The sequence below is a fragment of the Coregonus lavaretus genome (assembly GCF_964263955.1).
Source record: "Coregonus lavaretus genome assembly, chromosome: 30".
Taxonomy (NCBI): domain Eukaryota; kingdom Metazoa; phylum Chordata; class Actinopteri; order Salmoniformes; family Salmonidae; genus Coregonus; species Coregonus lavaretus.
In genome coordinates, this window is record NC_140017.1 from 16,713,720 (window position 1) to 16,784,181 (window position 70,462).

General features: G+C 42.5%; 2 protein-coding genes across 2 annotated transcripts; both read left to right on the plus strand.

The window, feature by feature from the left end:
* Nucleotides 1-7,401: 7,401 nt before the first annotated feature.
* LOC311105551 (alpha-2-macroglobulin-like protein 1) lies at nt 7,402-9,154 on the plus strand. Its single transcript, XM_084147727.1, has 4 exons — nt 7,402-7,481; nt 7,893-8,055; nt 8,395-8,585; nt 8,870-9,154. Exons 1-4 carry the CDS (start codon nt 7,455-7,457, stop codon nt 9,137-9,139), a joined length of 651 nt encoding a protein of 216 aa, XP_084003853.1. The 5' UTR covers nt 7,402-7,454; the 3' UTR covers nt 9,140-9,154.
* Nucleotides 9,155-20,171: 11,017 nt separating this feature from the next.
* LOC311105470 (alpha-2-macroglobulin-like) lies at nt 20,172-52,626 on the plus strand. Its single transcript, XM_084147642.1, has 35 exons — nt 20,172-20,319; nt 20,544-20,724; nt 21,098-21,254; nt 21,673-21,725; nt 25,542-25,562; nt 26,222-26,387; nt 26,507-26,591; nt 28,498-28,648; nt 28,778-28,898; nt 29,246-29,355; nt 29,508-29,678; nt 31,542-31,775; nt 31,991-32,057; nt 32,141-32,286; nt 32,466-32,615; nt 39,386-39,538; nt 39,745-39,832; nt 39,973-40,156; nt 41,250-41,475; nt 41,626-41,752; nt 41,881-42,002; nt 43,336-43,387; nt 43,466-43,549; nt 45,014-45,190; nt 45,611-45,686; nt 45,874-46,030; nt 46,187-46,261; nt 46,674-46,836; nt 47,262-47,452; nt 47,732-47,947; nt 48,909-49,033; nt 51,153-51,243; nt 51,807-51,875; nt 52,039-52,147; nt 52,261-52,626. Exons 1-35 carry the CDS (start codon nt 20,234-20,236, stop codon nt 52,299-52,301), a joined length of 4,425 nt encoding a protein of 1,474 aa, XP_084003768.1. The 5' UTR covers nt 20,172-20,233; the 3' UTR covers nt 52,302-52,626.
* The last annotated feature ends 17,836 nt before the right edge of the window (nt 52,627-70,462 follow it).

Genomic DNA, 70,462 nt, shown 5'->3' on the forward strand with positions numbered 1-70,462 from the left:
TAATGGCCAAACAGTTCCATTTTTGTTTCATCAGACCAGAAGACATTTCTCCAAAAAGTACGATATTTGTCCCCATGTGAAGTTGCAAACCGTAGTCTGGCTTTTTTATGGTGGTTTTGGAGCAGTGGCTTCTTCCTTGCTGAGCGGCCTTTCAGGTTATGTCAATATAGGACTTGTTTTACTGTGGATATAGATACTTTTGTACCTGTTTCCTCCAGCATATTCACAAGGTCCTTTGCTGTTGTTCTGGGATTGATTTGCACTTTTCGCACGAAAATATGTTCATCTCTAGGAGACCGAACACATCTCTTTCCTGAGCGGTATGGTGGCTGCGTGGTCCAATGGTGTTTATACTTGCGTACATTTGTTTGTCCAGATTAATGTGGCACCTTCAGGCGTTTGGAAATTGCTCCCAAGGATGAACCAGACTTGGGAAGGTCTACAATGTTTTTTCTGAGGTCTTGTCTGATTTATTTTGATTTTCCCATGATGTCAAGCAAAGAGGCACTGAGTTTGAAGGTAGGCCTTGAAATACATCCACAGGTACACCTCCAATTGACTCAAATGATGTCAATTAGCCTATCAGAAGCTTCTAAAGCCATGACATCATTTTCTGGAATTTTCCAAGCTATTTAAAGGCACAGTCAACTTAGTGTATGTAAACTTCCGACCCACTGGAATTGTGATACAGTGAATTATAAGTTAATTGTGTCATGCACAAAGTAGATGTCCTAACCGACTTGCCAAAACTATAGTTTGTTAACAAGACATTTGTGGAGTGGTTGAAAAACAAGTTTTAATGACTCCAACCTAAGTGTATGTAAACGTCCGACTTCAACTGTATGTGGCAGTGGAGTAGGGGCCTGAGGGCACACAGTGCGTTGTGAAATCTGTTATGAATGTATTGTAATGTTTTTTAAATTGTATAACTGCCTTAATTTTGCCGGACCCAGGAAGAGTAGCTGATGCCTTGGCAGCAGCTAATGGGGATCCATAATAAATACAACTAAATACAAATACAGGAGCTCCCAGTACAGAATCTAAAGCCAGCGGTGGTCAAGGTCTACGACTATTAACATTCTAACATTCCCCAAAACATATTCTTCCCTCTTCTTTTTAGTAACATTTGGTTAACTTGTGTTCATTTACTGAGACTTACCTGTGTTATGGTTTCATTCAGGTGACCAGGCCGAGACAGAATATGTCTTCCCTTGCAAGTAGGGGTTAAAAGCTGGTGAACTATTTTAAATCTGGAATTATTGGTGATGTTGAATTATTGGTAATTTTATATAGCTGGCCTGACCCATATACTATATGTGATATACATTATTTAGTTAACTGGGTCAATATTATTTTATTCATTTTACCTAAATGCTGACCATTTGTTAAAGCATTCATTCTTTACATGGATCTATTAATTGTATTTCCTCCTCTGTAGATGTAAGAAGAAAATTACATTAACAGAGGTCACACATACAACCCATGGGACATCTTTCAAGCTCTGAAGTAAAGGATGTAACCATCTGGAATTAAAGTTTTTAATTTTCTTGAGCATTTTTTCCAGATTGTTTTGTGTGTAGGTTTTGACGTCACACTTTGGCAAGAAATGAGTTCCAAGGCTCAGGTGACAAAGGGCATTTTTAAAGGCTTTATGTAAGACAGTGGATCTTTTCTTGGGGAACTAGTACCCGTGGGTGTACCTGGCCTATCCAACAGGGGGTACTTGGGAAGACTCATGGGCAGAGCAATATGTGATTGGGTGTACAGTAAAAAAAAGAGAACCACTGATCTATAATATATCAAAGGGCTAACAACTATAGCCTACCTTCTGCAACAGATTATTGTATTTGTTAGGTTCCAGAGAGCTGCAATGTGCTGTTAATTGGTGTTGCCAACTGTACGAAGGTGTGTAAATGTTCTCAGTTTTGCTTAAAGCTTTTGGTTCTCAGCTTTTTTCTTCCTACATCTGTAATCATCATGGCCCCCTGTAGTAATAATCAAGGTGTGGTTCTCTTTTATTTCTCATCGGGGAATGGGATCCAGGAAATCCACTCATTCTAAATCCTATCAACAAAGATCTTACAAGGGGATGCGTCCTGTCCTGATCATACCCATAATGAGTCCTGGCTATAATCTCCACTATGAATATCTCCTAATAATTTATTGAGCTAATGGTGTGGACAAGGCATGGAAAGATGTAGTCAAAAACACCTCACAAATCCATTTAGAGAAAGAGTAACAGAACAATTGAGATGACACAAACAGATACTATAGAGCCCTGTTGTTGACAACACAGCTCACTAAATATATTAACAAATATATCTAAAAATTTACTGAGAATTATGAACATATGAGTATGCTGTAAAAAAAAAACACTACTTTTGAAGAGCAGCAAAACTCCTCATGACCTAACAATGTGAAAGAAAATACATAAGTGTTGCATTGCTGAAGCTAGAACCACGTGAATATCGAAGACAGCCCTGAAATTTCCCACATATTGCATGGAAATAAACCTGTTAAATGGAGGAACTATCTTGGAACAGCCTGGTCTCATAGACTAGACGTAACATAGTAAACTTAAATCTGGGACATGCCAAGGAGTATGATATGTTACGTTTGGTATGGTTACATAAGACATAAGGTTACTTAAAGCAAAAACTAAAAGAGAGTGGTTGGTCAGGGTGGATGGGTGGGCATATAACTTGAACGTCTAGCAACCTGAACGTTGCGTGTTTGAATCTCGTCACAGACAACTTTAGCATTTTAGCAACTTTGTAACCTCTTACTACTTTTTAGATACTTTGCAACTACTTACCATGTTAGCTAACCCTTCCCCTTTAATCTAAATGCTAACCTTAACCCTAACCTTAACCCCTAACCCTAACCCCTAGCCTAGATAACGTTAGCCACCTAGATAACATTAGTGTTAGCCACCTAGCTAATGATAGCCACAACAAATTGGAATTCGTAACATATCATACGTATTGCAATTTCGTAACATTGTACGAATTGCAATAAGTAACATATCATACAAATTGTAATTTGTAATATACTAAACGGATGATGGACATCCACAAATTAATACATACCATACGAAAAGTAACATATCATACTAAATGGAGGGAGACAGATTTATTTTACTATTTTATATCTACCCCTGAATCCAGGTTGCTTGGAAACCCTCCATCCAATGTCAAGACAATACAACATCTTCAAACTTTTGCATCATAATACTATGGAAAACATATTTTTCAGAGATGCTGTAGTATAAGTAATAAATGCAACTCATGGATATCTATATCTATTTCTATTTTAAATCCTCAAATGGGCAAAGACATGGAGATATTTATTGCTAACAAGCTTCCCAGCGCTGGTATTTTTTTAACAACATAATTTACAGTTTATAGTGCTTCATGTTACTTCCTTTCTATTCAATCTCAGTTAAATAAACAATGACAGGAATTCTTAGACTATTTGAATATCAGTGGATACAAATATCCAGTGTTGGGAATAACGTGTGACCGTGATAATTCTCTAAGTGTTAATACATTTGTGTTTACATCATTAAGCCTTTATGTATGTTTTAAGAATGACCAAAGGTGTCTGACTTTATAGTAAGTACAGCGTCATATGATACAAGGCATGTATGTATGTGTTATAAATGACCAAAGGTGTCTGACTTTAAAGTAAGTGCAGCGTCATGCGATATAGAGTCTTTATGTATGTGTTATGAATGACTGAAGGTGTCTCACTTCAAACTAAGTATTACAGGACACTACATAATAAATAGGTTATTCACATTCTGCTGATTTATGAAAGTTCTCTCTTGATCCACATGTTACTGTAGGGTGTGAGAGGTATTTAAATGGGTTGATGGACCTGCAAAGCTTGCGTTTGTGTGTATGTGTGTACGAGCCAAGATGATTTGGAGTAGTCCAACCTGAAACTACAGCACCAGGTATTCCCATTCTGTTCCCATGCTGGAGACCAGGGCTTTATTACTACCTGTTACAATGGTGCCAACATTTTGTGGGTGATCTTTCAGCGGAGGAGTGGGCGAATGTGTTAAAGTCCTGACTGGGCCCAGCACCACACGGTATGGCTCGTTATATTGTTATGTGTGTGTTTGTGTACTGAGGGACATGGAACTTTGTTCCAGAAGAAAGCTACTTTCAATTTCCTCATGTTGGGGGCTTTCATCAAGGTAAGTGTTTCTTGGTGTAACGTCGTCCCCAGGCTATTGTGCACACATAAGCCTGGGATATCAACCACTCAAAGTTGGCCTTAGTGGGAGTGACCATAGAATTCTATGGGAGTGACCTTACAGAGTAAGATATTTTGCTAGCAAAAACATTCCCCTTGGTCATCACTAGTTAACACAGCCACATAATAAAGTCATAATTATGGCTAAACCCTGCCAATTTCTGCAATTTCTCTTCTTAAAATTAGATTTTAAACCTAACCCTAACTAATGATGGCCAAGTTGCGTGTTCGAATCTCGTTACAGAAAACTTTAGCATTTTAGCTAATTAGCAACTTTTCAACCACTTACTACTTTTTAGCTACTTTGCAACTACTTAGCATGTTAGCTAACCCTTCCCTTAACCCTTTAACCTAAATCCTAACCATAAGCATAACCTTAACCCCTAACCCTAACCCCTAGCATAGCTAACGTTAGCCACCTAGATAACGTTAGTGTTAGCCACCTAGCTAACGATAGCCACAACAAATTGCAAATTCGTAACATATTGGGTCAATTGCATTTCGTAATATACTAAATGGAGCCTTTATAAGCTGAACGTCATTTAAAGCGGGACCCTTTTGGTCTGTAACAATGTAAAGTAACGAGTTACGTTTTCAAAATTGGGTTTATTACAGTTGCTTAGTAATGCGTGTGTTACCTTTACATTACTTTCAGAAAATATTGTTGTTTTCATGATCCAATCTCAACTTTTTTCCTCATTTAGTTCTCGAGAGAGTGGAAAAAGCTATTTGGAGAACAGTCATGACAGCTGTCCATAAAAATAGATAGAGGTCGCACCTCTGATCTTTGCTGTTGATCACTTCTAACCCTAACCCTTTTCCTAACCTTAACTTCATTCTCCTAATCTGACCTTTTCATTTGAGTCGAGATTCACAGAAATAATCTGGAACTGTTCGCTCCTGAATTTCACTCCTTTGAAAAGCATGCACTATAGACTACCCTTCTACGTTTTGATCAACGTTAACGTCTTATGGATCTGACAATTTTTTCCAATTTTTGCATAAAATGACATACCCAAATCTAACTGCCTGTAGCTCAGGACCTGAAGCAAGGATATGCATATTCTTGATACCATTTGAAAGGAAACACTTTGAAGTTTGTGGAAATGTGAAATTAATGTAGGAGAATATAACACATTAGATCTGGTAAAAGATAATACAAACAAAAAAACATGCGTTTTCTATTTATTTATTTTTTCATCATCTTTGAAATGCAAGAGAAAGGCCACAATATAATATTGCAGTTTAGGCGCAATTTAGATTTTGGCCACTAGATGGCAGCAGCAGTGTGTGCAAAGTTTCAGATTGATCCAGTGAAGCATTGCAGTACTGGACTATTTTGTATCAAGTCTGCCCAAATGTGCCGAATTGGTCAATTGATACATTTTCAAGTAAATAACTATAGAGAACATACAAAAATGATATGGTAACACAAAATGTAAGTTTACACACTGACTCCGGGAACAGCAAACTCGGGAGACCTAACTGAATGTAAGTACATTTTTTACCTTCAGAGGTGAATGTATCAAACCAGTTGCCAAGATACGTTTTTTGTTGTTGTGCACTCTCCTCAAACAATAGCATGGTATTTTTTCAATATAATAGCTACTGTAAATTGGACAGTGCAGTTAGATTAACAATAATTTAAGCTTTCTGCCAATATAAGACTGCATCGCAGTGCCTTAGACCACTGCGCCACTCGGGAGACCTAACTGAATGTAAATACATTTTTTACCTTCAGAGGTGAATGTATCAAACCAGTTGCCAAGATACGTTTTTTGTTGTTGTGCACTCTCCTCAAACAATAGCATGGTATTTTTTCAATATAATAGCTACTGTAAATTGGACAGTGCAGTTAGATTAACAATAATTTAAGCTTTCTGCCAATATAAGACAAGTCTATGTCCTGGAAAGTTTGCTGTTACTTACAACAGTCATGCTAATCACATTAGCGCACGTTAGCTCAACCCTCCTGTATATGGGACACCGATCCGTAAGAGGTTAATATTAGCTCATATTTCCACCGTTTGGTTATGAGCACCTCAAATTCTAGACCCGTTAAAGGGGCAATCTGCCGTTCAAACACTAACAAAGAGGTCAACCCGCAACTGGGAAGGGGCTGGAGAAATTTAACCACAATCAAATTAATTGACAGAGCTATGGATACAAGCACTGACCATCCATAATATAAACAAATTATAGTTTTAATGTATTGAGGCTATACAGTGTTTGTTTACAATTACATTGTTCACTAACAATGGAGTAAAACAAGCTTATATTTTGGTTTCTGATGAGGCATTTATAAATGATCTTCTTCAAGAATCAATGATATGCTATCATTAATTTAAAATTCCCAAAATAATTTAACCCTTCTCCTACAATTTCCGCGGCCCCAGGAAAATCGAATTAACATAATACAAAATCCACATAAAAATCTGTCTGTTTAAGCTAGAGATATGATTTTTTGCATGGGCTTCATCTCAATCCACCGCATCCGCCGATATCGCCCTTCCGCATCTGCAGTGAAAGGTGGCAGATCTAGAGCGGTGTTTGTCAGACCATCCGACATCCCGAAAATCGGTCTTCTCACAAAAACGTCTGTAGCGTCCGAACGGTTTGGCAGAAACTGCGTTGAAAATTCCACATAGAAATTGTACACATATTTTTCATCCTATATTCAATTGGGTTGATTGAAATTATGTGGAATTTGTTATTTTATTTGACTTATTTTATTTGGTATGTTGAAATAAAATGTGAAGCATCAGTCCTTTGATTTCTGCCTGAACAGTGACTCCTACTAACTCTATGTACCCTGCTTAGCTTCATAAACAAGCTGTGTTCATTTCAGCTGAGCTGTCATGTCAACATATCTAGACATTGATGAGCTTCTATACTCATTTGTGTAGACCTAAATAACATTGAATAGTTGAAACTAACTCCTAACTTTTCTTACACAAGCTGTATGTGAAGATCTTGGACCAGGAAAGGTATTTATATTGATAATAAACTGATAGAAGATGTAAGAAGATGTAGTTGTATGTCTCGTCAGACCAGCCATAAAATTGTGAATGATGATTTCAACAGAATTGTATCAGGCTAAATACAGTTTCTACACGTTTTAGTATTTTGACATTGTTTTGTAGGGTGGGGTGACAGATTAAGTCACACTGACGGCCTACATCACTGCTTCAATGCTGGAGCTCAACATGTCAGTGTCGGTAAGTAGCATCTCCACATAACCATTGTTTCTCACTACAACAATGTCCATTACAGGCAACTGAATTAGCCTCCTATATGAAGACTGTTGTGTACCTCTTACATCAACTGTCATCTAAATGTAATGAGTTGTGTATTGTGTATTTAAAATTCAAAGTTAAATAATGTTTTTCCCTCAAAGTAGCCTATGCAATAAGTATAAGAATATGTTACCATAAGCAGATCTAAATGGTATTGTGCTGTTAAAACTGAGTAGGCTTAGTTACTACTGTAAACTGAAAAACTAGAAGTGCTTCAGCATGAATATCTGTAGCCTAGTCCCAGATCTGTTTGTATTGTCATGCCAGTACAAACAGAGCTGGGACCAGGCTAACATGTCTCTTAACGTGTTGCTCTGTTAGTCTGTGCTCCAGGATCCTGTTGTGTATGGCAGCTTGTCTTGCCTGAGGAACTCCACCAGTGATTTGTCCAACACCTACACTACTGCTCTGCTGGCCTACACCTTTACCCTGGCAGGGGACATGGAGACCCGGGCCCAGCTTCTGCAGCACCTGGACACGATCGCATTACAAGAGGGTGAGACATATCCTGGTCCAAGATCTGTTTGTGCTATCTTGACTTAATAGAGTTAGTCAATGGAGTAATCCCAATAGTGCAAACCCTCCGCCCGTCTGGCTCTCCAAATAGGCCCAATCAAACACCCAAAGCATTTTATAGAACACTAATAAAATTTGAATTCAGTTTTTGTCCAAAAATTCATTGTGGGGGTCAGAGAAGAACTGTGTATCCTGTATAGTGATGAATAAGCTAGCCCCAATTTTCTCTCTCTGTGTGTTTGTGTGTGTTTGTTTGTGTGTGTGTTTGTGTGAGTTTGTGTGTGTGTGTGTGTGAGCGCGCGCACTCCTCGTCCCTCAGGGGGTCTCCTGCACTGGACTCAGACCTCCTCAGAGACCTCAGCCTCCCTGGCAGTGGAGATCAGCTCCTACGTTCTGCTGGCTTCCCTCAATGCCTCCCCTCTGTCTACCACTGACCTGGGCTACGCCTCCCGGATCGTCAGGTGGCTGGTGAGGCAGCAGAACGCCTACGGAGGCTTCTCCTCCACACAGGTATACTTCAAAACACCTCTGGTCCGAAATGGCACCCTGTGCTGTGCACTAGTAATGAGGCATTATTACCTTGACTTTTACCAGATCACAGGCATGTGTGTGCTTCTTGTCATGTCAAGCCTGATGAGTCTAACTTCCACTGAAATGGAGCCTAGAAATCATAATGGATGGAAATGGGAAATAGTCACTCTAGGAACTGACCAATGTCAAAATCTACCCTTTCTATAAAATGGGATAGCTTCATTCATTTTGAACAGATTTGTCTGTGTTCTATTGGTGTTTAGGACACAGTGGTGGCCCTCCAGGCCCTAGCTCTCTACTCCACCAGGGTGTTCAGTAGAGAGGGCACCAGCACAGTGACAGTACAGTCTCCCAGTGGGGGACAGCACCTTTTCGAAGTGAACCAAAACAACAAGCTTCTCTACCAGGAGAGGGCGATGCAGGACACAGAAGGGAAGTACAGTGTGGAAGTGAAGGGCAGTGCTTGTGCCTCAGTGCAGGTCAGTGAATACACATCTATCCTCCCAATCCTATGTTGCCAAAATACGGTTTAATCTATCACTAAAGCTACAGTCTGGGCATGTTTTTTCTGCAAAACAGCAGCCCTGTGCCACTTGATTTGGTATACAGCTGAGGCAGTGGAGGCTGCTGAGGGGAGGACGGCACATAATAATGGGTGGAACAGAGCAAATGGAATAGTATCAAACACATGGACACCAGTAAAGTAAATTCAGATTGAGGTTGGGTTTATGTAGGCTACATTGAAATCTGATTTGCCCAACAAAAGACACTATCATTTCAATGTGTAGCTAGATATACAGTAATATCATTCATCAATGGTTGAGTGGATCTTTGGAAGTTTAGAAGTAGTTGCCATTAGCCCTTTAAATAGGATGCCAAATTAATGATATTAATAATACACTTTGGATATTGTCTTATATATATATTATTCATAATATACAGAGGTAGTAATTTAATAGGATCTCTATGGCTACAGTATGATTTGTCAGACCAGGAGAAATCCCGAAAATTGGTCTTCTGAAAAAAACATCCAAATGGTTAGAAACTAATATGACCCCTCATATTGATGACACTCATGAACACTATGGTGTTCTCCATTTTGCTCTACGACCGCCACAAGTGTCATGGGACTTGTCTGAAGATAACCTGGTACCGGGCCAGAAAACTTGTGGAAATGAATAGGGCATTTCCATGTTAAAGGTATACGGGTAATCTCTCAGAAATCTGCGAATCTGTTTTTCTATGTATGAATCTGTTATTCAATGTTTCATCATATATTTTTTTGAAAGTATTTTTTCTTTATACCTACAAGGGTCCTAAAATTCCAAATCAAATAGCTAAATGATCCTTGGTATGACCATCTTAAAACAATTCCATATGTTAGCTTAGTAGAAATGCATCCCGGGCCCTTAGAATTTACTGGGTTAACACTGATTCCAGGTAGGCCTATCTGCAGCTCGATAAGGTCACACACACACTTACGTTACAGAACTGTCCTCATCACTTCTCATTGTCTCTTCAAAGAAGAGACCTGACGAGTAATCAATCTGACACTCGATCAGTCATATTTATCTGGGATTTCCCATAAGAGCGGAGTGGGATGCTCGTCAGTTTCCCGCAGTTCCATTGTGCTGCATAATGGTTTCTGGAGAACATGCATAAAGGGATCTGACAGGTGTGTGTGCCATGGTCACAGAAAAGTTCCAAAACCATTTGTTATTATTAGCACTGAATCAAACCATTATTGAAACCTACAACATTTTATTTCAATACCAAACAAGAGCTCTTATTCCCATAGGCCTTTTCTCTCCAAAGTAAACATGTTCCTGCCCCCTTGCAGCCTATAGGCTATATCCAAGTAATTTTTGCCTTATCAAATGAACCTTTATTCTCCTTGGTAAAAGTTTTGAAAAATACATTTAATCAAAATCAGTGTTTCTCTGAACATATTGTCTCTGGTGAGGCCAGGGAAAGGCATCGGGCATCACTCAGAAGCACTTGTGACGGACCACGTTGGACCCCATCTCTGGTTGCTCTGAGGCACTGACGCACATGTCTCCGAAGATAGAGAGAGAGGCCAAAAGGGAGCCCCCCAGCCAGGCAGTATCCACCACAGGGACTGGCCCCACGTGAGACCCTGGCGGGAGCCGAGGCCTCCTCCAGGACGGCGTTGTCCAGGAGCAGTGGTCGCAGGTCTGCAACACTCTCCAAAGCAGAGCTCACCAGGAGGCTGGGGATGCCTGGTGTCACCATGTTGATGGTCTGAGGAGAGAAGAGGATCTTGCTGCCGATCCTCAGCATCTGTCCACCTGGGAGCTTATAGTCCACCTCGACGCTGTCGATAATGGTTGCGGCTGTCTCTGAGGAGGGGTCAGTGGATACGTAACACATCTGCTACTTGATTTTGTTCATGGTGTCGTGTTCCTGTGTGGCGCTGGAGAACTGAGCTCCGGACTCCTTCAGCAGCAGAGCCAGGCGGGCTGTGACATCCTGCCTTCCCAGGCCCAGCTGACGCACAGCGTGGGGGAGGCAGTGGCCCTCAAACACTGGGACTGCGTGGGTGACGTCATAGCCACATGTAATGAACCTAGATCAATGGTTTCAATATCCAGCAGACAACGTATCACTTAAAAGTAGCTGGTTGCATCTGTTAAAAAACCAACCATATCAGAGTTTTAAAGAACACAATCTACTGTAGGTCTATAGCCACTTTAAAGCATTCCATTTCATAATTGCATGCCATAACTGCTCAACTGCACTACTTGAGTGTTTTAAGTACGGTGTATGGAAATAAAGTAATAATTTGTATATGGATATATTTACCAGCGCATAACCAAGTCAAATAGTATTCAGATTGTAGGCTAACACAAGGTTTCGATGGCACTTACAGTGGGGAAAAAAAGTATTTAGTCAGCCACCAATTGTGCAAGTTCTCCCACTTAAAAAGATGAGAGAGGCCTGTAATTTTCATCATAGGTACACGTCAACTATGACAGACAAATTGAGAAAAAAATTCCAGAAAATCACATTGTAGGATTTTTAATGAATTTATTTGCAAATTATGGTGGAAAATAAGTATTTGGTCACCTACAAACAAGCAAGATTTCTGGCTCTCACAGACCTGTAACTTCTTCTTTAAGAGGCTCCTCTGTCCTCCACTCGTTACCTGTATTAATGGCACCTGTTTGAACTTGTTATCAGTATAAAAGACACCTGTCCACAACCTCAAACAGTCACACTCCAAACTCCACTATGGCCAAGACCAAAGAGCTGTCAAAGGACAACAGAAACAAAATTGTAGACCTACACCAGGCTGGGAAGACTGAATCTGCAATAGGTAAGCAGCTTGGTTTGAAGAAATCAACTGTGGGAGCAATTATTAGGAAATGGAAGACATACAAGACCACTGATAATCTCCCTCGATCTGGGGCTCCACGCAAGATCTCACCACGTGGGGTCAAAATGATCACAAGAACGGTGAGCAAAAATCCCAGAACCACACGGGGGGACCTAGTGAATGACCTGCAGAGAGCTGGGACCAAAGTAACAAAGCCTACCATCAGTAACACACAAGCCGCCAGGGACTCAAATCTTGCAGTGCCAGACGTGTCCCCCTGCTTAAGCCAGTACATGTCCAGGCCCGTCTGAAGTTTGCTAGAGTGCATTTGGATGATCCAGAAGAGGATTGAGAGAATGTCATATGGTCAGATGAAACCAAAATAGAACTTTTTGGTAAAAACTCAACTCGTCGTGTTTGGAGGACAAAGAATGCTGAGTTGCATCCAAAGAACACCATACCTACTGTGAAGCATGGGGGTGGAAACATCATGCTTTGGGGCTGTTTTTCTGCAAAAGGACCAGGACGACTGATCCGTGTAAAGGAAAAAATGAATGGGGCCATGTATCGTGAGATTTTGAGTGAAAACCTCCTTCCATCAGCAAGGGCATTGAAGATGAAACGTGGCTGGGTCTTTCAGCATGACAATGATCCCAAACACACCGCCCGGGCAACGAAGGAGTGGCTTCGTAAGAAGCATTTCAAGGTCCTGGAGTGGCCTAGCCAGTCTCCAGATCTCAACCCCATAGAAAATCTTTGGAGGGAGTTGAAAGTCCGTGTTGCCCAGCGACAGCCCCAAAACATCACTGCTCTAGAGGAGATCTGCATGGAGGAATGGGCCAAAATACCAGCAACAGTGTGTGAAAACCTTGTGAAGACTTACAGAAAACGTTTGACCTGTGTCATTGCCAACAAAGGGTATATAACAAAGTATTGAGAAACTTTTGTTATTGACCAAATACTTATTTTCCACCATAATTTGCAAATAAATTCATTAAAAATCCTACAATGTGATTTTCTGGAGAAAAAAATTCTCATTTTGTCTGTCATAGTTGATGTGTACCTATGATGAAAATTACAGGCCTCTCTCATCTTTTTAAGTGGGAGAACTTGCACAATTGGTGGCTGACTAAATACTTTTTTCCCCCACTGTATCTACTACTCTCACAACAAACATTCAACCTATGATATTCAACATCGTGGAGAGTGCAGAGCGTGAAACAGCTGCTAGGCACAAGTAGAAATTGTTCACATTGTAGGCTATTTTAACAATTTATGTGCACAACATGGCATGAATTCGGAATAAATATAGCAATTTACATAGAGGTGGGGTGGATGGGGCCACTACGTTTTTCATGTTGCCTGAAGAAAATATGACAGAGAATTAACGAAAGTCATACTCTTCGCTGCTACGTTTTTCTGCGATACAACTTTTGATTAAGGTAGGGTGGGGGCAGGAGTCAGGCTATCTACTGCTACTAACCTTGAAATGCGATGCTTTCATAGTAGGAGTTATTGCATGGCCATAGATTTTTCAACTAACCTGGTTTTGGCAATACTTTCTTCGTTCTCAATGAATTTTCTCTGTTTTTTGTAGAACCACCTGCAACTGGACATTAACATGTATAAGATACACTTTTTCCAAATTAAGAACAAAGGAAGTATGGCCAAGACCAGGTTAGTTGAACAATATTTTACAAATGAAAAATCTATGGAGGCGTTTTCCATTAACCAAGCAGTAACTCCGACTATGGAAGCATCACATATTGGGGTTACTAGCAGTAACTAGAGTCAGGCGGAATCAGGTGCAAAATGATAGGACAGGTGAATAAAACTGGATCCAAAGTATGTAGCCTAGGAGCCTACAAGACGTTGACGAACACCGACATAATTAGACTATTTTGTAATAATATGCTAAACAGATCAACTAAACAGCCAATTCCCTATGTTTGTTTAAGTTGGCTAATGCTAGACGCATCCTCTTGTTGCTAAAATATTTCCTAACCTGGATTGCATTTGTTGTAGCCTATAAAAGACCACACCGAGTAGAAATGTCAGGCATAATATTGTTATGTTTGTTTCTTATAGTTTGTTTGTTTGTTACATTGTATCGTCAACCTGTGGCCTAGGCCTACTCACCACCGCAGATTGTTAGTGACTGATTTGGAGAATCATTCACCTCCCCACAGCAGGTGGGCACACTTAGTAAATCTGGAACTAAGCATGCCCACCTGCAGGATATTTATGGGGACGTGACCAACGCGCACACTTTCCAAATCAGTCCACAAACAATCTGCTGTGGTGGGTAGGCCTATTGATGTGGTAATTACAAGTTATTAAGTCGTAAATGCCAGTTGGATGCATTCACATGCTTTGAACTCGTTGACAAACACAGATTGGCTATTGGCCAACAAGCTGCTTCAACCATGAACTAAAAGTAGGCCTACAGCTATCATGCTTATAAACAAATTATGAGTGACGTGCAGTCAAGGTAGGCAGGGTAGGCAGTGTAGGCAGGGTAGGCAGGGTAGGCTGGGTAGGCTGGGTAGGCAGGGTAGGCAGGGTAGGCTGGGTAGGCAGGGTAGGCTGGGTAGGCAGGGTAGGCAGGGTAGGCAGGGTAGGCAGGGTAGACAGGGTAGGCAGGGTAGGCAGGGTAGGCTGGGTATGCAGGGTAGGCAGGGTAGGCAGGGTAGGCTGGGTAGGCTGGGTAGGCTGGGTATGCAGGGTAGGCAGGGTAGGCAGGGTAGGCTGGGTAGGCTGGGTAGGCTGGGTATGCAGGGTAGGCAGGGTAGGCAGGGTAGGCTGGGTAGGCTGGGTAGGCAGGGTAGGCTGGGTAGGCTGGGTAGGCTGGGTAGGCTGGGTATGCAGGGTAGGCAGGGTAGGCAGGGTAGGCAGGGTAGGCAGGGTAGGCAGGGTAGGCTGGGTAGGCAGGGTAGGCTGGGTAGGCTGGGTAGGCTGGGTAGACAGGGTAGGCAGGGTAGGCTGTGCTTACCCTATGATAATCTAATAAGAAAAGCTGTTATGAAAAGCATGCTAGCAGATACCATAGACTTCCAGTCATTATGTTAACGCTAGTTAGCAACTCCCTTCAAACTGCACTCAGAGACACTGCACTCAGAGACAAACAAATGCTATCCACGAGTTCATCTGACTCTGGGGAAGTAGATAAAGGGCCTCGATGTATTACTTTAATTATCTCTGGATCTGTCCATAGGCTACCTTAGGGAAACTTCACCCCGGAGGCTAGGTCCATTTGAATGAATTTTCATGTGTAGGTCAAATCGATGGAGAGTATTGGGACATGATGACAAAGGTGTAATGGACCTTTCTCATCATGCCCTGCTCATATTAATTCCCTTGTTGTCTTTCTGTCAATTATCAGAATGTGCATTGATTCAAGGCCACTTATAAAGTGGTACTAAACTATAAGAGACTATAAAATTGGGGTGTAGGCCTAAGATACAGACGTTACAGAAAATCGATTGAGATGTAATCAGGCTATAGTGCATGTCAATGTCATACACTGTACTGTATGGACATGTACATTTTTATTTTTTTAATTTTTTTTAATTTCACCTTTATTTAACCAGGTAAACCAGTTGAGAACAAGTTCTCATTTACAACTGCGACCTGGCCAAGATAAAGCAAAGCAGTGCGATAAAAACAACAACACAGTTACATATGGGGTAAAACAAAACAAAGTCAAAAATACAACAGAAATACAATTAATATACAGTGTGCAAATTTAGCAAGTTATGGAGGTAAGGCAATAAAATAGGCTATAGTGCAAAATAATTACAATTTAGTATTAACACTGGAATGATGTGCAAGAGATGATGTGCAAATAGAGATACTGGGTACAAATGAGCAAAATAAATAACAATATAGGGATGAGGTAGTTGGGCGGGCTAATTTCAGATGGGCTGCGTACAGGTGCAGTGATCGGTAAGGTGCTCTGACAACTGATGCTTAAAGTTAGTGAGGGAGATAAGTGTCTCCAGCTTCAGAGATTTTTGCAATTTGTTCCAGTCATTGGCAGCAGAGAACTGGAAGGAATTGCGGCCAAAGGAGGTGTTGGCTTTGGGGATGACCAGTGAGATATACCCGCTGGAGCGCAGACTACGGGTGGGTGTTGCTATGGTGACCAATGAGCTAAGATAAGGCGGGGATTTGCCTAGCAGTGATTTATAGATGGCCTGGAGCCAGTGGGTTTGGCGACGAATATGTAGTGAGGACCAGCCAACAAGAGCGTACAGGTCACAGTGGTGGGTATTATATGGGGCTTTGGAGACAAAACGGATGGCACTGTGATAGACAACATCCAATTTGCTGAGTAGAGTGTTGGAGGCTATTTTGTAAATGACATCGCCGAAGTCAAGGATCGGTAGGATAGTCAGTTTTACGAGGGCATGTTTGGCAGCATGAGTGAAGGAGGCTTTGTTGCGAAATAGGAAACCGATTCTAGATTTAACTTTGGATTGGAGATTCTTAATGTGAGTCTGGAAGGAGAGTTTACAGTCTAACCAGACACCTAGATATTTGTAGTTGTCCACATACTCTAGGTCAGACCCGTCTAGAGTAGTGATTCTAGTCGGGTGGGCGGGTGCAAGCAGCGTTCGGTTGAAGAGCATGCATTTAGTTTTACTAGTGTTTAGGAGCAGTTGGAGGCTACTGAAGGAGTGTTGTATGGAATTGAAGCTCGTTTGGAGGTTTGTTAACACAGTGTCCAATGAAGGGCCAGATGTATACAAAATGGTGTCGTCTGCGTAGAGGTGGATCTGAGAGTCACCAGCAGCAAGAGCGACGTCATTGATATACACAGAGAAAAGAGTTGGCCCAAGATTTGAACCCTGTGGCACCCCCATAGAGACTGCCATAGGTCCAGACAACAGGCCCTCCGATTTGACACATTGAACTCTATCTGAGAAGTAGTTGGTGAACCAGGCGAGGCAGTCATTTGAGAAACCAAGGCTATTTAGTCTGCCAATAAGAATGCGGTGGTTGACAGAGTCGAAAGCCTTGGCCAGGTCAATGAAAACGGCTGCACAGTACTGTCTATTATCGATCGCGGTTATAATATCATTTAGGACCTTGAGCGTGGCTGAAGTGCACCCATGACCAGCTCGGAAACCGGATTGCATAGCGGAGAAGGTACGGTGGGATTCGAAATGGTCGGTGATCTGTTTGTTGACTTGGCTTTCAAAAACTTTTGAAAGGCAGGGCAGGATGGATATGGGTCTGTAACAGTTTGGATCTAGAGTGTCACCCCCTTTGAAGAGGGGGATGACCGCGGCAGCTTTCCAATCTCTGGGGATCTCAGACGTTACGAAAGAGAGGTTGAACAGGCTAGTAATAGGGGTTGCGACAATTTCGGCGGCTAGTTTTAGAAAGAAAGGGTCCAGATTGTCTAGCCCAGATGATTTGTAGGGGTCCAGATTTTGCAGCTCTTTTAGAACATCAGCTGTCTGGATTTGTGTGAAGGAGAAGCGGGGGGGGCATGGGCAAGTTGCAGCGGAGGGTGCAGAGCTGGTGGCCGGGGTAGTGGTAGCCAGGTGGAAAGCATGGCCAGCCGTAGCAAAATGCTTGTTGAAATTCTCGATTATTGTAGATTTATCGGTGGTGATAGTGTTTCCTAGCCTCAGTGCAGTGGGCAGCTGGGAGGAAGTGCTCTTATTTTCCATGGACTTTACAGTGTCCCAAAACTTTTTGGAGTTAGTGCTACAGGATGCAAATTTCTGTTTGAAAAAGTTAGCCTTTGCTTTCCTAACTGCTTGTGTATATTGGTTCCTAACTTCCCTGAAAAGTTGCATATCACGGGGGCTATTTGATGCTAATGCAGTACGCCACAGGATGTTTTTGTGCTGGTCAAGGGCAGTCAAGTCTGAGGAGAACCAGGGGCTATATCTGTTCTTAGTTCTGTATTTTTTGAATGGGGCATGTTTATTTAAGATTGAGAGGAAATTACTTTTAAAGAACAACCAGGCATCCTCTACTGACGGAATGAGATCTATATCCATCCAGGATACCTGGGCCAGGTCAATTAGGAAGGCCTGCTCGCTGAAGTGTTTTTGGGAGCGTTTGACAGTGATGAGGGGTGGTCGTTTGACCGCGGACCCGTTACGGACGCAGGCAATAAGGCAGTGATCGCTGAGATCCTGGTTGAAGACAGCGGAGGTGTATTTAGAGGGTAAGTTAGTCAGGATGATATCTATGAGGGTACCCATGTTTACGGATTTAGGGTTGTACCTGGTAGGTTCGTTGATAATTTGTGTGAGATTGAGGGCATCTAGTTTAGATTGTAGGATGGCCGGGGTGTTAAGCATATCCCAATTTAGGTCACCAAGCAGTACGAACTCTGAGGATAGATGGGGGGCAATCAATTCACATATGGTGTACAGGGCACAGCTGGGGGCTGAGGGGGGTCTGTAGCAAGCGGCAACAGTGAGAGATTTATTTCTGGAAAGGTGGATTTTTAGAAGTAGAAGCTCAAACTGTTTGGGCACAGACCTGGATAGTATGATGGAGCTCTGCAGGCTATCTCTACAGTAGATTGCAACTCCACCCCCTTTGGCAGTTCTATCTAGATGGAAAATGTTATAGTTGGGGATGGAAATTTCAGAATTTTTGGTGGCCTTCCTAAGCCAGGATTCAGACACTGCTAGAACATCAGGGTTGGCGGAGTGTGCTAACGCAGTGAATAACTCAAACTTAGGAAGGAGGCTTCTGATATTTATGTGCAGAAAACCAAGACTTTTACGGTTACAGAAGTCAACAAATGATAGCTCCTGGGGAGTAGGAGTGATACTGGGGGCTGCAGGGCCTGGGTTAGCCTCTACATCACCAGAGGAACAGAGGAGGACTAGAATAAGGATACGACTAAAGGCTTTAAGAACTGGTCTTCTAGTGCGTTGGGTACATAGAATAAAGGGGGCAGTTCTCCGGGCGTTGTAGAAAAGATTCAGGGCATTATGTACAGAAAAGGATATGGAGGGATATGAGTACAGTTCAGGTAACCCTAAGCGTTGGGTAACAATGAAAGAGATAGCGTCATTGGAGGCATCGATTGAGCCGGTCTCGGCGTGTATGGGGGGAGGAACAAAGGAACTATATGAGGCAGTTTGAGAGGGACTAGGGGTTCTACATTGAAATTGTATAATAAGAACTAACCCAAACAGCAATAGGCAAGGCATAATTGACATGGGAGAGAGGCATAAAGCAGTCACATGTGTTATTAGAGAGAGCTAAGACACAACTGGAAATAGCGATAACGTTTGGGCTAAGACTAAACAGAATAAACAGGACAGAGTACCGTGTAAAGGAACAGTCCAGCAGGCATCAGCTGTGCAGCTGAGTGATCATAAGGTCCAGTGAACAGCAATATGTGAGTCCGAGAGCAGTTCAAATATAGCTAGCAGGGAGCACAGTTGTGGTTTGCGTGTGCTAGCGGGCCGGGGGTGGCAGATGGATCTTCGTGGTCGTCGCAACGGGAAGCCTGTTGAAACCACATCAGACTATTTCGTCGGCAAACCAGTCGTGTTGGATCGGCGGGGCTCAGTGTCAACACTAGGAGGTCCCGTCCGGTTGACAGAGAGGTAGATAGCCGGGAGATGGGCCTGAGGCTAGCTCAAGGCTAACTGGTGCTTGCTATAGGGCAATGGTAATGGTAATCAGCCAACAACAGGTAGCAGCTAGCTAGCTGGTTGTGATGATCCGGCGCTAGGGTCCAGTGATTCCGGCAGAAAGTCCAATAAGCTCTGGGTCGATAGCACGCTGGGTCGATAGCACGCTGTGCAGACTGGCCGACGAATTGTCCAGGCTAGCTAGAGCTGGCTGGTGGATAGTGTAGGCCACGGACAATGGTGAAGACGCTAACGGTGACTAATAACAGGTAGCCACTATTTTCAGCTTACGGTTCTTGATGAAAGTTATAAAGAAATAATAGAATCCTTTCCACGTTGGGTGAGGCGGGTTGCAGGAAAGTATATTTAGTTAAAGAATGAAAGTAAAAAAATTAGAAATATAGACAAAAAAACAAGAAACGGGATATTTACACAGGACGAAAAATAAAAGCGACCGCACTGCTACGCCATCTTGGAACAATGGTGCATGTGTAGTCCCGAAGTCAGAGAATCTGCCAATCACAACACTGCAAAGCACTGCTATTGACACAAATTGGTCAATCATTCACAAGGCTTTTACCTCAATCATTTAACCTGGCTACAGCAGTTCCTCTGCACATGGCAGTAGGGAGGTCTTGCCAGTAGGAATACTCATTATTTTCTCCTTAATCATGGTTTCTCCTGGGCTTCAGGTTTGGAGATGGATAATATTTGCCTGCTTTCAGTGGCTTTGTATCTGTCAAGAAACTCCCAGACCGTAAGTAAATCTGCACAGTCATCAGAGTTAAAATTGAATAATCAGACGTGGCATCTCCTTCTGGTATAACATTCTCGCTCTCAGAGAGCAGATTAAGAGCTGTTTTTAATTTACCCTTTCTGCAGATATAATTTTTTGTGGACTTCACCTATGTACCCTCTCATTTTGTAATGATATTCCTGTGTGTTTGTTTGTGTGTGCATGCGTGTGTATGTTCTCTGTAGGGTTTACATGGTAGCCATTCCTGCAGTGATCCAGGCAGGCTCAGAGGCCAAGCTTTGTGCCAGCCTTCTGCAGCCCAACGAGACCCTGGTCATGACCATATCTCTGATTGCCGATGAGCAGAGCAAAATTCTTCTCCAAGAGAGTTCTGACCAAGAGTTTCACCACTGCTTCCAGTTTCAGGTCAGCCCAGCACTGGGCGACATCCAGAACCATTCCAATAAGAGTGTACTATACTTCTTAGCTTTGTGATGTATCTCTTAATTTTAGTGCAATGACATAATATTTAATTAGAAATATCAAGGAGTTGGCCTTGACATTTTTACCTGGTTTTGGTCAGATGCAAGCATGTTTTTATATACTGTACAAAATATATGCCACTTAGCAGACACTTTTATCAAAAGGAACTCACAACAGCCTATGTGATCCCTGCAGGAATTGAACCCCCAATCTTGATGTTGCTAGCAGCACGCTCTTACCAACTGAGCCACACAGTAGTATTATATGTTATTGGTACATTAGTTAATCAGTGTGTTGCCCTCTGTATCCCTGACAGGCCCCTCATGTGAAGAGTGACGAAGTGCAAAGATTTAAGGTGGAGATTCGAGGTGAAACTTTTCTATCGACAGAGGAGAGAAAGGTCATGATCAAACCGTACAGCCCGATGACATTCGTCCAAACGGATAAACCAATCTACAACCCGGGACAAACAGGTAATTTTACACAGAGCCAGTACACAATTAGTCTGCTTGCTAAGAAACAGGACAATTAGGTGGTAGTATGTGTCTATGATGGTTTGCTCTGTCATCCCAGAGACACTTGAAAGAGGACCATCAGGTGCAGATAAATAAAAAATCTGCTGTGGGTTCACTCAGAATACGTACGCTGGAACGAAGTTTGAACTGTCATACCATATGTTATAAGATGTTCCTCTCCTGGACATTATCACTGGATATTGATTTTGTAAATATTTTCAGCGAACTCGCAGTGCAGTTTTCCTTTATCTGCAATTGATTTAATTGGGGCCTTAGTACCAACGGTTGAACATGTTATCCAGAGTACCTATAAATAGTTTGTTTTCTGAAATCCTCATTGAGTGTTTGTCTTTGTCTTGTCATTGTCTCCTTACAGTGAATTTTAGGGTCATCACCTTGGATACCAGTTTTAGCCCTGTCAATCAGCTGGTGAGTGTTGAAAATGTGAAACATTGAATGTTGAAAACAATTACCTATTTGGTTTTCCTTTACATCAGTATCTCCACTGTAAAAAAAAAAAAACACAAATACAAAAGAATCAGAAGTATCCCAACATCACAGTACTGTGATAGACATAGCAATCAGGTGTGTACAGCATCATCCAACCAACCCAGTTGCCTTGTGGTTAGAGTGTCTGCCGTGAGATTGGAAGGTAGGGTGTTCGAGTCATACCAAAAACTCATGAAATAAGACCCGATGCCCCACTGCTTAGCACTCACCATTAAGGACATGGAATGAGGGTTAAACCCAATGATTACACCAGGGAGGCCAGAAAATATTTGTTGTATTTCAGATTGTCCTGGCAATTCTAACCCTTGTCACATATAAACTTAATTGGAAGAAAGGATGTTTGATATACATTTGTATCACAAACCCCTTTTTTAAAATCATGATCAAAGGGGCCATTTCAGGCCCTATTTAGACATATTAATGCCTCCTGTAAGACTTTATGATAAGGTGTAGATAGTAAGTATAGGCTGGAAATAGAGGCCTGGGCATTGTTGTTCACTAATTTACTCCAAGTAGGGAAAGGATGGCGGGGTTGAAAAGTAATAAAGGGGAGTATATATTAAAAGAAACATGGGGGATTGGAAGTGATGCAGACAATTACATTGATAGAAGTTACAATCTATCTGCAATATTAAGCTGATCTACCCCCCAAAAAAATATAAAATAAACATTTGAAGAAAAATAAATAAAATAAGAAAATGAAAAAAGACAAAAAAGACTTTATGATCCATGAACCGTACGTGATACAGACCACATATTGGTGTCATTATACTCCTTATAGTGTGCTCTGAATTATGGAGTATGTCTAGATTCTGAAATACAAATTCTCACATTAATTTATTCAACATTAAAAATATTAATCTCAAAAGTACACTTTTTTATGTTATTAATTGTTTTTTTACAGACAACATACTTAGAAGAGATCCACATGCGGTACACAAATCCACATGTGGTATGTACACTATGTACACCGTAAGCTAAGAACTACAAGCTTCACTATAAAAACTGACCAACATTATAAATTATGTGTGTAGAGATGTACAAATAAAAAACTGTTTTACAGGATGATCTGAGGTGGGGAAAATATGTACATTGGGGCCCGAAATTAATTACACCCTTGATAAAGATGAGCAAAAATGACTGTATGATATAAATCATTCAAATACTATATTGTATTTATAATATACTGACATGAAAATAGAGCTCTTTGGCCATGCACACCAGTGGTGGGTTTGGCGTCAAAATAAGGATGCATAAGCAGAAAATAACCCCATACCTACTGTAAAATATGCTGGTGGATCTTTGATGTTATGGGGCTATTTTTCTTCCACTGATCCTGGGGCCCTTGTTAAGGTCAACGGCATAATGAACTTTACCCAGTACCAGGACATTTTAGCCAAAACAACTGGTTGCTTCTGCCAAGAGGCTGAAATGTAGCCACAAATGGATCTCCCAACAAGCCAATAACCCCAGGCACACATCAAAATCCACAAAGAAATTGTTAATTTACCACAAAATCAACATTTTGCATGGCCATCTTAGTCTCCGGACTTGAAACCCATTGAAAACATGTGGTTTAAATTGTAGAGGGCAGTCCATATGCGCAGACGAAGGATATCAAGGATCTGGAAGGAGTTTGTATGGAGGTATGGTCTAAGATTCCTCCCAATAAGTTCTCCTACTCATAAATTATTTTAGAAAAAGGTTCAGTGCCATTATCCTCACAAGGTATGGTAATGATTTCAGATCTCACTGCATATGAAAAGAGTACATATGAGGTTGTGCAGTAAGTGCAAAGAGAAGTGTGCAGTTCTAGGATGATAGTGCAGGGTGTATAGTCTGTGGATGGGCAGTGCAGAGTTTATAGTCCATGAATGAGAAGATCATTGTGGACCAGGTGGCCGGTTGGTGAGGGCCATGGCCCGGGGGAAGAAGCTGTACAGGTGGCGGGAGGTCATGATTGACCTGAACCGTTTGCCACAGGGGAGTCTTTGAAGGGAAGGGTGGAAGGGGTCGGCCATGATCTTACCTGCATGTGTCCTTGCCCTGGAGACGTGCAGGACCTTGATGGAGGGCAGGTGGCAGCTGATGACCCTCTCAGCAGACCGGACAATCTGTTGCAATTTGCCCTTGGACCGGGCAGACGCATTCCCAAACCAGACAGTGATCAAGGAGGTTGAGTATGGACTTTATGATCGTTGTGTAGAACCGAATCAATATTGTCCATGAGAGATTGAATTTCTTCAGCTGACTTAAGAATTGCATCCGCTGGTGTGCCTTATTGGTGATCGCTGTGTTGTCCTCCTACTTGAGGTTGTGGGAGATGATGGTCCCCAAAAATTTGAATGTCTCAGCCGTGCTTACAGCTGAGCCATTGATTTCAAGGGGGAGAGATGGTGAGGGACGCTTCCTGAAGTCAATCCCCATCTCCATGATGGTTTTACTTTTTTTTTTTTACGATATACTCTACAAGTACTGTACATCAAATTTCCAGAGTGGGTGCTCTGCTACTTTTGAAGCTATGATACATTTGATGAGCAACACCAACACAGTGAATAGGAAAATGGATTCAAAGGGTACTCCCTCTGCTGGTGATTTGCTGAATGTGATTAGTTAATGACCTATAATGTCAATTTCTATGTATAAAATGGGTCATATCTTCAAAGTAGCAGAGCACCCACTGTAATTTTGACGTGTTTGAAGAGTATATTGTTCCAAACAATATGTCTAAAAATAAGCTAAATTTATATGTGATATTCATATAAATATTTTTAACGAAGATTACATTAACATGAAAAGTTGTATTTCAGAATCTAGGCATGCTCCATATTTTAAAGCACACTATAAGGAGTATAATGATACCAAGATGATGTCTTTATCATGTGTGGTTCACGGATCACAGTCGTACAAGAAGCATGTATAGGTCTAAAAAAGGCCTAAAATGGCCACTTTCAACATGATTTTGTTTAAAAATGGTTTGCGATACAAATGTAAAAAGCATATTAAACATTCTTCCTCCCAATTAAGTTTCTATGTGAGGATGGCCAGAACAATCTGAGATACCAAAAACATTTTCAGGTGAGAAATCGCCCCCGTGATAGACTAGCGTTCTGTCCAGGCTGCCTCACGCTACAGAAACAGGAGATAGGCTCCTGCCCTATTGGCCATCCTGGTTCGGACAAGGATTATTATGTACAGTATACTGTAAATGCCTATTTAAATTCAGCACTCAACTAGCCACCACATGTCATACATGTCTCGTCAGTACTCCCTGAACAATAAGACTTGGGAATGGGAAACTATTGGGCAAAATCAAAATCTCTGAAGGTTTGATTTTTAGCCTGTGTTGTCTGTTTGATCAGACTACACAAACAGTTGAGACACATAGCACTTAGGGCAAAAGTACATGTCTGCAGAGTTTTTCTAAACAAACCTGCGTGGGCTGATTTGAAGGTCCTCAAGCATTTACCACAGGACATGGGGTTTTCAATTTCATATAGGTCAGATTGGAATGTATGGGATTTTCATTCCTGAGATTGAGTTGATCTACTAAATTGATGTTAGAGTCCCAGTCAGATGCAAATGCTACATGTGATGTCTACTTGAAGAGACAAAGCCAATTGCCTGCCTACTTCCTACACTTGTATACATCTGCTATGCTCCTCTGTAGATTTTTTGGGGAAATTAGAGTTATTCATAAAACATTAACCAATATCTTGTCTTTGCTCTTCGCAGTACAATGTTGTGGAACTTGAGGTAAGACCCTTATTAGTCTGTTACTTTATGATGACTATCACTAAATACTACATGATAAGACGATGACTCCACCAGCTAGGTAGGTCATCATTAATTTCCACATAGAAGTTAGCTAAATATTTCCTATCAGCTTTATGTGATCACATCTGGGCCACCTTCATTAAGCAAACTTCGGAACGTTGCAGATAGAAATATCATGAATAGAACTGACGAGACTCTTTATTCTACACGTCAGACAGGGATGTTTGGCCTACATAACCTACATCTACAAAGGTGCAAAAAAAAATAAAAAAAAATAAAAAATAAGAAGTGCTATCTGGAACCTAAAATGGTTATTCGGCTGTCTTCATAGGAGAACCTTTTGAATAACCCTTTTTGGTTCCAGGTAGAACCATTTTGGTTCCAGATAGAACACTTCTGGGTTCCACGTAGGACCCTTTCCACAGAGCATTCTAAATGAAACCCAAAAGGGTTCTATGTGGAACTCAAAAGGGTTCTATCTGGAACCAAAATGGTTCTACCTTGAACCAAAAAGGGTTCTCTTATGGGGAGAGCCGAATAACCCCTTTGGAACCCTCTTTTCTAAGAGTGTACTTCTATCTGAACATTCCACAATGTTGTGCCCTGCTCAACGTGCCTCTTGTTCTATGAACCCACAGGATGTTCATCACAACAGGATTGGACAGTGGGTCAATACTACGTCTAGTGGCAACATTCTGCAGCTTTCTCACCCCCTCAACTCTGAAGCACGCGTAGGATCTTATACCATTGTAGTGTGGATTGGTGAAAACAAAATATCCCATCACTTCAAGGTAGAAAAGTATGGTAGGTTGTGCTTTGTTCTTTTACTTTTCATGCTAGGTAATGTTATGGCTCTGGCAGTTGAATCAATGCATCACAATCCTGGAACCTTAATGAGTTGAATTCTGTTCGTTTATTTCTAGTTTTACCGAAGTTTGAGATCAAAATTAACCTCACCGATGAGATCAGCATTGTCCAAGAGGAGTATAAAGTGAAAGTGTGTGCAACGTGAGTCGACACTATCGCCGTTTTGCAATGCACTGTAGTTACAAAATACTCAAATACACAGACAAGTGTTTTTCAAATACTAATATTTAAATACCCCATGCATTTGAACCCAGGTCTGCTTGGTCCTAGAGGTATTTAAAATAAGGTATTTGGAAACAAGGAAATTATATGAAAATACTTTCAAATACTTCAAATAGAAGTAGTTGATTTGGCCACAATATTTGAAAATACTCATGCACAGAAAATAAGTATTTGAACCCAGGTCTAGGTAATGACAGCTAATGACTAATTAGTGTGTTTACTCAAAGCTCAAAGCTTGCACAGAGCTCCATAGACTAGAATAGTACATTTTGGATTTCAGATTTATATTGCTTCAATACAGCTTAATTCTACCATTTACCAGTCACTACTAATACCATTAATACTGCTGTCACTTCTACTACTACTTCTACTACTACGATCACTACTACTACTACTGCCACAGTCACAAATTTGACTCCTACATTTACTACTGCAGTCACTACCACTACTATAACTTATTTCACAACCATACAGTGCCTTGCGAAAGTATTCACCCCCCATCCCGACAGCATGATGCTGCCACCACCATGGTGTTCTCGGGGTGATGAGAGGTGTTGGGTTTGCGCCAGACAAGCTGTGGAGCTTTGGTGGGCGGCCCTCTCTTGGCAGGTTTGTTGTGGTGCCATATTCTTTCCATTTGATAATTATGGATTTAATGGTGCTCCGTGGGATGTTCAAAGTTTCAGATATTTTTTTATAACCCAACCCTGATCTGTACTTCTCCACAACTTTGTCCCTGACCTGTTTGGAGAGCTCCTTGGTCTTCATGGTGCCGCTTGCTTGGTGGTGCCTCTTGCTTAGTGGTGTTGCAGACTCTGGGGGCTTTCAGAACAGGTGTATATATACTGAGATCATGTGACAGATCATGTGACACTTAGATTGCACACAGGTGGACTTTATTTAACTAATTATGTGACTTCTGAAAGTAATTGGTTGCACCAGATCTTATTTAAGGGCTTCATAGCAAAGGGGGTGAATACACATGCACGCATCACATTTCCGTTATTTATTTTGTATACTTTTTTTAAACAAGTTATTTTTATCATTTCACTTGACCAATTTGGACTATTTTGTGTATGTCCATTACATGAAATCCAAATAAAATGTCATTTAAATTACAGGTTGTAATGCAACAAAATAAAAAAAACGCCAAGGGGGTTGAATACTTTTGCAAGGCACTGTAAATTCTCAAGACAAGCTAGCAAACACGCATGTTTTCTTTAAGAAATGTACTTTTCTCTTGCTCAATGTAATAAACTGCTCTTATGAGTCCCTGAGACTTCAAAGGTTTGGGACAGTGGCATGTACATGAACAGCTGTGACCGTATTCATAAAGCATCTCAGAGTAGGATTGCTGACCTAGGATCAGGCCCCTCCTGTACATGTGATCCAAAAGTTAAAACTGATCCTAGATCAGTCATTAGCGTCGTCCAGGGTATGGGAGGGAATGGCCGGCAGGGATGTAGCTCAGTTGGTAGAGCATGGCATTTGCAACGCCAGGGTTGTGGGTTCGATTCCAGTATAAAAAATAAAAATGTATGCACTCACTAACAGTAAGTCTCTCTGGATAAGAGCGTCTGCTAAATGACATAAATGTAAAATGTATAAGCTTCATGAATACTGGTCTAGATCCATTGACAATGTTTAAAACACTTGACTTAAAAGCCTGCAGGTTTAAAGCATTATAATGTGTTATAAGCACGCATGTATGAGCCTTTATAATGTCTCATATGATGCTTATACTATGGTATGTCTCTTTATGTAGGAAATGTATTATACTTTATGTGTTTTGATATGTTTGTGTGTTATTATGAATTTAAATCAGATACACGTACGGACAGCCTGTACCTGGTAAAGCAGAGGTACAGTTGTGCCGACCTTTAAGGAACAATGTCTTGATACCAATAATAATTGATGAGAAAAACCCACAAGGAGTTCCTGATTATACACCCCCCTGCCACAAAGAGTCAATAGAGGTCTGTATGCTTTCCTGAAGAAACTATCATCAATATAATTGTTTTCACATCACATTACATTTTAATGTGATGTGGTTAAATTCATTTAAATCAGTTCTTAATGTGTGGGCTTTTGCTTGCTTTTCCCAGATGGATCAAACTGGCTGTGCTTCTCATGTCTTCAACATATCCATTTTCACAAAGAATGCTGGCCAGAAAATGCTCATAGACAAGCTTAGTTTTAACGCAACAGTAGAGGAGGAGGGGACAGGCAAGTCATTCATCTCAAGAATTTGGAGTTGGGAAAAGTGATGACATCATTTGCCTGAAATGAAAACTGTTTTGTTTGTCTTGAGAGTGAAAGACATAACGTCAATATTGCATGTTTAATTAGATCATGAAGATTGGAAAGACCTGTCTGTTTGACCTTCGGTGCTAAATCATCATATGATATTATACTGTTTTTATGAATGTCTTCTATTTGTAATCATGTTTTTAATATTTTGAGTAAGCTGCACTGGAATTCAGCTTCTGCATTGTGAACTGCCATTGTGCATCATGGTGGCACGTGTGGTTGTGAAATAAACCATGCTATTTTCATTTCTATTCCTTTGACAGGTATTACACAGTCAAAGAAAAAACACATAGGGCTCTCCTATGTGATTGGAAAACTCACATTTGTCGACACACCCAAAATCTATGAGCATGGAGCAATTATTGAGGGCAAGGTAAGTCCAAATCGAGTGTTATTGTTTCTTGAACTTTGTTGAATTGTGGATGCCATTTGCTCTTTGACATTCCTGTTTACCTAACTACCAATGGTAGGTAACAGTGACACATGTAGCATCACTTCATAGAACTTTCCCCCCTTTTTCATCAGATAAACGTTGTTCACTACAACAACACACCTTTCTCTGACATGTTAGTCTACCTGTTGGAGAAGAAAGGCTGGTCCTCACATCGTCTCCAGAACCTAACCACGGACAGTCATGGTATTGCCAGTTTCTCCCTCAACACAACCAGTATGCCCAAAGAGAATATTAACCTCATAGTAAGTATGATTCCTTCTAGGTTTTGAAAGACTCTGTTATGAGAATTATTTAACAAACTATTTCAGTGTCTCTGTGCGTCTCCCAAAAGGTTCAAGAAACGGACAGAGTCCCGGTCTGCATAGTCAGAGATTTATTCATTGAGAATTCTGCCATCACAATTTCAGAGTCCATCTTTTATACTCACACGTCATACAAAAATCCCTCCTCTCTGGAGGCGGGCTGTAGTTTTCCACTTTAAAACTGCTCTCCTAACCATTAGGTCACACACACATACACATACACATACACACACACATACATACACACACCCACACATGCATACACACATAGCCTGCCTCACAATATCCTGCACCATATTTCATACTCCTTAAAAAGCCTAACAGTTTCTCTCCTCCCTAAATTCCTCAGTTATCTTGGTTTCTCAGTTGCCTGTAGACAGTTCTCCTTCACCTTTGTTGTCTGGCCTAACTCTTACTCACATTGCTAAATAGTAGCACAATGTCATAATCTTTACTGGTCCTACACTCACACATTACCAGGTAGTAGATTCTAACACATCTCACACAGTTTCAGAGTGTAATAATTAGTCATGAATAATGAATCTATCAGACTCTGAGACTCTGAAGATCCCAACTCACCCCATTGACCCTACACCCTAGGGCAGGGGTGTCAAACTCATTTTAGCTCAGGGGCCACATGGAGGAAAATCTATTCCCAAGTGGGCCAGACCGGTAAAATCATGGTATATATAACTTAAAAACAACAACTTCAGATAGTTTTCTTTGTTTTAATACGATCAACATAAAACATAAAGCTGGAGCCTGAGGACAGTGTGTCCAAAATAGTACAAGCACAACATCACTATTAATCATAAAACACCTCAAGTTTATTTGAAAATTCTAAAGAAAAAGAACACACAAACACACAATGCCTCAGTGATTAACAGAACTGTTTACAGATCACAGAACTATATCAGGGTGTCATTTCTCAGGCAGAAATGTAGATACAAATAATGAAATCCTGTTCCCCAAACAAGTGCAAGAACCACAGAGTCAAGAATAGGATAAATATACAAATAAAAGAAAATCAATTAAAAACAATAGCACATCAACATAAAAACATATAAACATAAAGCTGCAGCCTGAGGACAGTGTGTCCAAAAGCACAACATCACTATTAATCATAAAACACCTCAAGTTATTTGAAAGTTCTGAGGACACAGAACACACAAACACACAATGCCTCAGTGATTCACAGAAGTATATCACAGATCACAGAACTATATCAGGTTGTCTCATGCAGCACTTTAAGTGGGGTTGCATAGTTTATTTGACTCCTGATACCTGGCATCTTTTAGCTTTCATCAGCGCATCAATGTCAGGCGTCACATCCTGAGTGGCAGCCAACTTCAGGATGTGATTCAAGTGCTTGTGCGTGAGCCTTGAGCGCAGCTTTGTTTTATTTATGCTCATTACAGAGAAAACTTACTCACAAAGATATGTGGTTCCAAACATGCACAACAGTTTTGCAACGAGGGCTGTCAAGTTGGGGTAACCTGGCAAGAGATTCTGATAAAATGTGTCCAAGCCAGCTGCGGCAAATTCCATTTGTATAACAAACAATCTGGTTAAACTTCCACCTAGCCTATCATAGGGCAAGGTGTAGATGTTGGCATATTGCTTACACCTGTCAAATCCTCTCAAAGCAAGGAGGAGATGTTGACATACTCTATTGCTTACACCTGTCAAATAAAATATTACAAAAATACATTTAAAAAACTAATCCTCTCAGATCTCCACAAGTGTATATGGCATAGGGTCTAAAGGTCGATTTGGGATTCGTTAGACTTTTTCTTCCCCCAGGTAAGCAACACACCACAAATGGAGAACACTAGATACGGAGTCCCCTATTTCAACAGAGGGCAACACATACTCTCACTGATCCAGCCCACTGCCCCTCACAGTAAAACGTCCAGCTCTCTGGCTATTCAGAAGATGGAGAAACCACTGGCATGTGGGGAGGAAGTGTCAATCACCATCCAGTACGCCATCGTAGGGGAGACCGTCCCAAAGGGCTCCGTGGATGTCATCTACCTGGTGAGTAGAACCAGGAACAAGTTGTTACATCCTGATAACCCACACTGCATCCAAAATGGCACCCTATTCCCTAGTGCACTACTTTTGACCTGGGTTATTTCAGACCTAGTCCCAGCCTCTCACCTTCAAAGGAAGGATGTCCCTATACAACACCAATACTCCTCATCATCTCCTTCTTGCTGACTTGATGGGATAACTGTTTTTCCCTCCTCCAGGCCTTATCCAGAGGGGCAATAGTTCAGCATGGACATATGAAGGTTACCGTGCAGCAGGGGAGTCCTGGTGAGGGAGTTTCATGAAGTAATTATGAACGTACTGGAAGGTGCTTGATGACAATGATAGTGTGACATGCTCTTGCTTTGCAGTAACTGAGGGTGAAGTCAACTTGAAGTTGGCAGTGGTTCCAGAGATGGCGCCAGTGATACAGGTCCTGGTGTACAGTATGCTACCCAGTGAGACTGTCATCGCCCACAGCATGAACTTCCCCACTGAGAAATGCTTCAGGCACAAGGTGTGTGTGTATGTGTGCATGCGTCTCTGAGTTAGTCATATCCTCAGTGACTGCACATCACAAACATATTGTGATCATTTTATGGAAGGTATAAAAAGTGTCAGGTATTTCCATGCACATAGATATCATACATTGTGTAAAGGTGTATAATGTACACTTATGTATTTAATGTGTGCCAGGTGTCGGTGGAGTTCTCACCCTCAAAAGCGGTCCCAGGGGAGGAGAACACCCTGCAGCTTTCGGCCCAGCCCGGCTCCCTCTGTGGCCTCAGCGCTGTAGACAAGAGTGTTCACATCATGGAGCCAGGGAAGAGGCTGGATGTTGACAAGGTAACAGAGCTTGCTGTAGTGAATATCAACAGTCATCAAATCAAATCAAATCAAATCAAATTGTATTGGTCACATGCGCCGAATACAACAGGTGCAGACATCACAGTGAAATGCTTACTTACAGCCCTTAACCAACAGTGCATTTATTTTTTACAAAAAAAGTAAAAATAAAACAACAACAAAAAAAGTGTTGAGAAAAAAAAGAGCAGAAGTAAAATAAAATAACAGTAGGGAGGCTATATATACAGGGGGGTACTGTTGCAGAGTCAATGTGCGGGGGCACCGGCTAGTTGAGGTAGTTGGGGTAATATGTACATGTGGGTAGAGTTAAAGTGACTATGCATAAATAATTAACAGAGTAGCAGCAGCGTAAAAAAGGATGGGGTGGGGGGGCAGTGCAAATAGTCCGGGTAGCCATGATTAGCTGTTCAGGAGTCTTATGGCTAGGGGGTAGAAGCTGTTGAGAAGTCGTTTGGACCTAGACTTGGCACTCCGGTACTGCTTGCCGTGCGGTAGCAGAGAGAACAGTCTATGACTAGGGTGGCTGGAGTCTTTGACAATTTTGAGGGCCTTCCTCTGACACCGCCTGGTATAGAGGTCCTGGATGGCAGGAAGCTTGGCCCCAGTGATGTACTGGGCCGTACGCACCACCCTCTGTAGTGCCTTGCGGTCGGAGGCCAAGCAGTTTCCATACCAGGCGGTGATGTAACCAGTCAGGATGCTCTCGATGGTGCAGCTGTAGAATTTTTTGAGGATCTGAGGACCCATGCCAAATCTTTTCAGTCTCCTGAGGGGGAATAGGCTTTGTCGTGCCCTCTTCACAACTGTCTTGGTGTGTTTGGACCATGATAGTTCGTTGGTGATGTGGACACCAAGGAACTTGAAGCTCTCAACCTGTTCCACTACAGCCCCGTCGATGAGAATGAGGGCGTGCTCAGTCCTCTTTTTTTCCTGTAGTCCACAATCATCTCCTTTGTCTTGGTCACGTTGAGGGAGAGGTTGTTGTCCTGGCACCACACGGCCAGGTCTCTGACCTCCTCCCTATAGGCTGTCTCATCGTTGTCGGTGATCAGGCCTACCACTGTTGTGTCGTCGGCAAACTTAATGATGGTGTTGGAGTCGTGCCTGGCCATGCAGTCATGGGTGAACAGAGAGTACAGGAGGGGACTGAGCACGCACCCCTGAGGGGCCCCCGTGTTGAGGATCAGTGTGGCAGATGTGTTGTTACCTACCCTTACCACCTGGGGGCGGCCCGTCAGGAAGTCCAGGATCCAGTTGCAGAGGGAGGTGTTTAGTCCCAGGATCCTTAGCTTAGTGATGAGCTTAGAGGGCACTATGGTGTTGAATGCTGAGCTGTAGTCAATGAATAGCATTCTCACGTAGGTGTTCCTCTTGTCCAGGTGGGAAAGGGCAGTGTGGAGTGCAATAGAGATTGCATCATCTGTGGATCTGTTGGGGCGGTATGCAAATTGGAGTGGGTCTAGGGTTTCTGGGATAATGCTGTTGATGTGAGCCATGACCAGCCTTTCAAAGCACTTCATGGCTACAGACGTCAGTGCTACGGGTCGGTAGTCATTTAGGCAGGTTATCTTAGAGTCCTTGGGCACGGGGACTATGGTGGTCTGCTTGAAACATGTTGGTATTACAGACTCAGTCAGGGACATGTTGAAAATGTCAGTGAAGACACTTGCCAGTTGGTCAGCACATGCTCGGAGTACACGTCCTGGTAATCCGTCTGGCCCTGCGGCCTTGTGAATGTTGACCTGCTTAAAAGTCTTACTCACATCGGCTACGGAGAGCGTGATCACATAGTCATCCGGAACAGCTGGTGCTCTCATGCATGCTTCAGTGTTGCTTGCCTCGAAGCGAGCATAGAAGTGGTTTAGCTCGTCTGGTAGGCTTGTGTCACTGGGCAGCTCACGGCTGTGCTTCCCTTTGTAGTCTGTAATAGTTTTCAAGCCCTGCCACATCCGACAGAGCGTCAGAGCCAGTGTAGTACGATTCAATCTTAGTCCTGTATTGACTCTTTGCCTGTTTGATGGTTCGTCGGAGGGCATAGCGGGATTTCTTATAAGCGTCCGGGTTAGAGTCCCGTTCCTTGAAAGCGGCAGCTCTACCCTTTAGCTCAGTGCGGATGTTTCCTGTAATCCATGGCTTCTGGTTGGGGTATGTACGTACGGTCACTGTGGGGACGACATCATCGATGCACTTATTGATGAAGCCAGTGACTGATGTGGTGTACTCCTCAATGCTGTCTGAAGAATCCCGGAACATGTTCCAGTCTGTGCTAGCAAAACAGTCCTGTAGCTTAGCATCTGCGTCATCTGACCACTTTTTTATTAACCGAGTCACTGGTGCTTCCTGCTTTAGTTTTTGCTTATAAGCAGGAATCAGGAGGATAGAGTTATGGTCAGATTTGCCAAATGGAGGGCGAGGGAGAGCTTTGTATGCGTCTCTGTGTGTGGAGTAAAGGTGGTCTAGAGTTTTTTTTCCTCTGGTTGCACATTTAACATGCTGGTAGAAATTAGGTAGAACGGATTTAAGTTTCCCTGCATTAAAGTCCCCGGCCACTAGGAGCGCTGCATCTGGATGAGCGTTTTCCTGTTGATTTATGGCCTTGTACAACTCATTCAGTGCAATCTTAATGCCAGCATTGGTTTGTGGTGGTAAATAGACAGCTATGAAAAATATAGATGAAAACTCTCTTGGTAAATAGTGTGGTCTACAGCTTATCATAAGATACTCTACCTCAGGCGAGCAAAACCTTAGTATTTGATTTTGTGCACCAGCTGTTGTTTACAAATATACACAGACCGCCACCCCTTGTCTTACCGGAGTCAGCCGTTCTATCCTGCCGATGTAGCGTATAGCCCGCTAGCTGTATGTTATCCATGTCGTCGTTCAGCCACGACTCGGTGAAACATAAGATATTACAGTTTTTAATGTCCCGTTGGTAGGATAACCGTAATCTTAAATCATCCTATTTATTTTCAAATGATTGAATGTTGGCTAATAGGATTGATGGAAGAGGCAGTTTACTCACTCGCCGTCGGATCCTTACAAGGCACCCCGATCTACGTCCACGATATCTCCGTCTCTTCCTCACGCGAATGACGGGGATTTGGGCCTTGTCGGGTGTCTGTATGATATCCTTCGCGGCCGCCTCGTTGAAGAAAAAATATTCGTCCAATACGAGGTGAGTAATCGCTGTCCTGATATCCAGAAGCTCTTTTTGGTTATAAGAGACAATGGCAGAAACATTATGTACAAAATAAATTACAAATAACGCGGAAAAACACACATAATAGTACAATTGGTTAGAGGGCTGTAAAACGGCAGCCATCTTCTCCGGCGCTGTTGTCACCACCATATAAACAATACAATACAACCAGCTTCAGAGGAATAAGAAGTGACAATAGCAGACTTGGAGTGGGTCTGTTCACAGTGGGCCATTTGGTGTGCTTTCATCAAAGGCAATGGCACGCATTCTCTGCATTGAGATCCACTTTTTATTGAATCTCAGTAACTGGAAAGCACCTCCCTATTGGAACTTAATTAGTTAATAGTCTGGGTTGTGTTTATTAGTGCAATTTTAACCCTCAAACTACTAACATACAGTGCCTTCGGAAAGTATTCAGACCCCTTGACTCTTTCCACATTTTGTTACGTTACAGCCTTACTCTAAAACGGATTAAATAAATACAAATCCTCAGCAATCTACACGCAATACCCCATAATGACAAAACGTAAACAGGTTTTTAGAATTTTTTGCAAATGTATTAAAAAAACAACATAAATGCCTTATTTACATAAGTATTCAGACCCTTTGCTATGAGACTTGAAATTGAACTCAGGTGCATCCATTGATCATCCTTGAGATGTCTCTACAACTTAATTGGACATGATTTGGAAAGGCACACACCTGTCTATATAAGGTCCCACAGTTGACAGTGCATGTCCAAGCAAAAACCAAGCCATGAGGTCGAAAGAATTGTCCGTAGAGCTCAGAGACAGGATTGTGTTGAGGCACAGATCTGGGGAAGAGTACCCAAAAATGTCTGCAGCATTGAAGGTCCTCAAGAACACAGTGGCCTCCATCAGTCTTAAATGGAAGAAGTTTGGAACCACCAAAACTCTTCCTAGAGCTGGCCGCCTGGACAAACTGAGCAATCGGGGGAGAAGGGCCTTGGTCAGGGAGGTGACCAAGAACCCAATGGTCACTCTGACAGAGATCTAGAGTTCCACTGTGGATATGGGAAAACTTTCCAGAAGGACAACCATCTCTGCAGCGCTCCACCAATCAGGCCTTTATGGTGGAGTGGCCAGACAGAAACCACTCCTCAGTAAAAGGCACATGACAGCCCGCTTGGAGTTTGCCAAAAGGCACCTAAAGACTCTCAGACCATGAGAAACAAGATTCTCTGGTCTGATGAAACCAAGATTAAACTCTTTGGCCTGAATGCCAAGCGTCACGTCTGGCACCATCTGGCACCATCCCTACGGTGAAGCATGATGGTGGCAGCATTATGCTGTGAGGATGTTTTTCAGTAGTAGGGACAGGGAGACTAGTCAGAATCGAGATCAACGATGAACATAGCAAAGTACAGAGAGATCCTTGATGAAAACCTGCTCCAGAGCGCTCAGGACCTTGGGCTGGGGCGAAGGTTCACTTTCCAATAGGACAATGACTCTAAGCACACAGCCAAGACAACGCAGGAGTAGCTTCGGGACAAGTCTCTGAATGTCCTTGAGTGGCCCAGCCAGAGCCCGGACTTGAACCCGATCGTACATCTCTGGAGAGACCAGAAAATAGCTGTGCAGCAACGCTCCTCATCCAATCTGAGAGCGCTTGAGAGGATCTGTAGAGAAGAATGGGAGAAACTCCCCAAATACAGGTGTGCCAAGCTTGTAGCGTCATACCCAAGAAGACTCAAGGCTGTAATCGCTGACAAAGGTGCTTCAACAAAGTACTGAGTAAAGGGTCTGAATAATTATGTAAATGTGATATTTCCTTTTTTTATTTTATTTTATACACTACCGGTCAAACGTTTTGGAACACCTGCTCATTCAAGGGGTGACTACCTCATGAAGCTGGTTGAGAGAATGCCAAGAGTGTGCAAAGCTGTCATCAAGTCAAAGGGTGGCTATTTGAAAAATCTCAAATATAAAATATATTTTGATTTGTTTAACACTTTTTTGGTTACTACATGATTCCATATGTGTTATTTCATAGTTTTGATGTCTTCACTATTATTCTACAATGTAGAAAATAGTAAAAAGAAAGAAAAACCCTTGAATGAATAGGTGTTCTAAAACTTTTGACCGGTAGTGTATATTAGCAAACATTTCTAAAAACCTGTTTTTGCTTTGTCATTATGGGGTATTGTGTGTAGATTGAATAAGGCTGTAACCTAAAGAAATGTGGAAAAAGTCAAGGGGTCTGAATACTCTCCGAAAGCACTGTATTTTACTTACATGGATTACCAACTGGGGACATTTTGACCCCAAGAAGAAACTATTGGGAAAAATAACAATCATAGCAAAATATCAACTTAATTGCTATCAAAACATCATTAGACATTTCAATAATGTTATGTATAAATTTTTTATAAATGTAATATTCTGTCAAACGAAAATATATATTTTTCCTGCTTTTTCCAACGTATAATCCACATAAGTACTAAAAAGACAATTTACCATAATTTGATTACAGCATTATTTCGATTTTAGAATTTTGAAGTAAATACTAATTTAGTCATATTTATGTGATAAAAACGATATAAACATAGCCGAGCACATAAGGTGCTTCATTTCTGTCTATCTTGTCAAAATCACTGCTACGGGTCCCCCCTCCACCCTCTGAGGATATGTATAACTTAATATTATATCTCCAGAGAAACTTTTCTGAGATTACACACCTATACAGCTCTCTGTGTAGATTCAGAGTGTACCTAAGTTCAGTATTGCAGTTCTATCCAGTATTTAGACCATTGGCAGACTTTTTATACGGGGCGGCAGGTAGCTTAGTGGTTAAGAGCGTTGTGCCAGTAACCGAAAGGTCGCTGGTTCTAATCCCCGAGCCGACTAGGTGAAAGATCTGTCGATGTGCCCTTGAGCAAGGCACTTAACCCTAATTGCTCATGTAAGTCGCTCTGGATAAGAGCGTCTGCTAAATGACAAATAATAAATAATAATAATAATAATATACTAGTGGCAGATTTTTATATGCAGAAAAGTCAAGTAATTTTGGTTTTGTACACATACATAAAATATGTGGCGTAAAAAAGTACAATCTTAGGCAAGTACATTTGGAACTATAGCTCTGCAGATTATCTGTATATCTTGTCAAAATCATTGATACAGGTCTCCCTCCACCCTCTGGTGGTATGGATAATTTATTATTATGTCTACAGAGAAAAATATTATAATAAAGGTCCTATAGATCTCATTTCTATAGGCAGAATTAGGTGTTTTGGGCTGGGGTCAAAATGACCCAAAAGTCTATATTGATACAGAAACACTAAACAATAATTTAGATTTATGAAGAACAAGTTGATTGTCAAAATCATGAAACATTTAAAGAATTGAATAAACCACATTTGGGCTAAGATAAAAAATATGCCTCTGGGGTCAAAATTACCCCAGTCGGTAGTATGAGGGTTAAAGACGTTTAGCAAGTCCAAGTGATCCCTCCCCGTTTCAGTCTGTTTTCTTCTGTTTGGTGCCCAATGAACAAGGTCATGTCACGTCTCCTCATTATCCCATTCCAGATATTTGCTTTGTTACCAGTCAAGGAGACAACATACATTCCCTACGAGCTTGAAGATCCAGTAGCATGTTTACGTGTAAGACCAAGGAGATATGTAATGCCATTCCCAAATGGACCATCTGAGGAGAAAAATCATCCTCATGAAGTTTTTCAGGTAACTTCTGTTTTCTCTTAACTTGAAACCTCTTTTCCTCTCTCGTAAGAATCAGTTACCATACTGTTACCATGCGTACGTCTTCTTAAATTATGAATTGCTAAACTACCCTGTTTGAGGCTAAAAAATACATACAGAATAGAAACATAGAACTCAGAGATATAAATTAATATTGAGCTCTCTTGTTTTTTATCTAACATTTCTAGAAACTGGGACTGAAGTTGGCAACTAATCTGGTATTAAGAGTACCTTTCTGCCTCAGTTACAAGGGGCGACAGTACTACCAGCCCTATGGTGAGATATCCTCCTTACCACTGCTTACTCTCGTCATTGCCAGAAGTATTCAGTGAATCTTGGGAAATGCATGGCTTTTGGTTTGACCAGGCTCATTCTAACACCAGAATAATGATGACTATGTTTTGTTTTATTGGTAGGCTACACTCCCTACTCTATGACAATGTCCAGACTTAGACCGGGTGCAGCGGGTCTGGGATTTCCTCAAACTGGACTTCATGGAGCACCCAGTGTCGGATTTGGTGCCGCTCCACCTCCGCCACCCATAGAGACGGTCCGTACGTTCTTCCCCGAGACATGGATATGGGATCTTGTGGAAGTTGGGTAAGTGCACTGCACAGTGAGGCTAACTTCGGGTGAAAGCCCTCTTAGCTCTTGCCTAATATCAACACATACAGTAGTTGTGTAGATTAGGAACCTGTACCTCTTTAATAATTAAGGTGTATTACAGAGTAGGGGAGATTGGGGTAAGTTGAGCCATTTTTTACATTCAGTATTACTTCATCAAGGAAATTATAGTATTCTTTCTAACAAACATTTACATATATTTCTGGATGTTGTGTATCCCTGGAAATAATCAGAATTCATGTAAACAATACAGTTTTGAAAACATAGCTTGTCCAAAAAATAAGTGGTCTCTTGGCACAACTTACCCCGGGTATGGGGTAAGTTGAGCCCGGGACATGGTAAGTTAAGCCCTTACAAATTTCTGTACTGAATGAAATAGTACCACTACCTTTTTAAAACCATGTCTATATTTATTACCCAAACACAATTCAACACAATCACAATGGCTTTTTTGTTAAACATCTTTTAACACACGCTTAACACCTGACAAACTTTTGTAAACACTTTTACCATTGCCTTGCTTTACACCTGGAATGAAAACACTACAATTTTCTTAACTTGCCATTGGCTCAACCCTTGGCTAAACTTACCCCAAGGCATATGTTTTGAGTAGATTAGCCCATACAGCTACAAGGAAGCAATGCCATGCTAGGTTTAGGACCTCAAGTTGAAGCTTATAGAGACCCCAACTGATGTATAGAACAATCTTTAAATTATCTACTTTGGTTTAGATACAAGCATCATGTGGTTTCTTCCTTCAAAGACTCCATGAAATAATGACCTCTTCCTAACTATTTGGTCAAATGATTAATTTTGTGTGTGGTTTCCAAGAAACAGTAGTGGCTAAACTTACCCCATTTGGCTCAACTTGCCCCACTCTCCCCTATGCCCGATTTCTCTCAGGGAAGAGGTCCTCTGACCTCAATCGGACTCGGACTTAGATTAACCTTAAATACATAAAGAATTATGAAAAATAAACAGTGTTCAAAGAATTTGTAAAGTCATACTCCATTGTTCTCTATGGGACACTTAGTTGCTTTCTGTTTGAACTCTGACCTCTGTATTACAGGGAGTCTGGATCAGCAGACGTGTTCCTCACGGTCCCAGACACCATCACCACCTGGGAGACAGAGGCCTTCTGCCTGGCCCCTGGCGGCTTTGGTCTAGCTCCTCCGGTGGAGATCACTGTCTTCCAGCCCTTCTTCCTAGAGCTCACCCTGCCCTACTCCATCCTCCGTGGAGAGCACTTTGAGCTGAAGGCCTCTGTGTTCAACTACCTGTCTAAGTGCATCATGGTACGACACTGCATCCTGATCGTTTCTTGAGTTGTTTCATGAGTTTCTTGTGTTTTGTTTTGTTGCAGTTTGCCTAGTCAGTGTTTTATTACACATAGGGTATCATTCTTGGGTTTTCCATTTTTTCTTACAATTGTTCCTATTTGGCAGGTTTCTGTAATTCCGGCTCACTCTTTAGACTACACTCTCACATCCCTGAATAATGTCCAGTACTCATCATGCTTGTGTGCCAATGGACAAAAGACCTTCAGTTGGACAATAGCACCCTCTGTCTTGGGTAAGTCGCCAGTCTTCATTCAACTGTTCAAACAGCAGAATGGATGTCAACCTGAGTTGTGTTCTCTCAGTCACCGTATTGGATGTTGTGTAACCTGTGCCGCACTCTGTCTGTCAATGTGTGTGTAGGGGTTGTGAATGTGACCGTTAGTGCAGAGGCTGTCCAATCCCACATTGCTTGTAACAATGAGATTGTGAACGTACCGGATAGAGGACGCATCGACACAGTCACACAGAGCCTGCTGGTGAAGGTATGTAGTTTACTGCTGTTATGGAACGTACTGTTAGGTTGTACAGATACTTTTGGTCATGTAGTGTATGTGGACAGCTGCTCGTCGAACATCTCATGGGCATTAATATGAAGTTGGTCCCCCCACTTTGCTGCTGTAACAGCCTCGACTCTTCCGGGAAGGCTTTCCCGTAGATGTTGGAACACTTGCTTCCATTAAGCCACAAGAGCATTAGTGAGGTCGGGCACTGATGTTGGGTGATTAGGCCTGGCTCGCAGTCGGCGTTCCAATTCATCCCAAATGTGTTCGATGGGGTTGAGGTCAGGGCTCTGTGCAGGCCAGTCAAGTTCTTCCACACCGATCTCAACAAACCATTTCAGTATGGTCCCCGCTTTGTGCACGGGGGCATTGTCATGCTGAAACGGGAAAGGGCCTTCCCCAAACTGTTGCCACAAAGTTGGAAGCACAGAATCGTCTAGAATGCTGTAGCGTTAGTTCCCTTCACTGGAACTAAGGGGCCTTGCCCGAACCATGAAAAACAGCCCTGGACCATTATTCCTCCTCCACCAAACTTTCCAGTTGGCTCTATGCATTTAGCCAGGTAGCGTTCTCCTGGCATCCGCCAAACCCAGATTTGTCCGTCGGACTGCCAGATGGAAAAGCTTGATGCATCACTCCAGAGAACGCGTTTCCACTGCTCCAGAGTCCAATGGCGGCGAGCTTTACACCATTCCAGCCGACGCTTGGCATTGTGTATGGTAATCTTAGGCTTGTGTGCGGCTGCTTGACCATGGAAACCCATTTCATGAAGCTCCCAACAAACAGTTATTGTGCTGACGTTGCTTCCAGAGAGGCAGTTTAGAACTCTGTAGTTATTTTTATTTGCTACCTGCTTCAGCGGTCCCATTCTGTGAGCTTGTGTGGCCTACCACTTTGCGGTTGAGCTGTTGTTGCTCCTAGACATTTCCACTTCACAATAACAGCAGTTACAGTTAACCGGGGCAGCTCTAGCAGGGCAGAAATTTGACAAACTGACTTGTTGGAAAGGTGGCATCCTATGACGGTGCCACGTTGAAAGTCACTCAGCTGTTCAGTAAGGCCATTCTACTGCCAATGTTTGTCTATGGAGATTGCATGGCTTTGTGTTCGATTTTATATGCCTGTCAGCAAAAGGTGTGGCTGAAATAGTGTAACTGCCTCTGACTGAACATTCTCTCTCTCTCTCTCTCTCTCTCTCTCTCTCTCTCTCTCTCTCTCTCTCTCTCTCTCTCTCTCTCTCTCTCTCTCTCTCTTCTCTCTCTCTCGTCCCCTCTCTCTCTCTTCCCCCCTCTCTCTCTCTCTCTCTCTCTCTCAGGCTGAGGGAACAGAGAAGACCGACACCTACAACTGGTTGCTGTGTCCAACTGGTCAGTAATGCATGAACGTTGAATGTTCACTTTGATTGAACTGATCATTTCTATTCATCCTATCATCTGTGTCCACAGGAGAAACTCTGACAGAGGAGGTGGAACTGCAACTCCCCAAGAATGTGGTGGATGGATCTGATCGAATTTCTCTCTCAGTCCTGGGTAAAGTTAACCATAGTAATGTTTAGAGAGTGTGTATGTGGGTGCTTATATTTGTCCTATTTCACACATGTGTAAGTGAGTATTAACCCCCATGTGTGAATTGGAAATGTGTTTTTTGCATATCTCACTCTCCCTGAGACACCCTCGGAGAGTGGGGTCATGGCCAGGGTCTGCCATTATTAACAGCAACCCTGGAGCAATTAGGGTTAAGTGCCTTGCTCAGGGGCACATCAACAGATTTTTCACGTTGTCGCTCTGGGATTTGAACTACCCACTGGGCACACCACGTCATTTCAAAGTGAAAATTAGAGTAATATTTGGTTGAGGCCATAAGACTGCCCCCCTTTTGTTTTTACACTTCTGCTACTCACTGTTTATTATCTATGCATAGTGACGACTAACCTGTACCCCCACACATTGACTCGGTACCGGTACCCCCTGTATATAAACTCATTATTGTTATTTTATTGTATTACTTTTTTCATTGTTTTCTTAACTGCATTGTTGGTTAAGGGCTTGTAAGTAAGCATTTCATGGTAAGGTCTACACCTGTTGTATTTGGCGCATGTGACAAATATAATTTGATTTTGATTTGATTTGACATTGATCAATGAGATTTCAACCTTTATTCACCCACTCAAAAAGCACATCCAGAAGTTTGTTGAATTCCCAACGTTATCACTATGCCTTCAAACATCTAAAAGCACAACCAAATTCCAATGAAAAAACGATGTCTGATTTTTGGTTTAGTTGTCATCTAAATGTGTTATCAGAGTGCTCAACATAGTTCAAATGGGAATACAATGTCAGATATTTTGTATTTATATGACAACTTAATGTGTTATCACTATGCTTAGTCTAATAGCAAAACCAAATGACCTGGATTGCAGTTGAGATTACATTAAAAGTACATAGTGCAAGTGATCAGATTCTGCACTGATTATTATAGCAATGGTGAAGATTCCCACAGACCTACGACCTTTGCATGCTATGTTGAACATGCACGCTTTCTATGATTACAAATGAAGACGTTTAATAGTAACAGTAACCTGAAAATGTAGCCATGTTTTAAAGAAATGGTTTTAACCCTCCCGTTGTCCTAGGGTCAAAATGACCCGCCACTATGTTGAACCAACTTTATTTAATTTTTATATTTTTTGGATCATTTGTGAGAAGGAGGCAGTGATACTTTCTTTAAAGTCTCACTGCCTCCTTCTCACAAATGATCCCCAAAATATAAAAATTAAATAAAGTTGGTTCAACACAGTGGCGGGTCATTTTGACCCTAGGACAACGGGAGGGTTAAAAAGATAGTGGTAATATTTCATTCAGTACCAAAATGTGTACATGGCTTAATTTACCCTGTCCCGTGGCTCAATTTACCACAAAGCAACCCTTCTCCAGTGATAATGTTGCTGCTTGCTAAAGAGGACAGTCTTACAGAAATCCCATGTTTCTCTGTAGGGGACATCCTGGGTCGGGCCCTCAAGAACCTGGATGGACTGTTGAAGATGCCGTATGGGTGTGGTGAGCAGAATATGGCTCTCCTCGCCCCCAATATCTACATCCTGGAGTACCTGAGGAACACAGAGCAGCTCACTCCAGCCATCCGAGACAAGGCCACCAAGTTCCTCACTAGTGGTAAGAGAGTCCCTCAAAATATGGGTCGTATTCATTGGGCACCAAATGGAAGAAAACTGTCAAACAGGGCTGGATCTGTCCAGAATGAGCCCTTTGTTTTCATTTTCCATTGAAGAACATTTTTAAATGTTTCACCACGGTATGCTCTAGTGACTACGACCCTGCTATCACGTAAATGACAGAGTATCACTGACCCAACACATGTAGGAACTTCCAGATGTTTTCCCACTAAAATCGTTTGATCATAGAACATTGAGGCTGGATTCCAAATGGCACCATATTGCCTACACAGTGTATTATGTTTTTTCCTGGCAAAACTAGTACACCTTATAGGGAATAGGGTGCCATTTGGGGCACACACTCAGTGACTATAAAAAACACATGGTCTCTTTGTTCTTCACTCTAAAAACACACCGACAGGTTACCAAAGGCAGTTGAACTACAAGCATTTTGATGGTGCATACAGCACATTTGGACAAGGCTCGGGCAACACTTGGTGAGTATTGTGTTTTTCACCTACTGGTAAACACATTATAACTGTGTCTGTTTCAATTAAGTATTATGGTATTGTCTCTGACAGGGAGACCATGGATGTGACATAAGTTAAAATAAGCTGTCATTGTTTATGACAACCTTATGTGGGTATTATAACGGGACATTCAAATCAAGTTCTCTTTCCTCAGGCTGACTGCTTTTGTCTTGAGATCCTTTGGCAAAGCACAGTCTTTCATCTATATTGACCCGGCAAAAATTGAGCAATCCAAGACTTGGTTAGAACGTCGACAAGGCAAACATGGCTGTTTCATCAAATTGGGGAATCTCTTTAATAACAGAATAAAGGTATTTATATTGATAATAAACTGATAGAAGATGTAAGAAGATGTAGTTGTATGTCTCGTCAGACCAGCCATAAAATTGTGAATGATGATTTCAACAGAATTGTATCAGGCTAAATACAGTTTATACACGTTTTAGTATTTTGACATTGTTTTGTAGGGTGGGGTGACAGATGAAGTCACACTGACGGCCTACATCACTGCTTCAATGCTGGAGCTCAACATGTCAGTGTCGGTAAGTAGCATCTCCACATAACCATTGTTTCTCACTACAACAATGTCCATTACAGGCAACTGAATTAGCCTCCTATATGAAGACTGTTGTGTACCTCTTACATCAACTGTCATCTACAATGTAATGAGTTGTGTATTGTGTATTTAAAATTCACAGTTAAATAATGTTTTTCTCTCAAAGTAGCCTATGCAATAAGTATAAGAATATGTTACCATAAGCAGATCTAAATGGTATTGTGCTGTTAAAACTGAGTAGGCTTAGTTACTACTGTAAACTGAAAAACTAGAAGTGCTTCAGCATGAATGTCTGTAGCCTAGTCCCAGATCTGTTTGTATTGTCATGCCAGTACAAACAGATCTGGGACCAGGCTAACATGTCTCTTAACTTGTTGCTCTGTTATTCTGTGCTCCAGGATCCTGTTGTGTATGGCAGCTTGTCTTGCCTGAGGAACTCCACCAGTGATTTGTCCAACACCTACACTACTGCTCTGCTGGCCTACACCTTTACCCTGGCAGGGGACATGGAGACCCGGGCCCAGCTTCTGCAGCACCTGGACACGATCGCATTACAAGAGGGTGAGACATATCCTGGTCCAAGATCTGTTTGTGCTATCTTGACATAATAGAGTTAGTCAATGGAGTAATCCCAATAGTGCAAACCCTCCGCCCGTCTGGCTCTCCAAATAGGCCCAATCAAACACCCAAAGCATTTTATAGAACACAAATACAATTTGAACTCAGTTTTTGTCCAAAAATTCATTGTGGGGGTCAGAGAAGAACTGTGTATCCTGTATAGTGATGAATAAGCTAGCCCCTATTTTCTCTCTCTGTGTGTTTGTGTGTGTTTGTGTCTGTGTGTGTTTGTGTGTGTGTGTGTGTTTGTGTGAGTTTGTGTGTGTGTGTGTGTCTGTGTGTGTGTGTGTGTGTGTGTGTGTGTGTGTGTGTGTGTGTGTGTGTGTGTGTGTGTGTGTGTGTGTGCGCGCGCACTCCTCGTCCCTCAGGGGGTCTCCTGCACTGGACTCAGACCTCCTCAGAGACCTCAGCCTCCCTGGCAGTGGAGATCAGCTCCTACGTTCTGCTGGCTTCCCTCAGTGCCTCTCCTCTGTCTACCATTGACCTGGGCTACTCCTCCCGCATCGTCAGGTGGCTGGTGAGGCAGCAGAACGCCTACGGAGGCTTCTCCTCCACACAGGTATACTTCCAAAACACCTCTGGTCCGAAATGGCACCCTGTGCTGTGCACTAGTAATGAGGCATTATTACCTTGACTTTTACCAGATCACAGGCATGTGTGTGCTTCTTGTCATGTCAAGCCTGATGAGTCTAACTTCCACCTAGGCTAGAAATCATAATGGATGGAAATGGGAAATAGTCACTCTAGGAACTGACCAATGTAAAAATCTACCCTTTCTGTAAAATGGGATAGCTTCATTCATTTTGAACAGATTTGTCTGTGTTCTATTGCTGTTTAGGACACAGTGGTGGCCCTCCAGGCCCTAGCTCTCTACTCCACCAGGGTGTTCAGTAGAGAGGGCACCAGCACAGTGACAGTACAGTCTCCCAGTGGGGGACAGCACCTTTTCGAAGTGAACCAAAACAACAAGCTTCTCTACCAGGAGAGGGCGATGCAGGACACAGAAGGGAAGTACAGTGTGGAAGTGAAGGGCAGTGCTTGTGCCTCAGTGCAGGTCAGTGAATATACATCTCTCCTCCCAATCCTATGTTGCCAAAATACGGTTTAATCTATTTCTAAAGATACAGTCTGGGAATGTTTTTTCTGCAAAACAGCAGCCCTGTGCCACTTGATTTGGTATACAGCTGAGGCAGTGGAGGCTGCTGAGGGGAGGACGGCACATAATAATGGGTGGAACAGAGCAAATGGAATAGCATCAAACACATGGACACCATGTGTTTGATGTATTTGCTACCATTCCACTAATGCCGCTCCAGCCATTACCACGAGCCTGTCCTCCCCAATTAAGGTGCCACCAACCTCCTGTGACCTGAGGGATGGGGCTGGGGAAATGTAACTCCTCAAGAACCATTGTTATATTATTCAAGACTCAATGGTTACAATTGAAGAGGAAGGCCCTCAAAATTGTCAAAGACTCCAGCCACCACAGTCATAGACTGTTCTCTCTGCTACTGCACAGAAAGCGGGAGTGCCAAGTCTAGGTCCAAAAGACTTCTCAACAGCTTCTATCCCCAAGCCATAAGACTCCTGAACAGCTAATCATGGCTACCCAGACTATTTGCACTGCCCCCCCAGCCCATCTTTTTACGCTGCTGCTACTCTGTTAATTATTTATGCATAGTCACTTTAACTCTACCCACATGTACATATTACTTCAACTACCTCAACTAGCCGGTGCCCCCGCACATTGACTCTGCACCGGTACCCCCCTGTATATATAGCCTCCCTACTGTTATTTTATTTTACTTCTGCTCTTTTTTTCTCAACACTTTTTTTTGGTTAAGGGCTGTAAGTAAGCATTTCACTGTAATGTCTGCACCTGTTGCATGTGGCCAATACAATTTTATTTTATTTTATTTGATTTGAATAATTGAAGTAACCATCATACAGATATCCAGAGCCCAGACTGTTGATTGAAGAAGCCTCTCCTGACTTTTTCTATTTTTCTTTCCCAGGTGGCGCTCCACTACAACATCCCTACTCCTACTGACAGCACAACGCTCAGCATCAAGGTGAAGCCAGAGGTCGACTGCAACAGCAACTCTTTGAGACCCAGAGTCACGCTAAAACTTCAGTCTCAGTAAGAATGAATGGCCATTTGCATTCACAAAGCATTCTTTGAATACGTTTATCAATGACACTCCAAAGTGTTATTATGGAGCATGTCTTCCAGAATGGACTTGGCCCAAATTACTTGGTTTCCTATTGGTTTTTTAACTTCTAGTTTTTACCACAGGAGGTTGGTGGCACCTTAATTGGCGAGAACGGGCTCGTGGTAATGGCTGGAGCAGAATAGGTGGAATTGTATCAAATTGTCACGCCCTGGCTCTGGGGACACTGTTATGTTGAGCCAGGGTGTGTAATTCTATGTTTGTATTTCTATGTTGGCCTGAGTGACTCCCAATCAGAGGCAACGAGTGTCAGCTGGTTGTCTCTGATTGGGAGCCATATTTAACTGTCTGTCTTTCACTTTGTGTTTGTGGTTTCTTGTTCCGTGTTGGTTGGTTTATGTAACCAGGGACGTCACGTTTTCGTTTTGTTCGTGTGTTCATTCAAGTTTAATAAAATGTTCGCATTCAACGCTGCGCCTTGGTCCTCCTCTCTCGTAAACGATCGTGACAGAAGAAACCACCAAGATGTGACCAAGCAGCGTGTCCAGGAGCCATCGCCAGAGAGATCCCTAACAGATCTCCTTCGCCTCCTCGACTGGGTCAAGCCGAGTGAGGAAGAGAAGGGCTTGACATTATGGCAGAAGGGCGAAAGGCTGGCGAGGGACATGGAGACCTGGTCCACGGGTAGGGGAGACGCCCAGAACATTTTTAGGGGGGGGCTAACGCCGTGGACGACGGGCCAGCAGGAGACCGCGGCAGAGCGGCCCAGCGGATTGGCAGAGGAGGCCGCCAGGTTACGGGGGCCACTGGTCGAAGAGGGGGTGGAAGATGTAGAGGCACGGCGAGAGGTACTGGCGTGTGTTGCCAGTCCGGTCCGGCCTGTTCCTGATCCCCACGTAGGGCCAGTGGTGTGTGTTCCCAGTACGGTCCGGCCTGTTCCTGCCACTCGCACCAAGTCTGTGGTGCGTTTCGTCAGCCCTGTCCGGCCCGTTCCTGCTCTCCGCACCAAGTCTGTGGTGCGCGTCGCCAGCCCAGTCCGGCCCGTTCCTGCTCCCCGCACCAAGTCTGTGGTGCGTTTCGTCAGCCCAGTCCGGCCCTTTCCTGCTCTCCGCACCAAGTCTGAGGTGCGCGTCGCCAGCCCAGTCCGGCCCATTCCTGCTCCCCGCACCAAGTCTGTGGTGCGTATCGTCAGCCCTGTCCGGCCCGCTCCTGCTCCCCACACCAAGCCAGTGGTGTGCGTCGTCAGTCCAGCACGGCCCGTGCCTGTTCCCCACACCAAGCCAGTGGTGTGCGTCGTCGGTCCGGCATGGCCCGTGCCTGTTCCACTGGTGCCTGGTCCGGCACCGGTCAGATGCGTTACGCCGGAGCTAGAGCAATCCGCTCCATCATTGTGCAGTCCAGCTCCGGCCAGCGGGGCCAGACCGGACCAGGGGTACTTTGGGGGGTTGGAGAGGGAGTGGGGATCAGGCCCGGAGCCGGATCCGCCGCCAAGGCGGAGTGCCCACCCGGTCCCTCCCCTGTGGTATTTAGTTGGCGCGGTCGGAGTCCGCGCCTTTAGGGGGGGGTACTGTCACGCCCTGGCTCTGGGGACACTGTTATGTTGAGCCAGGGTGTGTAATTCTATGTTTGTATTTCTATGTTGGCCTGAGTGACTCCCAATCAGAGGCAACGAGTGTCAGCTGGTTGTCTCTGATTGGGAGCCATATTTAACTGTCTGTCTTTCACTTTGTGTTTGTGGTTTCTTGTTCCGTGTTGGTTGGTTTATGTAACCAGGGACGTCACGTTTTCGTTTTGTTTGTGTGTTCATTCAAGTTTAATAAAATGTTCGCATTCAACGCTGCGCCTTGGTCCTCCTCTCTCGTAGACGATCGTGACACAAACACATCAAACACATGGTTTCCAGCTGTTTGATGCAATTCCATTCCAGCCATTATTATGATCCGTCCTCCTCTCAGCAGCCTCTACTGGTTTCTACCTAGGCTTGGATCAGTAACAGTTTGAAAACATATCAGGCAACCTGGTCTTTTTATGGCTAAAATAATCAAACTAGTTAACTTTGATATCACAGGCATCTCTTTGCTTTCACAGATATCATGGAAAGGAGCTGACCACCAATATGATTATAGTGGATTTGAAAATGCTGTCTGGTTTTGCCCCAGACCCAGAGTCCTTGGGGAGGGTGAGTTTTTTAAATGACATATGTTTATGGTGTTACCTGTGACCTTTTTCCATGTAGCTCTTGCCTCTCATCTGTGAACCTTTCTGATACTGACCTTTTTTGTCTATAGAATAACTATCTTCAAAGTAATGACTCGGGACGTCGGTTGTAAGATGAAAGCTTATTTTTTGTAATAATACTGGTTCACGTTACATTTTGCCACGTTAGATTCTAAAAAACAGTAAAAGAAAGTTGTTAGGATAATCACTTGTCACTTGTACATAACTGGCGCCTTCCAATTTTTGTTACTTCCTGTTGCAAGGCATTCTGATATTTGCAGTCAATAGCGTAATCCAATACTAACCAATACAACAGAAATATGTACATACTGTAGTTCATTCAATCTCCATCACATGAATTCTAATACAATTACTATTGTACATACAATATGTAAATAACTGTAAAATAAAAATATATTTAGAGACAGCTCAATGAATCAACTGTAAACATTAACTCTGTAACCCATTAAAGTTACAACATTGTCGATGCAATATGAATGATCAGTGAATGGCTTGTCTTCACAGCTGAGAGGTTCACTTCTAGTGGATCGTGTCGATACTAAAGATGACCATGTGTTAATGTACTTGAGAGAGGTGAGACCAAACCATCCATCAGTTTGAAACAGTGCACATAACACTCAATGTAATGGAATTAATTTGTGTGGAATGTCCTTCAAAGTCAGCAAAGCTGAAATTACACTTCTGCTTGGAGGGTTTAAATACTTGTAACCAAAATGCTTTTTTTTTCTCCCAACAGTTACCGTCACTATTCCAACCTTTCAACCACACCCTGGACATCATACAGGAGCTCCCAGTACAGAATCTAAAGCCTGCGGTGGTCAAGATCTACGACTACTACCAGCCAAGTAAGTTTATATCTAACCTTCCCCAAGATGTATTTTTCCCTCTTCTTTTTAGTAACATTTGGTTAACCTGTGCTCGTTTACTGAGACTTACCTGTATTTTTGGTTTTATTCAGGTGACCAGGCAGAGACAGAATATGTCTTCCCTTGCAAGTAGGGGTTACAAGCTGGTGAACTATCTGGAATTATTGGTGATGTTGAATTATTGGTAATTTTGTATAGCTGGCCTGACCCATATACTATATGTGATATACATGATTTAGTTAACTGGGTCAATATTCCTTTATTCATTTTACCTAAATGCTGGCCAATTTGTTATTAGAGAATTATTTACATGGCCCTATTCATTGTATTTGCTGCTCTGCAGATGTAAGAAGAAAATTACATTAACAGAGGTCACACATGCAACCCTTGAGGCATCTTTCAAGATCTCAAGTAAAGGATGTAACTTACTGGAATTAAAGTTTTTCATTAAAACTCTATTCTTGAGCATTTTTTCCAGATCGTTTTTGCGTGTAGGTTTTGACGTCACACTATGGCAAGAAATGAGTTCCAAGGTGTAGGCTCAGGAGACAAGGGGAATATTGAAAGGCTTTATGTAAGACAGTAAGTCTCTTCCTGTGAAACTAGTACCCATGGATGTAAATGGCCTATCCAACAGGGGGTACTTGGGAAGACTTATGAGCAATATGTAATTGGGAGTCCAGTAAACATAAAATCCAGTTCCAGAGAGCTGCAATGTGCTGTTAATCGGTGTTGCAAACTTTACGAAGGTGTGTAAATGTTCTGTCTCAATTTTGCTCAAAGCTTTTGGTTCTCAGCTTTTTTCTTCCTCCATCTGTAATCATCATGGGCCCCTGTAGTAATAATCAAGGTGTGGTTCTCTTTTATTTCTCATCAGGGAATGGGATCCAGGAAATCCACTGACTCTAAATCCCATCAACAAATATCTTACAATGGCATGCGTCCTGTCCTGATCATTCCCATAATGAGTCGTGGCTATAATCTCTATTATGAATATCTCCTAATAATTTATTGAGCTAATGGTGTGGACAAGGCATGGAAAGATGTAGTCAAAAACATCTCACAAATCTATTTAGAGAAAGAGTAACAGAACAATCGAGATAACACAAACAGATACTATAGAGCCCTGTTGTTGACAACACAGCTCACTAAATATTTTAACAAATATATCAAAACATATAATGAGAATTATGAACATATGAGTATGCTGTGAAACACAGTACTTTTGAAGAGTAGCAAGACTCCTCATGACTTAACAATGGGAAATTAAAAACGTCCTTGTTATGGGTTAACAAGTGTACATGCTGATCTGATATCAAGAAAGAGTATTCAATCACACTCCACTTTAGATGTCAATAAAATACATCCTGTTTTTTGCTCAGAGAAGCTGCAACACAAGCCCACTTGATTGGACAGTAGCTCTTTAAACCCCCTCCCCCCTCCCAACTCCTCTTATTTTTCCTTCTGCTCTCTTCATTTGTGCCCTGCCCAGCCTACAACAGTGATTCTCACATTTCTGGGCTCTTATATTGCCATATACTGTACGTATTGCATTGCTGAAGCTAGAACCACGTGAACATTGAAGACAGCCCTGAAATACAGTCAACAGCGACAACGGTAAGATAAGACAAGATCAGGGCCCGTATCTCTAAAGAATTTTTGTGCAAAAAGTGGCTCCTAGCGGCCAAATTCTAAGAAAATTCTCAGAGGCATGACGTTTTCTTAGAATTTCCCCTAAAAGTGACACGAAAATCCCAGTTAATATAAAAGCTATTCCTCAAGAGTCCTAGCGCTTAAAAGGGCTCCTAAGGCGAGATCTGCTAAGAGCAGGGAAGAGGACTTTTAGTGGCTTAGGAGTTACCCTAAGCAGCTGCACAAAATGGCCAACAGAGGAGGCAGGAGAGATGTCCTGCAAACACTGGATGACAGGGAATTATTGAGACGCTACAGATTGGATCGTGCAGGAATCATGTTTGTGGTGGATCTCCTTAGAGATGCAATTACTTCACCAACTCGACGCCACAACGCTATTACACCGGAGAAGAAAGTAATCACAGACATTGTTAAAAGCTGAGCTGTGTTACCCTCGTTAAGTTCACACTGAGTTGTAACGTTGCAATTTCTACTTCATTAAGGACAGCCCCTTGAGATAGGCCATCTTGTTTTCAATGGGGTCCATATGGAAGTGAAAGTACAAAATATGCCAGCTAGGATATTAATATGAGCAAATGAGACACAAATCATTATTTGAACAGGGTGTAATGAGCTTAAGTTTTCACATATTTTAGATTCTAATGTTAGGCTATAACCCCTACAGCTTACTATTCATTTTCCAGATATTTTCTTGAATGTGAAATATTATTTACAATTATAGTCTGCATAAGATTAGAGTGTATAATTATGTTTATTGATTTGAGGGTACATCCTTTGCTCATTATCACCAAAAGTTCATTTTCATCAAACTTGTAGGATCAACCAATCACGGCTTTTGAAATGATGACTCATACCTAGCAACGGGGTCAACCACACCTCCTCACTAAGATAGGATTTTTCATCCATTCCTGGCTCAGAGTTCACTGAAAATGTTCTGGAATCACTTCTAAGCTAAAACTCCTGGCAAGGAATTTTTAGGTTAAGTTAGGAGCTCTCTGAGAGGATTCTCAGAATCTTTAAGGATACGGGCCCAGGTGTGGCTTAAAGATGGCGGACTGAACACAGCGGTGCAGTTCACGTCAAGATAAACACATAATATTCAATATCTGTACGTTTGACTAAATATTAGCACTTAACTCCACATACTCGTGGGTAATAACCTTCAATATGGATAACAACACAAAACAAATTATAAGGCTAGAGAAATGTATTGACCAATATCACCAAAACAATCAACACCAAAACATGATGGAGAGTAAACATGGAGAACCAATCCCCCCCAAAAAACGACAGTCCTCGACAGCCACAGAAAATTGATCCTTTTCACCATCCGGAATGGTAAGGGTGGAAACCAATCTGTTACAGTCGATAAATGATAAACTGGGCATACTTGATTTACACTACCAGTCAAAAGTTTGGACACACCTACTCATTCAAGGGTTTTACTTTATTTTTAAATATTTATTACATTGTAGAATAATAGTGAAGACATCAAAACTATGAAATAACACATATGGAATCATGTAGTAAACAAAAAAGTGTTAAACAAATCAAAATATATTTTATATTTGAGATTCTTCAAATAGCCACCCTTTGCCTTGATGAAAGCATTGCACACTCTTGGCATTCTCTCAACCAGCTTCACCTGGAATGTTTTTCCAACAGTCTTGAAGGAGTTCCCACATATGCGGAGTACTTGTTGGCTGCTTTTCCTTCACTCTGCCGTCCGACTCATCCAAAACCATCTCAATTGGGTTGGGGTCAGGGGATTGTGGAGGCCAGGTCATCTGATGCAGCACTCCATCACTCTCCTTCTTGGTAAAATAGACCTTACACAGCATGGAGGTGTGTTGGGTCATTGTCCTGTTGAAAAACAAATGATAGTCCCACTAAGCCCAAACCAGGTGGGATGGCGTATCGCTGCAGAATGCTGTGGTAGCCATGCTAATTAAGTGTGCCTTGAATTCTAAATAAATCACAGACAGTGTCACCAGCAAAGCACCCCACACCATAACACCTCCTCCTCCATGCTTTATGGTGGGAAATACACATGCGGAGATCATCCGTTCACCCACACCGCGTCTCACAAAGAGACAGCGGTTGGAACCAAAAATCTCAAATTTGGACTCCAGACCAAAGGACACATTTCTACCATTCTAATGTCCATTGCTCGTGTTTCTTGGCCCAAGCAAGTCTCTTATTCTTATTGGTGTCCTTTAGTAGTGGTTTCTTTGCTGCAATTTGATCATGAAGACATGATTCACACAGTCTCCTCTGAACAGTTGATGTTGAGATGTGTCTGTTACTTGAACTATTTGAAGCATTTATATGGGCTGCAATTTCTGAGGCTGTTAACTCTAATGAACTTATCCTCTGCAGCAGAGGTAAATCTGGGTCTTCCATTCTTGTGGTGGTCCTCATGAGAGCCAGTTTCATCATAGCGCTTGATGGTTTTTGCGACTGCACTTGAAGAAACTTTCAAAGTTCTTGAAATGTTCCGTATTGACTGACCTTCATGTCTTAACGTAATGATGGACTAACCCATCCCCACACCCACCTTGTCACAACACAACTGATTGGCTCAAATGCATTAAGAACGAAAGAAATTCCACAAATTAATTTTTAAGAAGGCACATCTGTTAATTGAAATCCATTCCAGGTGACTACCTCTTGAAACTAGTTAATAGAATGCCAATAATGTGCAAAGCTGTCATCAAGGCAAAGGGTGGCTATTAGAAGAATCTCAAATATAAAATATATTTTGATTTGTTTAACACTTTTTTGGTTTCTACATGATTCCATATGTGTTATTTCATAGTTTTGATGTCTTCACTATTATTCTACAATGTAAAAAATAGTAAAAAATAAAGACAAACCCTTGAATGAGGAGGTGTGTCCAAGTTTTTGGCTGGTAGTGTATATATACATATATTTTTTAAATATTATTTTCCACTAACCCTACCACCCTTCCCCTAATTGGAGTAAACTAATGAACAACAACACTTAGGCTTCTACTTCCAGATTATACATACTATATACATTTTACGGACACAATCTTTTTTACAAAAGTTATATTTTGTTTGTTTTTAGTCCTGTCTTTCTGATGTCCATCCAGTTTGATTTCTATTTGCCATATATTTCTAACTGTGCTGTTCCACAAAAGGTCTGAACCTATATACATTTTACGGACGCAGTATATTTTACAGGAGTTACCTAGTTGTTATTAACTATTTTGCAATCTATATGGCACATCTGTCAATTATTGGGTCCTTAAATGAAACTGGTATACTTTTCTATTCATCACAATTTTCTTTAACCAATTTTAGTCTTTAATGCAGGGCCGACAAACAAGTTCCTTGCCTCTTCCATTTTTGCGGTAATGCTGCAATTTGTTGGTTGTAATTTTGGGTAGAGCAGACATTTCCATATATTTTTGTTAGCTGCATGTGTGACATAACTCCACCAGTCCTATTTATGATATAATTTACAAAGATGATACCTTTTTTTAAATCATGTTTTTTTTAATCAATTACTATATTTGAGTTTAACCACAATATTTGTTGTATTATTTGTTCTGTCTTTTCTGGTGGATTATACTAAAATTGCAACCAACTTTGTATGGCTTGTTTTAAAAATAGCGATATTTTGGAGATGATTTTGTTTTCAAATAACTGAAAGGGAGAGGTTGTAATCTGAATAAATGGAAAAAGGCCATTCTTGAACATGGGGTGAGACATTCTTACTAATTTGCTAGAGAACCAGTTCGGATTTACAGTTGAAGTCGGAAGTTTACATACACCTTAGCCAAATACATTTAAACTCAGTTTTTCACAATTCCTGACATTTAATCCTAGTAAATATTCCCTGTCTTAGGTCAGTTAGGATCACCACTTCATTTTAAGAAAGTGAAATGTCAGAATAATAGTAGAGAGAATTATTTATTTCAGCTCTAATTTCTTTCATCACAAGTGGGTCAGAAGTTTACATACACTCAATTAGTATTTGTTAGCATTGCCTTTAAATTGTTTAACTTGGGTCAAACGTTTTGGGTAGCCTTCCACAAGCTTCCCACAATAAGTTGGGTGAATTTTGGCCCATTCCTCCTGACAGAGCTGGTGTAACTGAGTCAGGTTTGTAGGCCTCCTTGCTCACACACGCTTTTTCAGTTCTGCCCACACATTTTCTATAGGATTGAGGTCAGGGCTTTGTGATGGCCACTCCAATACCTTGACTTTGTTGTCCTTAAGCCATTTTGCCACAACTTTGGAAGTATGCTTGGGGTCATTGTCCATTTGGAAGACCCATTTGCGACCAAGCTTTAACTTCCTGACTGATGTCTTGAGATGTTGCTTCAATATATCCACATAATTTTCCTTCCTCATGACGCCATCTATTTTGTGAAGTGCACCAGTCCCTCCTGCAGCAGAGCACCCCCACAGCATGATGCTGCCACCCCCGTGCTTCACGGTTGGGATGGTGTTCTTCGGCTTGCAAGCCCCCCCTTTTTCCTCCAAACATAACGATGGTCATTATGGCCAAACAGTTATATTTTTGTTTCATCAGACCAGAGGACATTTCTCCAAAAAGTAGAATCTTTGTCCCCATGTGCAGTTGCAAACCGTAGACTTGCTTTTTTATGGCGGTTTTGGAGCAGTGGCTTCTTCCTTGCTGAGCGGCCTTTCAGGTTATGTCGATATAGGACTCGTTTTACTGTGGATATAGATACTTTTGTACCTGTTTCCTCCAGCATCTACACAAGGTCCTTTGCTGTTGTTCTGGGATTGATTTGCACTTTTCGCACCAAAGTACGTTCATCTCCAGGAGACAGAACGCATCTCCTTCCTGAGCGATATGACGGCTGCGTGGTCCCATGCTTTTTATACTTGCGTACTATTGTTTGTACAGATGAACGTGGTACCTTCAGGTGTTTGGAAATTGCTCCCAAGGATGAACCAGACTTGTGGAGGTCTACAATTTGTTTTCTGAGGTCTTGGCTGATTTCTTTTGATTTTCCCATGATGTCAAGCAAAGAGGCACTGAGTTTGAAGGTAGGCCTTGAAATAAATCCACAGGTACACCTCCAATTGACTCAAATGGTCCAATTAGCATATCAGAAGCTTCTAAAGCCATGACATCATGTTCTGGAATTTTCCAAGCTGTTTAAAGGCACAGTCAACTTAGTGTATGTAAACTTCTGACCCACTGGAGTTGTGATACAGTGAATTATAAGTTAAATAATATGTCTGCAAACAATTGTTGGAATTTGTGGAGTGGTTGAAAAACGAGTTTTAATGACTCCAACCTAAGTGTATGTAAACTTCCGACTTCAACTGTAAGTATAACTTTTGTATGACTGACGCCTTTAGTGAGAGGTCTAATGCTTTAATATTTAATAATTTCTACCCTCTGAATTCATAATCATTATATAATTAGGTGTTTTTCATTTTGTCTGGCTTGCCATTCCAAATAAAATGGAATGTTTTTTGCTCATATAATTTAAAAAACAGGTCGCTAGGTGTAGGCAAGACCATAAGCAAATAGGTAAATTAGGATGTGACTAAAGAGTTAATCAGGGTGATTTTTCCACAAATAGACAGGTATTTTCCTTTCCATGGTAGCAAGATCTTATCTATTTTTGCTACCTTTCTATTAAAATGTATTGGATTGAGATAATTTATTTCTTTCGGGATATGTATACCGAGTATGTCCACATCACCGTCAGACTATTTTATTGGTAAACTACACGATAATGTAAAAGTTGTATTTCTTTGATATCCAATACGTAATATAGTACACTTATCATAATTTGGTTGTAATCCAGAGAGGTTTGTGCTGTCTTGCCTTGATTGACCCTACCTGGGCAATGGAGCCAATGGAGTAATCACAAAAGTGCAAACCCTCCGCACGTCTGGCACTCTAGATAGTCTCAATTAAATTAGTAATTCAAAGAACTCCGGTGTCTGTCAAAATTAATTGGGGAGATCAGAGAAGAACTTTGTATTCTGTATAATGATGAATAAACTAGTCCTCTCTCTCTCTCTCTCTCTCTCTCTCTCTCTCTCTCTCTCTCTCTCTCTCTCTCTCTCTCTCTCTCTCTTGCTCTCTCTCTGTGTATGTGTGTGTTCCTCATTCCTCAGGTGGTCTCCTGCACTGGACTCAGACCTCCTCAGAGACCTCAGCCTCCCTGGCAGTGGAGATCAGCTCCTACGTTCTGCTGGCTTCCCTCAGTGCCTCCCCTCTGTCTACCACTGACCTGGGCTACGCCTCCCGCATCGTCAGGTGGCTGGTGAGGCAGCAGAACGCCTACAGAGGCTTCTCCTCCACACAGGTATACTTCCAAAACACCTCTGGTCCGAAATGGCACCCTGTGCTGTGCACTAGTAATGAGGCATTATTACCTTGACTTCACCACAGGCATGTATGTGTTTCTTGTCATGTCAAGCCTGGCATAACTAACTTCCACTGAAATGGAGGCAAGAAATCATAATGAATAGAAATGGGAAATAGTCACTCTAGGAGCTGACCAATGTAAAAATACACTTTCTGTAAAATGGGGTATTTTCTTTAATTTTGAACAGATTTTTCTGTGGTCTGTTGGTGTTTCTCTACCAGGAGAGGGCGCTGCAGGATACAGTAGGAAAGTACAGTGTGGAAGTGAAGGGCAGAGCTTGTGCCTCAGTGCAGGTCAGTGAAGACACTCCTCACAATCCTATGTTGCAAGATCTGATTTATACATTACTGTGAAGTTCAAACATTTAAGAAGCTTCGCCTGGCTTGATATCTAGTTTATTAAATGTTAATTTTTTTCTATCTTTTAAAATGTATATTTTTAGACCACATTGTTTCCCTGACTTCTTCTTCCCTCTTTCCCAGATGGCGCTCCACTACAACATCCCTACTCCTACTGACAGCACAACGCTCAGTATCCAGGTGAAGCCAGAGGTCGACTGCAACAGCAACTCTTTGAGACCCAGAGTCACACTGAAACTCCAGTCTCAGTAAGAATGAATAACACATTTGCATGCACAGCATTCTTTGAATCAGGTCATTGATAACATACAGTGTTATTTTTGAGCATGTCTTACAGAATGTTTTTGACCCAATTTAATTGGTGTTATTATACTTACAGTGCCCTCTGTAATTATTGGGACAAATAAGCATTTTCTCTTATTTTGGCTCTATACTCCAAAAGTCTGGATTTGAAATCAGGGTATTTACAGGTTAAATCAGGGTATTTACATCCATATCAGGTGAACCATTTAGAAATTACAGCACTTTTTGTACATAGTCCCCCTATTTTAGGGAACCAAAGGTATTAGGACAAATTCACTTATATGTGTATTAAAGTAGTAAAAAGTTAAGTACTTGGTCCCATATTCACTCTACAATTTCGTTGGATGCATTTTCTGTTTGTTTCAGATTATTTTGTGCCCAATAGAAATGAATGGTAACTAATGTATTGTGTCATTTTGGAGTCACTTTTATTGTAAATAAGAATATAATATGTTTCTAAACACTTCTATATTAATGTGGATGCTACCATGATTATGGATAATCCTGAATGAATTGTGAATAATGATGAGTGAGAAAGTTGCAGTCGCACAAATATCATACTCCCAAGATATGCTAACCTCTCACCATTACAATAACAGGGGAGGTTAGCATTTTTGGGTGTTATGATATTTTTGCGTCCGTAACTTTATAGATGAAAATACCCTCAAATTAAAGCTGACAGTCTGCACTTTAACCTCGTAGTCATTTTCTGATTTTAAAAAATGCTTCACTGTCCCAATAATTACAGAGGGCACTGTATGTATAAGTTACATAATTTCTAGTTTGTACCTATGTAACAGTAACAGTAAGAAAACATATCAGGCAACCTGGTCTTTTTATTGGTAAAATAAATTCATTAATTTGATTATTACAAGCACATATCAGACTTTGATATCAGGCATCTGTTATGTGGGCAGCTTGTCTCTCCCTTTTCTGTTTCCCTTCCTCCTTGTTTTGTCCCCTCTTTGTCTGTTGTATCTGTATGTGTGTTTGTCCCCATTATGTGGGTGTGTCTGGAGTGGATCGGGGGGCGTGCTCAGGATCTGCCTCTCCTGTGCAGCTGCGGGTTGTTTCCAGTGATTCCTGCATACGCAGCTGCATCCTATTCTCTCATCAACCTGCACTACTAATTCCTGGGCATGGCTCTCCACCGGCGCCAGATCGTTGTTCTTACTAGAGCGGTAACTTGGCTCACCAGTAGAGTAAATTGTCTCTGTCTTCAGCCTGGCTCTTTACTCTCCTTAACCTGTCGTTTGTTTTGTCTTCAGTTCAGACATACCTCCCAACCTGCCTGCCTGCCTGCCTTCCAGCCTGCCTGCCTGCCTGCCTGCCTGCCTCAGCCTCTCCTTCCTCCGGAGCCGACTAACCCACTCTGTTCCTTTTCTTCAGTTGTTTTTGGACTAAGACAAATTGAACTTTTATTAAAATAATTTTTGTTTCTTCCACTCCCTTAGTCGTGTTTTGTTTCTCTGAGTGCTGGGTTTAACCATAGCTTAACAGAACGATCTGGCCATGGACCCAACAGAGAAACAGCACGGGGCAAACGAAGACAGCTTCCAACAAGCTATCCAGGCTCAAGGAACGTTGCTAGGACAGCATGACCAATTGATTCGGACTCTTTTGGAAGATAATCATCAACTGCTGAACCAGGTGACTCAGTTAACTACACAAGTCTCTAAATTGTCTGTTATCAGTTCTCCATCTCTCTCTGACCCCCAGTTTGATGCACCCCAAGTTGTTTCCTCGGACATTATGCAGGCTTCGTTCCATCGGGAACCCCCTGTCACGTCGCCTGAACCGTTCAATGGAGAATTGGACAAGTGCCGGGGATTTTTGCTTCAGTGTGACTTGATTTTTCGGCAGAGACCACTGTCGTTTTCTACTGATTCCTCTAAGGTACATTATGTTCTGGGGCTGTTAAGAGGGAGAGCTCTGGTTTGGGCTGAGGCTGTATGCTCAAATCAAACTTTGACTGGATTGACTTTTGCTGATTTTTCTGCTAAATTGAAGACTGTTTTTGACCATCCTGACCATGTGGGTAATTCCTCCAAGATACTTTTTAATTTGAGGCAGGGTTGTAACAGTGTGGCTGAGTACTCTATTGAGTTCTGGACTTTCGCAGCAGACTCCAAGTGGAACAATGTGGCACTTCATGGAGCATTTCTAAACGGTTTGAATGAAGCCATTAAGGGTGAACTGACTGCTCGTGACGAGCCACATGATTTTCATTCTCTCGTTTCCCTGTCCATTAAGCTAGACAACCGGTTGCGGGAGAGGCGTCGGGAGAGAGGCGGTCGGCCACATATAGGAGGACGAGTTCCCCAGCCTTCAACCACTCGAGTCTTGCCTCCCCGGAGCCGGCAGCTTCTTGCTGTATTCCAAGCCATGGTGAACGATGTTCTTAGGGATTTTTTGAACCGTTTTGTCTTTGTATACCTGGATTATATTCTTGTTTTTTCCAAGTCACCCGAGGAGCATGAGTCACACGTCCGTCAAGTCCTTCAACGGCTCTTGGAGAATAAGCTGTACGTCAAAGCAGAAAAGTGTGAGTTCCACAAACAGTCTACATCGTTCCTTGGTTTCATCATTGAGAGCGGGCAGGTGAAGGCGGACCCCGAGAAGATCCGGGCAGTGACGGAATGGCCCACATCCACCACCCGTAAGCAACTTCAACGATTTTTGGGCTTTGCTAACTTCTACCGTAGATTCATTAAGGGTTTTAGTAAAGTGGTGGCACCCCTTACTAGACTCACATCCCCAAAAGTCCCTTTTCTGTGGTCCCCTGAGGCGGAGCAGGCGGTAGGGGTTTTGAAGGAACTGTTTTCCACCTCCCCCGTGTTGATACACCCCAATACCTCTCTGCAGTTTATTGTGGAGGTGGACGCGTCTGACTCAGGTGTGGGAGCAGTCCTCTCCCAGCGCTCCCCCACTGACCAAAAGCTTCACCCCTGTGCTTTTTTCTCCAAGAAATTGTCACCCACAGAACGGAATTACGACGTTGGAAACCGGGAACTGCTGGCGGTTAAGCTAGCACTGGAAGAATGGCGGCACTGGCTGGATGGAGCTGAACTGCCGTTTGTGGTCTGGACAGACCACAAAAACTTGGCTTACATCCAAGCCACTAAGAGACTCAACTCACGCCAAGCCAGATGGGCCCTGTTTTTTAGTAGGTTTAACTTTATTCTTACATACAGACCGGGGTCAAGAAATGTTAAACCAGATGCTTTGTCCCGCCAGTTTGCTGACCCTTCGGAGACCAGCGAGCCTGAGGCAGTCCTACCTTCCTCATGCGTCGTGGCGGCAGTACAGTGGGAGATCGAGTCTCTTGTGAAGACTGCACTTGCCACGGACCCGGGACCGGGTGATGGACCTCCCAACCTACTCTTTGTTCCCGAGACGGTCCGGTCTCAGGTGTTGCAGTGGATTCACACCTCCCGTTTTGCTGGTCACCCTGGGATGAGACGCATGTTGACGCTGCTTAGGAGACATTTTTGGTGGCCTTCAATGGAAACTGACGTTCGGGCTTTTGTGGCAGCCTGTTCAACCTGTGCTCGGGGCAAAGCCTCCCATCAGTCCCCTTCGGGGCTGCTGCTACCCCTCCCAGTTCCCAGCCGTCCCTGGTCCCACATAGCCATGGATTTTGTCACCGGCCTACCCAAGTCTGAAGGTAATGATACTATACTTACCATTGTGGACAGATTCTCTAAATCTGTTCACTATATAGCATTACCAAAATTACCGTCTGCCAGTGAGACAGCGGACCTCCTAGTCCAACATGTATTCCGTCCCCATGGAATACCTGTGGACATCGTATCTGATAGAGACCCACAGTTTACTTCCCGTGTTTGGAAGGTTTTCTGTTCTGCTTTGGGTGCTTCCGTTAGTCTGTCCTCAGGGTTTCATCCCCAGACCAACGGTCAAACAGAAAGAGCCAATCAAAACCTCGAAGCAACCCTTCGTTGTGTGGCTGCTCAACATCCATCATCCTGGGCCAAACATCTGCCTTGGATAGAGTACGCCCACAACTCCCTCACCAGCTCTGCCACCGGCCTTTCACCCTTCGAAGTAACCATGGGTTATCAACCCCCTCTGTTTCCTGCTCAGGAGAAGGAATTGGCTGTTCCTTCGGTTCAGGAGAACCTCCGCCGCTGCCAGAGAGTGTGGAGCGACGCTCGGGAAGCGTTGCTTCGGACCACCGACAGGAACAAGACGACAGCGGATAGGAGCAGGACTCCCGCACCTGTGTTTCATCCTGGTCAAGAAGTTTGGCTGTCATCTAAGAACGTACCTCTTCGTACCAAATCACGCAAGCTGTCTCCTCGGTACCTGGGTCCGTTTGTGGTGGAGTCCATCGTTAACCCCGCTGCGGTTCGTTTGAAGTTGCCTTCAGCCATGAAGATTCACCCTACTTTCCACGTCTCCCAACTGAAACCTGTGTCCTCCAGCCTTTTGTGTCCGCCGGCAGATCCACCTCCACCTGTTCGCCTCATTGACGACCATCCGGCCTACACCGTCAGTAGGCTCCTGGACTCTCGGAGGCGGGGTAGGGGTCTCCAATACGTAGTCGATTGGGAAGGTTATGGACCAGAGGAGAGGTCTTGGGTCCCTAAGCGTTTTGTGTTGGATCCTCAGCTGATCACGGACTTCCATCACAACAACCCTGACAGGCCTGGTGGGTCGCCAGGTGGCGACCATTGAGGGGGGGGTACTGTTATGTGGGCAGCTTGTCTCTCCCTTTTCTGTTTCCCTTCCTCCTTGTTTTGTCCCCTCTTTGTCTGTTGTATCTGTATGTGTGTTTGTCCCCATTATGTGGGTGTGTCTGGAGTGGATCGGGGGGCGTGCTCAGGATCTGCCTCTCCTGTGCAGCTGCGGGTTGTTTCCAGTGATTCCTGCCTACGCAGCTGCATCCTATTCTCTCATCAACCTGCACTACTAATTCCTGGGCATGGCTCTCCACCGGCGCCAGATCGTTGTTCTTACTAGAGCGGTAACTTGGCTCACCAGTAGAGTAAATTGTCTCTGTCTTCAGCCTGGCTCTTTACTCTCCTTAACCTGTCGTTTGTTTTGTCTTCAGTTCAGACATACCTCCCAACCTGCCTGCCTTCCAGCCTGCCTGCCTGCCTGCCTGCCTGCCTGCCTCAACCTCTCCTTCCTCCGGAGCCGACTAGCCCACTCTGTTCCTTTTCTTCAGTTGTTTTTGGACTAAGACAAATTGAACTTTTATTAAAATAATTTTTGTTTCTTCCACTCCCTTAGTCGTGTTTTGTTTCTCTGAGTGCTGGGTTTAACCATAGCTTAACAGCATCTCTTTGCTTTCACATACAGTGGGGAGAACAAGTATTTGATACACTGCCGATTTTGCAGGTTTTCCTACTTACAAAGCAGGTAGAGGTCTGTAATTTTTTATCATAGGTACACTTCAACTGTGAGAGACGGAATCTAAAACAAAAATCCAGAAAATCACATTGTATGATTTTTAAGTAATTCATTTGCATTTTATTGCATGACATAAGTATTTGATACATCAGAAAAGCAGAACTTAATATTTGGTACAGAAACCTTTGTTTGCAATTACAGAGATCATACGTTTCCTGTAGGTCTTGACCAGGTTTGCACACACTGCAGCAGGGATTTTGGCCCACTCCTCCATACAGACCTTCTCCAGATCCTTCAGGTTTCGGGGCTGTCGCTGGGCAATACGGACTTTCAGCTCCCTCCAAAGATTTTCTATTGGGTTCAGGTCTGGAGACTGGCTAGGCCACTCCAGGACCTTGAGATGCTTCTTACGGAGCCACTCCTTAGTTGCCCTGGCTGTGTGTTTCGGGTCGTTGTCATGCTGGAAGACCCAGCCACGACCCATCTTCAATGCTCGTACTGAGGGAAGGAGGTTGTTGGCCAAGATTTCGCGATACATGGCCGCATCCATCCTCCCCTCAATACAGTGCAGTCGTCCTGTCCCCTTTGCAGAAAAGCATCCCCAAAGTATGATGTTTCCACCTCCATGCTTCACGGTTGGGATGGTGTTCTTGGGGTTGTACTCATTCTTCTTCTTCCTCCAAACACGGCGAGTGGAGTTTAGACCAAAAAGCTCAATTTTTGTCTCATCAGACCACATGACCTTCTCCCATTCCTCCTCTGGATCATCCAGATGGTCATTGGCAAACTTCAGACGGGCCTGGACATGCGCTGGCTTGTGCAGGGGGACCTTGCGTAGGCTGCAGGATTTTAATCCATAACTGCGTAGTGTGTTACTAATGGTTTTCTTTGAGACTGTGGTCCCAGCTCTCTTCAGGTCATTGACCAGGTCCTGCCGTGTAGTTCTGGGTTGATCCCTCACCTTCCTCATGATCATTGATGCCCCACGAGGTGAGATCTTGCATGGAGCCCCAGACCGAGGGTGATTGACCGTCATCTTGAACTTCTTCCATTTTCTAATAATTGCGCCAACAGTTGTTGCCTTCTCACCAAGCTGCTTGCCTATTGTCCTGTAGCCCATCCCAGCCTTGTGCAGGTCTACAATTTTACCCCTGATGTCCTTACACAGCTCTCTGGTCTTGGCCATTGTGGAGAGGTTGGAGTCTGTTTGATTGAGTGTGTGGACAGGTGTCTTTTATACAGGTAACGAGTTCAAACAGGTGCAGTTAATACAGGTAATGAGTGGAGAACAGGAGGGCTTCTTAATGAAAAACTAACAGGTCTGTGAGAGCCGGAATTCTTACTCGTTGGTAGGTGATCAAATACTTATGTCATGCAATAAAATGCAAATTAATTACTTAAAAATCATACAATGTGATTTTCTGGATTTTTGTTTTAGATTCAGTCTCTCACAGTTGAAATGTACCTATGATAAAAATTACAGACCTCTACATGCTTTGTAAGTAGGAAAACCTGCAAAATCGGCAGTGTATCAAATACTTGTTCTCCCCACTGTATATCATGGAAAGGAGCTGACCACCAATATGATTATAGTGGATTTGAAAATGTTGTCTGGGTTTGCCCCAGACCCAGAGTCTTTGGGGAGGGTGAGTTTTTTTCATAACATACTTTTATGGTGTTACCTGTGGCCTTTTTCCATGTATAGTATAATATTCTTATTCTTATTCTTATTCTCATTATTATTATTATTATTAATTATTATTATTTATTATTATTATTATATAGTAGCTCTTGCCTCTTTCACCTGTGAACCTTTCTGAAACGGAACTTTGCTGTCAATGCAAGATGAATAACATGTATGGCTTGTCTTCCAAGCTGAGGAGTTCACTTCAAGTGAATCGTGTTGATACTAAAGATGACCATGTGTTAATGTACAGTGTGGGGGGGGAAAGTATTTAGTCAGCCATCAATTGTGCAAGTTCTCCCACTTAAAAAGATGAGAGAGGCCTGTAATTTTCATCATAGGTACACGTCAACTATGACAGACAAAATGAGAATTTTTTTTCCAGAAAATCACATTGTAGGATTTTTTATGAATTTATTTGCAAATTATGGTGGAAAATAAGTATTTGGTCAATAACAAAAGTTTCTCAATACTTTGTAATATACCCATTGTTGGCAATGACACAGGTCAAACGTTTTCTGTAAGTTTTCTGTAAGGTTTTCACACACTGTTGCTGGTATTTTGACCCATTCCTCCATGCAGATCTCCTCTAGAGCAGTGATGTATTGGGGCTGTCGCTGGGCAACACAGACTTTCAACTCCCTCCAAAGATTTTCTATGGGGTTGAGATCTGGAGACTGGCTAGGCCACTCCAGGACCTTGAAATACTTCTTATGAAGCCACTCCTTCGTTGCCCGGGCGGTGTGATTGGGATCATTGTCATGCTGAAAGACCCAGCCACGTTTCATCTTCAATGCCCTTGCTGATGGAAGGAGGTTTTCACTCAAATCTCACGATACATGGCCCCATTCATTCTTTCCTTTACATGGATCAGTCGTCCTGGTCCCTTTGCAGAAAAACAGCCCCAAAGCATGATGTTTCCACCCCCATTCTTCACAGTAGGTATGGTGTTCTTTGGATGCAACTCAGCATTCTTTGTCCTCCAAACACGACGAGTTGAGTTTTTACCAAAAAGTTATATTTTGGTTTCATCTGATCATATGACATTCTCCCAGTCCTCTTCTGGATCATCCAAATGCACTCTAGCAAACTTCAGATGGGCCTGGACATGTACTGGCTTAAGCAGGGGGACACGTCTGGCACTGCAGGATTTGAGTCCCTGGCGGCGTAGTGTGTTACTGATGGTAGGCTTTATTACTTTGGTCCCAGCTCTCTGCAGGTCATTCACTAGGTCCCCCCGTGTGGTTCTGGGATTTTTGCTCACCGTTCTTGTGATCATTTTGACCCCACGGGGTGAGATCTTGCGTGGAGCCCCAGATCGAGGGAGATTATCAGTGGTCTTGTATGTCTTCCATTTCCTAATAATTGCTCCCACAGTTGATTTCTTCAAACCAAGCTGCTTACCTATTGCAGATTCAGTCTTCCCAGCCTGGTGCAGGTCTACAATTTTGTTTCTGGTGTCCTTTGACAGCTCTTGGCCATAGTGGAGTTTGGAGTGTGACTGTTTGAGGTTGTGGACAGGTGTCTTTTATACTGATAACAAGTTCAAACAGGTGCCATTAATACAGGTAACGAGTGGAGGACAGAGGAGCCTCTTAAAGAAGAAGTTACAGGTCTGTGAGAGCCAGAAATCTTGCTTGTTTGTAGGTAACCAAATACTTATTTTCCACCATCATTTGCAAATAAATTCATAAAAAATCCTACAATGTGATTTTCTGGATTTTTTTTCTCAATTTGTCTGTCATAGTTGACGTGTACCTATGATGAAAATTACAGGCCTCTCTCATCTTTTTAAGTGGGAGAACTTGCACAATTGGTGGCTGACTAAATACTTTTTTTCCCCACTGTACTTGACAGAGGTGAGACCAAAACCAAACCATCAATTCTATCAACTCTTATGGCAACATGTGTCCATTGGTTTGTCCAAATTGCTCAAGAGCAGTACATTTGGTTAGGAATCATTGATCGACAGCAATATTCAAACCTTTGATTTTCACATTTTAGACCACTCAGGAACACTCTCAACACCTCTTGGTAAGCAATTCTGGTCTTTGGCATAAACATTTGTTTAATTGTCCGTCTGAAAAACAGAACTCTATCCCAGGGTTAGGTTTTCAGAAGACTGAGGGGGGTTTTCCTTTAACTGGGCTTTGCTCCTTTCATATTTATTTTGATCCTGACAAACTCCCCAGTCCCTGCCAATGACACGTACACACATAACATGATGCTGCCACCACAATACTGGAAAATACAGAGGGTTTCACTCTGGGTTGTGTTGTATTGGATTTGACCCAAACCTGTAGTATTTCATTTAGGCCACAAAGTTAATGTCTTGTTGCAAACATAATGGATGATTTGGAGTGGATTTTTTAACACAGGCTTCCTTCTTTTCACTTTGTCATACAGGACAGTAATGTGGCATGAATGCAATGTTGTTGATCCCTTCATATTTTCAAGTATTGTGGTGGCAGCATCATGTTATGGTTATGCTTGTCACCGGTAGAGACCGGGAGTTTTTTTAGGATGAA

What these genes read in the sequence shown, in the direction of transcription:
- LOC311105470 (XM_084147642.1), top strand. Translation starts at nt 20,234, where the DNA reads ATGGTTTCTCCTGGGCTTCAGGTTTGGAGATGGATAATATTTGCCTGC. An exon ending in CTTCAAGGTAGAAAAGTATG is followed by an intron (nt 26,388 to 26,506) that starts GTAGGTTGTGCT and finishes GTTTATTTCTAG; the next exon opens with TTTTACCGAAGTTTGAGATC. An exon ending in AGTAGAGGAGGAGGGGACAG is followed by an intron (nt 28,899 to 29,245) that starts GCAAGTCATTCA and finishes TTCCTTTGACAG; the next exon opens with GTATTACACAGTCAAAGAAA.
- LOC311105551 (XM_084147727.1), top strand. Translation starts at nt 7,455, where the DNA reads ATGCTGGAGCTCAACATGTCAGTGTCG. An exon ending in AGCTCAACATGTCAGTGTCG is followed by an intron (nt 7,482 to 7,892) that starts GTAAGTAGCATC and finishes TCTGTGCTCCAG; the next exon opens with GATCCTGTTGTGTATGGCAG. An exon ending in GAGGCTTCTCCTCCACACAG is followed by an intron (nt 8,586 to 8,869) that starts GTATACTTCAAA and finishes ATTGGTGTTTAG; the next exon opens with GACACAGTGGTGGCCCTCCA.